We start from the raw sequence: 70,837 nt of genomic DNA on the forward strand, positions 1-70,837 counted from the left end.
ATAAACTACTGGTCTAGAACAACTCATATCAAATGATAAACTGCCACTTGTCCAAAAACTGAAGCCGTTACGTAGAATGAATTTAATCATTTTACTATTATTGTAAAATAGGCAATTATGAATCTAAGCTGAACCGACAAATTAGTCTAAGCTGAATTTAATCACAAATTAACCAAATTAGTAGATTCAAACAAATCCGGAACTTGTGAAGTGACAGCCTAGTACATAATCTACTTGTAAACCAGACTGTAAGTGCCAGAAGATCATCAAAAACTTCACCAAACTTATTGCAACTACTTATGATTTACAATTATAGAAATAAAATAAATTATAAGTTTTAGACCTCTTTTCGTTCTAAATGCTCTAATACCAAGTGAGAATCCTAGTTTAGACCCCCTATGTTAATTATTCAGAGGAATTATTGATTTGCCTCAATTAAGTGATCCACAAGATTATTATATTTTCACCACAGTTAATCAATCACCAAATGATAATGTAACCGAACATAAAATAGAAGGCAATAGAGACTTACCAGGTGAAGTTATTGAATCCCTTCCTTCTGCTACCTCACTGCTCTTACGTCCATGATTTTTAATCAATTCGTTAATTTTCAATTTTAAACCAATTATTTTGTCCACAACCAGGTTCTTCTCTTTCCCATACTCCTTCAACTGTTGTTTGTTCTTCGATATTTCAGTGTCATCCCAATCAATCGTTGCCATAATTGGGCTCCTAATTTTCTTCCTTCCTCAACCTCATGAATCTTTTTCTCAAGAACCTCTCGGAGTTCATGAGCTTTATCTTTGGAATGTTCTGATGCAACTATAAGTAAGCCTTTCACAATAATACAACATTGGCATTTCATTTGGCTACAAATTCAGATGCAGAGGCCATGCAAATCTATATATTACTAAAAGCTGAAGCTTAGAGTTTAATGCTGCTGCACTTATGTTGAACCACGTACGTCATTATTTTTTTCTTCCATTTTCTTATAATTAATTTTTTATTTCATATTTATACTTCTCCAATCTTTCTCCCTCTCATACATTTTCATCTTCCCACTACTTCTCCAACCTTTCTCCTTCCCTCACCTTCTCATCTCCCCACTACCCTCTACATTAATATCATTCCTCATCTTCCTCTATTTTTGTCTCTTCTTATTCACACTTTTTTATTATAAATTTGTTACTATCTATTTCATTCTATGCATAGTTTTCCCTTATAAAAAAAAAGTTCTCTCTCACACACACACACTCAATTTTTGGGTGGATTTTTATTTTTTATTTCTTGCATCTTTGCTTTAGGTTGATAATTTTTTATATTCTTTAATCTACTTTAGATCAATGCAATTGAGTTTTGTTTTTTTTTAATTGTTTTTTTTTTCTCTATTTGATTGTTAAATGTTATCCTATTGCATTATAAAGGATTAAAATAAAAATATCTATTTCATTCTATGCATAGTTTTCACTTACAAAAAAAGGTTCTCTCTCTCTCTCTCTCTCTCTCTCTCACACACACACACACACACTCAATTTTGGGTGGATTTTTTTTTTTTTGGCATCTTTGCTTTAGGTTGATAATTTTTTATATTCTTTAATCTACTTTAGGTTAATGCGATTCAGTTTTGTTTTTTTTTTTTTTTAAATTGTTGTGTTTTTTTTTTCTCTCTTCGATTGTTAAATGTTATCCTATTGCATTATAAAGGATTAAATATAAAAATATAATATTATCTTACTACATAACATGATTTGGATAATTTAATTTGATAGTCATTGTAATTTGATAACATAATTTTTATAATGCTCAATTTAGATGTTAAACTATGAGACTTTAATCATTTTTGTTTATTTTTTGATCCTTTGTGGTGGACAATACTCTTAATAATTGTATTAAAAGTACTCTATAATGCCATTTATTTAGAGAAAATAAAGGTTGGCTAAATAATAATTATTGGATGAGAGACGAATTTTATCTTTCGCAATTTTACTTTAATTATTATTATTTTATAACAATGCATATATAGAAATTTAATTCCTAGATTTTGCTAATAATTGTTTATTTGATAATATGTTTTGGATGGCTGAAATTACAATTTCTACAAAGAAAATAACCTTAATAGATTATAAATAACAAATTGATTTCCTAATTGGGCCAATTAATCATAGCTAAGTTTTATTAATTTTTTTACTTACTTTTTTCAGTGTTTTGGATTGTAGGCAGAAAAAATAAGTTTGAGAAAGTTTGTTTAAAATTAAAAAAATAATTTCCAAATTTTATATTCTTTTTAATGATTCACAAAATGTTATAAATAAATTTTATTAAAAAATAAATATTTTCGTTAACTTGCCTTTTAAATTTCTGAGAAAAATTATATTTTTTTCATTTTAGTATGAGAAAAATTATTGAATTTATAATTTATAATTTTTCATATATTACATTTATGATTATTCTTATAATAAATAAAAATATAATTACAAAATACATCACTCTTTATTAAATTAGTTTAAATTATATAAATTTTTTTAATAAAAGTACCATAAAAATAATTATCATGCACAACGCGCAAGTTCGCGGCTAGTATAACATAAAACTGTGCTTCACACCATAACACGATTAATAAGGTCTCAATCAATGACAGATAACTTGAACAGGCAAGTAGATCAAATAAAATTCAATAATACTTCTCTCCACTGGAGATATTCCAGAGAAAATCCAAAGCCAAACAAAAATATCTCGGAAACAAGAAATATGTAGCCAACATTGGAGCATCCTAACTATGATCTAGGGAAGTAGGCTAGTTGGACCTTCTTCCTCAATGACCTTGGTACCCAATCCCTTTAAGCCCTCTGGAGGGATCTCTGCAACAGTGACCAGTGAGAAAATCTCCTCCTTTGCATTTTCTTCATCATTTCTCTTATGTGCAATACAGACACAAACTCTCCTTGGCCCATTCCTTTTCGGCCTTTATGACACCTTCTGAAATTGCTTCTCAAAAGAGGATGGCCACGGTGTAAAAAAAAAATATATATATATATATATATATATAAATTATCATTAGACTTAATTTTCATCATAATTAGATAGCTAGGATTCTCATTTATCTATCACAGTGCCTCAAATGAAAGAAAATGTTATTCGTTAATCTTAGAGGCCATTTTTACTAAATAATACTTTTAAAACAATACTTGACAAAACATAAATATTTAAAAGTTTTAATAGTTTTTTTCAATCTTCTAGCACTGAATTCATCTATTATGATAACTGATTTGATAGGCAAAAACAATGCTATAGACCCAAGTAGTCACCTTAACCTCTAAAGCAGTGGGTCCCACACACATGTGGAAGATACTATCATCATGAGGGCTTCGCCAACAAGAGAGTATAAAAGGGGAAGGAAGATATGGTATCGGGGGTTGGAAAAATTGGGGTGTGAGACATGAGAGAAAGACAAGAACATAATCTTTGGGGACTGAGATCCTACTCGGAACTTAGTAAGGGAAGTTCAGCAAATGAGATACATCTTCGGCTAGAAACTCGTAGCACAACAATGGTGGGCCCAAGGACCACAATGTGTGTTCGTGTGTGTGTGTGTGTGAGAGAGTGATGATTGCTCACATTCAATATAGGTATTAAGTATGTTCGAAGAGATATGTTTCATAATGTACCTGAAGGGGATGCAATTATGATTAAGGTAGAATTTAGATACTTGTCTAAAGTAAATAATAAGGAATAAGTGAAACTTTGTCAAACTTTAAGTGTATATCATTGATGTCTGCATTATACTTGTAGAATACACTCCATAACTGGAGTGATGAGAAATGCAAGAAAATTTTGAGGAAACGAAAAGAACTATATTTACATTGGTTATTCACTGTTCTTTTGTGTGTGCACCTTAATTTGTTCATATTGTTGGTTGTCTATGTGAAACCCTGAAAGGATGATTAGACCTTCTTGTATTCCCTCATAAATCCCTATTGACTTGGTATACACACCTGCTGTAGGACAAGATTTAAATTCACATGCTTTCTGAATTCAAGATCACACAGTAAACAAGGTATCACAACATAACAGCTCATGCTAGCAACGTTTTATAAAACGTTTACATACCACCCAATTGCACAGCAAGGTTAAGCAAGCGCTATGGACTACAAATCTATAAAGAATGGAGCATTTCTCTCGTTCTATATCAAAGAAAGTTTAACCATAACTAGAGTACAATCTAGAGAAGAGAAAAAATCTATAACCCATTTTCCACATAAAAAGGTATCAAAATGACCAAAATATCATTCGTGCTCCACAACCACAAACTAAATATTGCGATATTATAATACAGTTCAAAGCGGAATAAAAATACAATTTCAATTTTGACCTCTCAAATCGAATTCTGCTCCCTAAAATGATGCCCCTGCACAGGCAAAGAATCAAGACAGGCGTCTAAGGCAATCCATCAAGACATCTGTGTGTTCAGGCTTCCCAACAGATACACGAACATAACCCCTCAATTCTTTGTTGTTGTAGTGGCGGATCATTACACCCATTTTTGCAAGGTCCTCCTGTACCAAAATAAGGTTATCAACTTAATTCCTTTTTTTTTTAGTGACAGTGTAACAGTTCCAAAACAAAATGAGCAGTAAGTAACCTGTAGAAAAGCTTTAAAAGGAAAGAACAAGAACAAACAAAGAAGACTGAATAGCTGGTTCAATGCTTTATGAATTCCATTTTGGAAGCCATTTCAGTTTAGACACTGGAACTGAATATTTTGGTACCGGAAAATACCGGCATACCGTTTTCAAGAGTACGGGTAACGTGTATGTGTGTATATATATATACACCAAAAAAATATTGGTCAAAACTTATTTAATTTATTAACCATGATTAAAACTTTAAATCAATGTTCCTACTCCAAGTCCCAACCATCTTAACTCAAACCCAATAATATCTTGGGAAATGTTAACCAAGGCCATTAGGGCATTGGGTTAGGAACTATTTTAGAAATATTTTATTGGGAGAATGATAAAACAATAAATGTTGTTGACAGCCTTTTAGGAACAAGTCCATAATCAACATTTCAGTCCATTTTCCTACCCAGCTCCTATGAAGTCAACTCATAATTCTGATTAGAGCACTTCATCCTAAATTAATTTGCAACCGAAATAGCAACATCAGGCACTTAAAGTGACTTCATCCTAAATTAATTGCAACCTAGAGAGAGAGAGAGAGCATTATCTTGACAACTAAACCAAACAATCATATGCAAAACTATAGAGAAGAAAGACTATACACACAAACACATAGTCATCTAGCAGTGCAAATTCATTTTGTAAGTGAGAAAACTGCATACCTTCAGCACCTTAGCATCCATTCCAGATGCAACCTCACAAAGAATGAAGTTAGAATAGCTTGGATATGGATTGAGAAATGGCACTTCCTTAAGAAGATTATATAGCCTACCCCTTTCTTGTACCAACGTATCTTTCACTTTCTGTTAAGAGATTGTTGATTCATATCAGATATGGCATTGAATGGAAGTAATAATGATTTTATCAAGCCTAAACATAAATTATTAGTATAAATATGGACAATCCCAATAGGACAAGAATTAACCTCAAGATATGTGGGATTCTGCAAAGCTGCACAAGCAGAAATTTCAGCAGCAACTGAAACATTATAAGGTTGCTTTGCTCTCCAAAGATACTCAATGATACTCAAAGGAAATGCTCCATATCCCACACGAAGTCCAGCTAAACCTGCACCAGTTGTTCATTTGCAATTTAAGATTCTGAACATTTCACATCAAGAAGAGAAGGTAAAACATTTTCAAAGTAAATAAAAAATTATTAAATTAGAAATAAAATAAATATGAAGAATCACAATGGTATAATAAACATTTGTAAAATGTAACCTCCCATATTGAACCCAAACCAGTAGATACAGGGAGTTAAATTGATTATCAACTAAAAAGCATAGGAATTAATATTTCAAGGACAAAACCTACTTGATAATTATGGTACATTACAAGGTGCCTATTAGTCAATAGATAAATGAGTTTAGGACATCTGGACATCTGGGGCCATAGTAGCAAGGAAAAAGATTTGAAACAGACATTCTTGCAGATAACACTCACAATATTGAAAAGGCAATTTTTTTTTTAATTTTAAAAACACCCTTTCCTTTTCCATTATATAAAGAGACCAAATTATAGATACCAGAAGTGACAGTGGCAGCACATTGGGATCCGGAAAGTTTAATCGCCAATGCATGGAGAGCTCATGAGCAACGTTTGAAGCCATAGGTGGCTCGGAACTAATTGATCAGGCAGTAGTACTAGACTGGGTAAAATGGAGGCTGTAATCTATGGATTGTGGTTGATATCAGCAGCACAATCATAAGGCCAATGGATTTGCCAGTTGAGATGGAGCTTGCGACAGACTGTGGGAAGTGCTAGGGGACCCAACAGCAAAGACGGGATACTTGCATTTGATTGTGCGTTGATTGGGCCTTGTTACATTTGCAGGGATATAAGCAATGCTTGGGCAGCAGGGGTTTGTATTTGAGGCTTTTGATGGTTGTCACAAGTGGCTTGGTCTTTGTTGTGATGGGAGGGTTTCATTTTTAGGAGGGATTTTGATAGAAGGTAAACATCAGTGATGGTGGTTGGTAGGATTTTCGTATGAGACGAATCAAAGTTGATGCATTATAAGTTTTAGGGAATTTGAGCCCTTTGGGGGTGGGTCAATCAACTGGTTTTGAGCTTGGCTATAGGTGGTGATGGAGGGGTGATCTTGGAACACGTGTTCATGATGGTTGGATGGTGGGTGTCTTGGATTATGTGATTATTGGATTCTTGTTAAGGAGTAGTTTTTTTGGGGAGGGTGGCAGTTGTGACAGCTTCCATGGTTTTGTTAGAAAACTAGATCAAGGTTTATTCTAATACCAAAACAGGACAATGAAGTCGGGAACATGTGTTCAGGAAATAACAAGGGAAGAAAAAAGGGTAGGGAGATTGGGGAAAACTAACATAACAGAAAAAGAAAGGAAAAACTTAGGAATCAGCAAATAGGATTTGCTTAGAATAAACACAAAGTGCTGAAAATAGAAATATAAAACTAAAATAGCAATCCAATCTCTTTTATAGCATCAATCTATGTGAATCAACATCAATCACAATCAACCAAGTCCAACAAAATTAAATATCTTTAATAGGTCAATTTTGGTGTCTGCACATGTAGTCATTACAGCTAGTTTTGGTGGCTTTGGGCATTTGCAATACAAATATATATGTTCTTTGATTAAACAAAACCAGTACGTAGGCAAATTGGGGGTAAGCTTCCTACTAACCACCTCTCCCAAACCCCAAAGAAGCAGGAGTCTTGTGCACTATGTATGGCCCTTTTTAGTTAAATAGGCAAATGGTACAACAGTACTCACGATCATAGTCTAAAACTGTATGTTTTTAAATATGCAAATATACTCTTCCATAGTGATTAGCTTACCATTTCAAGCATCTGTTATAACAACAGGTACGTTCTCTAAGAAATAAAATATCCTTCATTCTAGGTTTTTCTTTGGGTTCTTAGATTCCAAGCACAACTTATTAATAACAAATAGGGTAAATTACAAATTACACCCCTAAAGTTTGGAAGTGTTTGGATTTTACACCCTGAAGTTTTAGAATTTGAATTTTATCCTCTGAAGTTTGGAAGTGTTTGAATTTTATACATTGACATTTTAGAATTTGAATTTTACCCCCTAAAATTTGGGTGTGTTTGGATTTTACACCCCAAATTCAAACTTTGAGGTATAAAATCCAAACACTCCAAAACTTTAGAGAGTAAAATCCAAAAACCCTAAAATTTAGGGATAAAATCCAAATTTTGAAACGTTAGGGTCTAAAATCCAAACACCCTCAAACTTCAGGAGGTAAAATCCAAATTCTGAAACTTCAAGGTGTAAAATGCAAACACTCCCAAACTTTTTTTAGGGGTGTAATTTGCAATTTTCCCTAACAAAAAAAAGATAAAAAGCCCTCGCTGCAGAAACACAAGTTTCGATCTTAATGCTAAGAAACAGCAAAATATATCTATAGCATGTCAATGAACTTAATACAATTTTAGGGACTTAATTTAATTTTATTTCTGTTGGGGAACTTTGAGTTTCTCCTCTCATTCTCTCCCAACCTATTGTTGTAATCTTTCTATTCCCCCACCAACCCTCGTTTTTGTGTGTATGGGGTCTAGAACTCTTATTTTATTCTTTGAAACCTACAACATATAACAGATAATTCAAATCAATTTAAGAAAGTATAATAACTCACACCACAGATGGTAATAAATCTTGTATTAGCAATTCAATAACAAGATTGATGCTACCACAACAAAATAATTTGGGGTGACAAGCAAGTTCCAAAATAATTGACTCTAAAGAAAAGGCATTAAAATATATATATACCAGCTCTTTTGCTAAATGTCCGAAGAACAATTAGATTCTCGTGTTTCTTCACCCATTTCATCTTTGATTCTATCCCTGAAAACTCAATGTATGCTTCATCTAGCACCACTAATATGGGAAGCTTAAGGATTCTCAAGAGATCTTCATCATCAATTACACTGCATATAGTAAGTAGCATGGAAACATAATATGTCACGACAAAATTACATGACTAGAAATTATGCATAAAGTTCAAACATTTTATTTTTAAATATAGTCTACAGACTCATTACAACAGAACAGCATAACCACACTAAACTGAAGACTGAGTTCAAAGCCTGAAAGTCAGATTGCACAAGCAGAGGACGCCTCTATTAATATTCTTTCTCCTCATCCAGGCCCTTATGTATTCTACAATCAGATCTCCTTAGCAATTCATTCTACAGGTAATTAATAGAACACACCTTAAATTCTAGTCTAGCACCAACACAATTTGAGCATATTTAGTTAATAACCCTTGAGAGATATAAAATAATCCTTTACTCTGTCTAAAAATGGACATATCTGCATCATGCACCAATATTAACACACACGTTATAGGAATAGATTGAATCTCCCAAACCATACTATGAACATCTCTTAAATGGATCAAAGCCTAAATTCAGACTAACTAGTTTTTTAAGTCTACAAAAGAAGAAAGTTTTGTGCAGATGCTTCGACTTTTCATAAATGTGCCCTTCCAGAGTTTATCCTACTCTCAAATGTGCTAGAATGTTTGTTACTGGGCAGTAAGTTAAGGACATGCTGGAGACCTCAAGTCAATTAAGTAAACTAATTATGTCAAATATACAAGAAGAAAAGAAACAATTGAGAATTACCTCCCATCTGGATTGTTAGGAGACGTTAAAAATATGCATTTGGGTTTTTCTCGTTCAATAACATCTTTTATTTGTTCAACATTCAAGCTAAAGTCTGCCTTTCTGGGGACTGCAGAAAAACATGAAATTGCAGGAGGTTATGCACGTTATGCACATATGATGCAACAGTCAAATGAAAAGAAAAGCAAGCAGAGAAATGAAGGATGTTTAGGGGCCAAATATAAAAGAATTTTTATTAATGAAACAAATAAAACATTAGAAACTCCAACATGGTGAAAGAGACTAAAAGAAAGCAGATATCTTATCTTTACCTTTTATAACAAGTGCCCCATTAACTGCAGCATCAAACTCATACATTGTAAAGGTCGGAGGGCAGTCCACAATCTTATCACCAGGTTCGAGCACACAACTGCAGCATATAACAAAATCCACACAAGATTAGGAACTTTCAATTGTTGAATTTAGGCAGATAATTTGATACTTAAGGGCATTATAATTTGAAAAATTATATAAATACAAAATTTCAATTTCTAACCGCATAATTAAATCAATGAGCTCATCTGCACCACATCCTGCAAGAATATAATCAGATTCAAGTCCTGAATCTTTTGCAAGGGCAGCACGCAAGCGACGGCTTTCAGGGTCTGGATAGACGTATGGGAACTTCATTGAGCCCAAAGCCTCCAAAACCTACAAACAATCTGAATTTCTACTTAGGAAGAAAGGGGTATTGACACTCAGTATAGTGCCTGCAATAAAGACAGTGACAGACTCTTCTTTGTCTTCAAATCTTGTAAACACTGAATAAATATTTCTTTAGGATCTTCAACAAACCCAAAGTCACGAAACAAAAGTATAAGTCACATACAACTTGCCTCTGGTGGAGGACCATAAGGGTTTTCATTTGCATCTAATTTGATGATATCTTCAGGCTTCCTTCCAAGACGAGCCGATAAAACCTGTACCAAAAAACACCATTCATTAATCTGGATATCAGATTATGAATGAACATGGATTTCCACTCAAGTGACATTGTAACTGGTGACCGTAACCATATAAAACTAAAAGTGAAAAACATCTCATTTAACTTAAAAAATAACCCAATCATAGAGAGAAACAAACACCATTCTCTATGGAATTTTATTTCCTTGTTTTAAGCTTTTTAATAAGTATATAAACACCACTTGTCTATTAAATTGATTATATAGCTGCCATTTTTCTTAAAGAAAATGTAGTGGACCTCTTGTGCTAAACCCTTTTCAATTAAGAAATCAACAATCATGATAATATTTCAAGCCGGTAGTGATTTTGAACAAATATATAGCCATATTGGGTCATAGTGCAAGGGCTTTTTTATTAAGGTGGACTGCCACATTCAAATTTCATTATTTGCTGAAACTAGGTGAGTGAGAATACCCGATGAGGTTGGAGTATCCAGTAAAGCCTTATGACGGTCAACCTTCACTAATCATTGTGTTTAAGAAAAGCACCTTAGTTAGCATAGTCTTTATGTTGTGTGACACAAGGTAGTTGACCCTTAAATTGGTTTCTTTTGGCTTTAGAGGTAGTCCCTAACATCACTTTTATAAGTTTGTTACTTGGCCCACTTTAGTTACACCATTTGCATAGTATAGGCAGAAGAAGATCGAAATCCTCAAACATCAATCCCCCTGCTCGCCAACACTGCCGAATACTAATTAACTTGGTTTTGTTATTGCCAAGCAGCCTTGTGGTTCAATGACATTGTCTAGTCTCCTTGATGAGGAGAACCAGGGTTTTAATCCCCAACTTCTTGTAACAATTGATTTATAAAAAATATATAAAAACTTGATTTTGTTTTGTTATTACTCTCCTAAATAGGATTGAGCATATAGAAATACATAACAAACTACTGCCACAGCCAAAAATCATCCACAATCTCAAAAGACTTAATATTTGTCATAAAGAATCAACTAAATGAGCAAAAGCAGACAAAAAAGCATTAAAGGGTTGCTGAGAAAATACCTCAAAAGGCAATATGGGTTGATAAGGAGACAATTTCCTCAAATGGGGTCAAATAAAGGGGTCACCATTCAAGCTCTATTGAACCTCATTGACATGTTCTATCGAAGAAGGAACAGTGGAAGAAGCCATAGCAACGACCCTCCTGCTGTTTCCGCAACTGGGTCTGTGTGATTGAGATTGAGGCACCGCAAAATTTTGAAAACCAGTGTTGGGTTTGTTCAAGCATAGAGAAGAGGCGTTGTAGATATCAATGACACCCATGATGAATATCTGCATGTTTGGAAAACACACACAACAATTACAAAAGATGGAAAAAAAAAAATCAAATAAATAAGAATGGGTTTTAGCATTGGCATACAGAGAAATGGTTTGTTTTTGAGCAGAAAGGAAGTGAGTGTGAGACAGAGACCCAGAACAATATTAAAGTGGCTGAGTCTATGTTAATGTTAATCTTTTTTTGTTTTGTCTATTTGATGGGCTTTATTGGAGTTTAGGACTATTGGGACCATAATGTCTAAAGGTTCTTTTTCTTTTTCTTTTTAATTACTTTTGAATCTCTCTATATATAATTTATATATTTTAAATTAAACCATATGTTTACAAAAAAAAATGTTAAGATTATTATAAATTAAATTTATAGTTTTTTTTTTCATTAGTTTCAAATCGAATCCCCAACTTATAAATAATTTTCAAATAATGTTTTTTGTTTTTATATGTTTTTAATGTTTAAGTGCAGTAAAAAAAATGGTTAGTCAACATATAATATTTCATGTTTAATGGAAAATTCTGTAAATTTGTGATAAAGTGATAGAAAAGAGAAAAAAATGAGGAAGATTATGTGGTTTGGCCTTGTGGTCTACTTCAACACAATAAGAGCCTAAATGGAATCCATATTCATAATGGATGTTACATACACAATTCAAAGGTAATTTGATTTGAGTTGAATATTAAATACTTCAAATCGTGATTTTTTTTATTTAGAAATTTATTTATTTATTCTATAATTATAATGAGAGTGACGAATTTGAACCTTAGAAGTCATGAACATACCAAGAAGTGCTAACCAATTGAGTTACAAGGCTCTTGGCATACAATGTTACAATGAATTATATTTTCTAATTATTTTAGAATAATGGTAAGATAATTATATTTATCATTTTCTAATAACTCAAACTTTTTAAACAATTAATAATTTATCATGTTACAAAGCAAGTGGTCTTTAAATTTAACATAGTATAGATGATGCGAGCACCATAATAATTAGTTCATATTTGATATAACATACACTTAACACTCCCTCTTTTAAGTCCTCTGGTTTTCCATGCTACCACCACCACCTTCCCACTCTTTTCCCTTTATGTTTAACATCACCGCCTCCTTCTTCCACAATTCCCTCAACCTCAATTCACCTCATATTACCTTTCGCATACCACTCCTCTATAATGTTACACTCGTCTTACCTTTCTCCTTTCTCCTTCCTCCTTCCCCCATTCACTATATATCTCTGCCTCTTCCCATAATCAATTTTTTGTTTTTAGCAATTTTTTCTGGATTTAATAAGAAAAATTTACAGTGTAACCAAACATTATACAATCATCTTTTAAAGTCTTGACCAAATAAGAAGACATAAGTTATTTTCTTCAAAAAAAAATATATATATATATATTGAACACAATTCCTTTAAGAAAATATTTTACTTTTTATGCCAAAACAAATGGAAATTAACCAATAATTTATTACTAACTTCTAGCAGTAACAGTGAAACGATGATCTGATAGCCTTAGCCTCTAGTTGTGCGTTTGGCAAGCACCCCGAGTAAAAAAGAAAAAGTTTAAAATTCTTCTCTGCCTTTTGTTTTTCAAATCCCGCTTTCTTTGAAACTTTTACAATTAATCATACAATTAATATGCCTTCTATACTAATGATTTGATGTTGTCAAACAAATGAAGAAAACACGCAACATGGAATATTATTATATATCCACACCCACTCCGACTCTCAAGGACTTATTTTGGCTTTGAACTCATACAAGCGAGAACCTTGAGAGTTAATGGGGGGAAGTAAGAAACAATGATAGGAGTTCCAGATGATTTTGACTTCTTGGAAATCTGTGAGATAGGTGCTTTATCTTGTTAACTAAGATGAAAGTAAAGGAGTGGCCTCTATCATCTCGTTCTCCTCTCTCTAGATATATTGTGTTGGTGATAGATGGAATTTGAGATGAAAGTATAGTAGTGCTCTCTATTATCTCGTTGGAGAGAAAGTTTAGCTACAAAATTAGTTATAACATAAAACTATAATCTTACTAAATAAAATAAATATTACTACATATTTTAAAAATCTAACCGTTGAATTGCATGTTCTTTACGCTCTTAATACACGTGTCAAATTTTGCGTCAATCAGATATTATTTACTATATAATTTATAAACTTATATTCTATGCATAATTTTAAACTACAAAAACTTACAATTCAAACAATTTATTGATAACATAACTATTGATCTTTAATTTCTTAGAAATTTTGCAAGCATGAAGATTATAAGAAAAAAAATGTAATTCAATGGTAAATTTGTCAAAATTTACCTCCAATAAAAAAATATTAAGTAAAGTAATGCTACAACCAATTTTGTAACTAAACTTCTTTCTCAAAAAAGAATTTTATAGCTAAACTTGATCCATAAAATATTATTTTAAAAAAATATCATCTTGCTACAAAACCATCTTATATATAAAATACTAACAATAGTACTCTAGCACAATTATAAATATTTTTACAATTACAATTCTAGATAATGCAAACTTATATAATTGGGACAAATGCTCTAAGCCCTAAAGGGTAAAAAGGTAATTAAAGTCCCCCTAATTTATACATAATAGTAATACAACAGTAACAGGTAAATCATTTTTTTTTCTCACCGTCTTCTCTTCACACATCAGCAGGTTTCTAGGGTTTCTCCGATTCTCTCTGCCCTCATCGCAGCTTCCATTCTCGCCGATTCAACGGTAAAAACTTATCTCTGTCATCTTCTTCTTCTTCTTCATTTCAGTTTAACTATGGATTATTATCATTATTATCATGAATAGTAGAAAACTTTCCCCTAATTCTGTTGTTAATTCAAATTCATCCCAATTTTTTTTGTTTCTTCAATGTTTTGTATGTTCTATACGTAATTAATGAAAAATTTACTCTTTGTTGGTTTTGATTAGATTTTAGGTAGCCCACAAATTCAAAATCCAAATCCAATAATAATGTCTGTACAAGATTCTCCATCGGAGGCTGAAATTGTCACTCCTGCTAAGAAGTCAAAGCGGGGTGGCAATTTTAGTGTAGAGGAAGACAAGCTTCTTGTGTTGGCATGGCTTAATACTAGCGTCGATGCCGTGCATCATGGTAATAATAATAATGATAATGACCAAAACAACAAAGCACCATTTTATACGAAAATCGCCAAGTACTTCCATGATCACAAGAAGGACTCTACGCGGACTGTTGTGTCCCTAACGAGTCGATGGGGAGTGATTAATAGGGAGACGAGTAAGTTTTGTGAGGTGTTTGCTAAAGTTGAAGCAAAGAATCCAAATGCTACTGCTGAACAAATGAAGGTATCAATTGTGTTGTGTTATATTGCAATGCTTTGAAGAAAATGTCAATTGGTTAATAGTTTTTTTGATGTTTTTTTAGATTGATGCCAAGGACTTGTTTAAAGAAATATACAAGTGCAATTTTCAATTCGAACATTGTTGGCTCTTGTTGAAGAATTTACCAAAGTGGACACTTAATAAGCCTAGGGAAAGTTTGAGAAAAGAATTACCTCAAACTCCGGATTCAATAGATCAAGATCAAGCCGGGAGGGATGATGTCTTGCTTGATGACACTATGGATTTTCAGAGACCGATAGTTAGGAAAGCTGAAAAGCCCAATCGAAAGAGAAAAGATACTGACAAAGAAGTCGCGGAATATCTGAAAAAGAAAATGAAGTTTCTCGAAGAATCGAGTGTACAAGAAAAAGAGGTTCTTCGTATCAAAACGGAAAAATTTCGCTTGGAAGAGTTGAGGGAGAATGAAAGAATTAATATTGAAAAGGAAAGGCTTCGTATTGAAAGAATTAAGGAGGATGAGAGAATTATGATGGTTGATACAAGTGCCATGTCCGAATCACAAAAACTGTTTTATCTTGAACTCCAAAAGGAAATCCTTGCAAGACGAACTTCGAGTAAATAGTTGGGTTGAGATGATGTCTTCTTCTGACCTTTGGTAATAACTTATTTTAGGCATTAGTTTGTATTTTGTGACCTTTTTTTGGTACTAGTTTATTTTAGGCCTTAATTTGTATTTTGTGATTCTAGAAAAAGGTCTTCTCTTTTATTCACTCCACTCCTTTGTATATTCTATTATGCAATTATGTAATCATAATGTCTTAGCTCATATAAAACGTCTTATGAATTTTCCATATTTGATGTCACATACCAGTCACATATTAGATCAATGTACTGAATGATTTTCGTATACAGTTTGGCAGCCTCAGAAAATAGTGCACCAATTTATTTAATCTAGTACATGATGAAAGTTCAGATTAGATTTTGTGCAACTAACAGAATTGTCACTGTATTTTGTCATCTTCAAACAAAAGACATGCAAATTTCTCAGGTGCCTGGAAGAATCACTATGATTTCGACCCAAACTGGAAATATTCATATGGAGTTTTTCATAAAGGTTATGAGGTTCTTGGCACAACCTTTATGAACAACTTTTTGTGATAGTATATCTAAAAAAAAAAGGTTGTAAACCGCGGGGAACTTGACTGCTTTCCATTTTCCAGCACCTTTCCCATTTTCTGTCCTGGCCCTCTCGAAGACTAGTGGCAGCTTTCTAGGAAAGGTTTCTCTCCAATCTGGGTGTTATATCAGATATTCCGTTGCTTGAAGAGGAAAATTTAGAAAATAAATTATAAATACAAAAACTATTTCTATTTTCTAACCAATCATTGTTTCACAAGATATATGTGCTGCAAGTTTCCAACAAAATGGGTATACATCTCATTTTTCACAAGATATCTTCATCCCTCTTTGCATCTCATTTTCTTTTCTAATCTTTTTATAAGATTTTGATTGCAGTTTGTACTGCAAGTTTTTAACAACAATTGATTAGAAAACAAGAATATAGGTGCTGCAAGTTCTTCGTTCCTCTTTGCGATCATTTTCATTTCTATTCTTTAGTACATTTTGATTGCAGTTTGTGTGTGTAAGAAAAAATATTGCATTATACATGCCACCCCCCTTTTTTTCCCTTTCTGTTGAGGGCGCAGGTGTTGTTATTAAAGACACAAAAACCAATATACTTATTTAAATTCCAGTCAATGGCTATCATATATTGGCATCCAAAATGCAAATTGTGTAATGCTCATAAAGTTATTGCCTATTAAGTAGTAGTTAAGACGCTTATGTCACAGACCAACTGAGGACTCCAAAGCGTAGCACAATTGGCTGGGGACCATGCCTCCTGAAGCAGAGGTCACTGGGTTCCATTCCCTTCCCCTTCCCCTTAAGCCCAAAACGTACGAATAAAAAAACTGCAAATCCAAGATTTAATTTAATCAAACTATACCAACTTAAATTATACACAAAATCTGGGGCCTCAGCAGAAGAAGTTGAACATCTGAGGAGAATTTCAAAATTACAAAGGCTTTGAAGTTCTGAGAAATATATTTTTGGTGAAAGCTCCTGTATCGAAGGAAAGAAGAGCTCAAAGCGTCAACATAAATGGAGGGAAGAGTGAGGAAATACATTTTTTTTAAAACCAGAGAATTGCTTTGGAAAGCAATGAATCCTGTGCTTTCTTTGAATGCAGATGATAGAAGTTGTACTTTGTAGGTAGTTTAACAATTGTACCAGCAACATGAAGCAATTCTGAATTGATCAGTTTGAGTATTATATGTCTCAAGCATCTTGCCACTCCAACTGGGGTCCTCATAGGATGCAGTGACTCGAATTCTCCCAAGTCCTAACAATCTCATCCGGACATCTTGAAGTTCTATCAAAACAGGCAGGGGTAACTAATCCAGTGAAAGCTTATACCTGAAAATTTTTTGAAAAGATTAAAATCAATATTTTAGAACATGGCTGCAAGCTTCAACTGCATGCATTAACCAATAAGGTCTGCAAACATTTCATAAAACTATAAAGACCACACAAGTAACTTGTTTATTGATTATGTGTCTTGCCATGCCATTAGTCAGTCCGTACTAATCTGTCTTGCACATGTAACTAGTCATGCCATTAAATAGATCCAAACTAAAATATGTATCATATAGTAGTATAAATATATGCTTCTTGATGAACCAAAACTATTTGATCCATACTAGTAATACTTGCTAGAAATCAATACTAAAATCAGAGTGCATATCAAATAAATATTTTGGCTTTGTCTCTGTACAATTGGGTTTTTGTCTAACTTAGACTTCAAATGTGGCAAATTCATCAGAACTACAGGCTTAAATCATTAAGTTTATAGAAGTGCAAAGAGAATATATGAGAGTGCATATACCAAGTATCTAAATAGCTGCCTATTACATGACATTTCCTACATTTTTAAATTAAAGAGTTCACTCACAATAACTTTAGTTCAAGATTGAAGCTAAGGCTGTATATATAGGCCGGGAAATTAATTTTTTCCTCAACTACCTTGTTCACAGCAGAAACTAACTAGCATTTTGCTAATACAAGTTTGATATTCCCAGATTGAAAAAAAGGCTCTATTTCTTTCAAGCAGGTCTTAATTCATTTGCATGAACTAAATGTAAGACTAAATTGTCCCATTTGATAGCTTCATGTATGTTATGGGTTTAATAAGAAGCTACATTGGTTAATGGAGAAGTAGGTTTCCTAAATAACTCCAACTTTGATAGGCTAGTGAAGGTTATATGTACAAGGAATTTAATCCCCTCTCTACCTATAAAAGAGACATTCAGTCATCCCATCATATACATTGAATAGTCAAAGAGAAAAGAGGGTCAAGAGAGAGAAACCAATCTTAGATTATAGTGTCTTTTATATTAAGACTTGACCTTCAGAATCCCTTCTAGTGTTATGCCCAAGAACAGAGAGATTCTGAACATGAAAATTCTCTGGTCTTGTGCACAAATTTTCAATAATTTTAGCACACAACAAAGAGGAATGACCATCCAACTGTGCCAGCTTTCTGATCTAGTGCCAGAGTAAGCATATTGCACAGAAAGTTCAACATAGTCAACTTCAATTATTCTAATCCTCAAATAAATACATCTTCAAAAAATCAACAATAATATAGAGGATCTTGAGCCAGACATTTGGTGAAACATCTTCAAAACCACCAACAAGATGCACCTACATTCATTTAATTATGCAGTCTTTTCAATCGAGTAATAGTAATTCAGATCAATAAGAAGATGGCATTGTTGAGAAGCCAAAACTATAGAGAAATAGAGAGTACATCCAACTCAGCATCCAAATTGTGACCAATAACGGAGATGACATCTGGGAGAGTCCCATGTCCACAATATTTTGAGAATCCATATGAACAACTGAGTTCTTGCACTTAAGAAAACAGAATTAGAAGCAAAGAACCAACATTCAATCAATTCTTACATTCCATTTTGCTTGTTGTGAATAACTAGGCACACACAGGTTGAACCTTCATCAGTGCCAACAAACTTATCATATGAAACAGAAAAAAACTGACGTTAAGAAGGAAGTTGGAAATGAGAATGCTAAATAGCGCTATAGTAATCTGTCTAATGACAACTATTGTATAACAAGTTGACAACATTTCCAACATTGTAATCAATTCATAAAACCTTACAATTTTATATATGAAATTCCAAATGGTAGTATCTTAATGGTGTTTTTCTTTTTGGAACACACATCAACAAATGCAGGGCCAATAGTAGCATATTCAAGTTGGAACTCGTGAGCCCAATTATTCTTTGTCCATTTACTCGATCCCTCCACGCTAGACTGTTCATAAACTGAGAACTTCCTCTCTGGGATAGCCTTGAATGAATTTGAGGCAGATGCCAGAATTGGGTCTTCCATCAAAGCAACCAGGGTATTACTTCCCTGTTCATAAGCAGAATTTTTCTTGTTCTTTACTTAATTCAAATAACTAAGTTATTTGTCAGATAAAACCCAGGATTTACAGTCCTCAAGGCAATATTTTTCTCAGGGAAAATGTGATCATTTACAGATCTATATTTCCCCATTATGCAACCAAAATAGTGAAACACACACGCGCGCGCGCACACACACACACACTTCCTTTTCATTCTCTTCTAGTAGAAGAAATTGGTGCCACAATTCCCCCCCCCCCACCCCCACAAAAAACCTTAATTTTACACAGAAATGCACACATGTATGCTGTCATATGTACAAGTTCAGCTACTCAACCAATCTTGACATCAAGCACCATCTAAGAGAAAGTTGTAAGTTTTGGAATTGCCCCAATCACATTTACCGTCAGTAAGTTCCTTTTTCCAATTAGTATGCTACAAGTTACACGATTTAGCATGATAGAAGAACAGTAATAACTAATCCAAATTCAAATCCTATCTCTATTCTACTAATATTTAAATAATAAATGATTAAATTTATTGTGATAATAAAATAATATCAGAACATGTTATGGTATCAAACAAGCAATCCTGAGAGCATTCACATTAGCTCATGCAAAAAATTCTGTCTATTTTTGTATAAGAATAAATATATAGTATAGATGAATTTTCATTTAAAGAAAAAATATAATAAGGCTACCATATATTTAATAGTTCCATATATAAGATAGGGGTAACTTAGAGAGTTTAAGTATTTGTGTGAAGGTATTTTAGTACGCAAAATGTTGAAACCCAAACAGAGAATCTTGTTATTAATAGTATAAATAGACATTCATATAACCATCACAATGATATCTCCGCAATGAGAAAAAAATAATGATAAAATTTCATATTCAATAGTATTTAATATAATTTTTTTTAATTAATAACTATCATAATGATCAAGCTTCATATTTGTATTCATATATAAACACAAAAAATACAACAAAATAGAGCCTTAAGACAATTACAATTTAGGAGAACAAAAGAGTGACACAACAAATACACTAGCAAGCCTGAGCCTATTAGACAGAGCACTAAACAAAAAGTCCTTATACCAGTGAACCTATTGCCACAAACAGAAGAGAAAAGAGATATGAGTCTTACACTTCTTTTTTCGATCTTGCTTTCAATATCACTATCATGGGATTGCCCTTTTCCTATCCAACCCCACAAACCTTCATACAGTGCATGTCTACACAATTTGGTACCTACACCAAATCTGTGGAGACTATTTACACACCAAACTCTTCCTTATATTCTTATCTTTTGCAATCATCCCAACAAAATCCTAGATGGTTAAATTCCTCAACACCATAACCTCTTCTCATCATTACACCTTTCCAAGAGTCTGAAATCCAAGCAGCTTGAAATAAATCTTGAAGATGAAACTACATGGGTTCAGACTGAGGCAACACTTGGTGAGCTTTACTATAGTATTGCCAAGAGAAGTGGAATCCATGGATTTCCAGCGGGGCTATGCCCCAGTGTAGGGGTAGGTGGGTACATTAGCAGCGGTGGTTTTGGTAATTCTCCCATAAACATAAACTATTAAAAAATTAATTGTGATTTCAATTATTTAACCATTATTCTAATGATTCCTTCACGTGTGAATTATCTCAAGTTCTTAATGACATTTTGTTCGTTTAATCATTATTCTAATAGGTACCTTGTTGAGGAAGTATGGCCTTGCAGCAGATAATGTCTTGGATGCTTACCTAATAGATGCTAATGGAAAAATTATGGACAAAAAGCAATGGGAGAGGATTTGTTTTGGGCTATTAGAGGGGGTGGTGGAGCAAGCTTTGGAGTCATCAAGTGGCAGAACAATTCAGATAAGCTACATGAAGATCTTTTTATTAGAGTCATCATTCAAAATGTGGGAAATGGGACTCAAAAGACAGTCCAAGCTTCCTTCAATTCATTATTTCTTGGAGGAGTTGACAGACAAATGCCATTGATGAATGAAAGTTTCCCAGAGTTGGGACTTCAAGCTGAAAATTGCACTGAAATGAATTGGATACAATCTATCCTTTTTTTGAATGGATTTCAAACAAGTGATCCTTTAGAAGTCTTACTGGACAGAAAAACATCTATAAGGACTTCTTGAAAGCAAAATCTGACTTTGTCAAGGAACCCATATCAGATATTGGACTAGAAGGGATATGGAAAAGGTTTTTGAAAGAAGGAGAGTATTTATGATAATGGATCCTTCTAGGGGATGAATGAATGAGATTTCAGAATCTGACATACCTTTTCCACAGAGGAAAGGTAATTTGTACAACATACAATACCTAGTTTGGTGGGAAGTGAATGGGATTAAGGCATCTAAAAACCATTTCCATTGGATTAGAATGCTTTACACGTACATGAGGCCTTGTGTGTCAAGGTTTCCTAGGGCTGCCTATCTTAACTATAGGGATCTTGATTTAGGTACCAACAAAGAGAGCAATGTTAGCTACTTAGAAGCAAGAGTTTGGGGTCTAAAATACTTCAAGGGTAACTTCAAGAGATTGGCACAGGTGAAGAGCAAGGTCGATCCAAAAAATTTCTTCAGAAATGAACAGAGTATACCACTCCTTCTAGAAAGTGGTGCAGATTAAGTAGCTGAACATATATATTTGTATAAAAGAAAATTAGTCTCAGATTTGTGGGCGCTTGTCATTACAGTGCATACAAATCAAAGCTCAAATATACAGTGTGAAATCAAAATGCAATACCTATTGTTCTTCAACTTCAACCAACTAAGATAATCAATTTTAAATGATGAAAATTTCCATCCCGGCCCTCTTGAAGACTCGTGGCTGCTTTCTAGGAAAGGTTTCTCTCCAATCTGGGTGTTCAATCAAAATATTCCCATTGCCTGAAAAGGAAAATTTAGAAAATAAACTCTAAATACAAAAACTATTTCTATTTTCTAACTAATCATTGTTTCACAAGATATATGTGCTGCAAGTTTTGAACAAAATGGGTATACATCTCATTTTTCACAAGATATCTTCATCCCTCTCTGCATCTCATTTTCTTTTCTTTTCTTTTTTATAAGATTTTGATTGCAGTTTGTGCTGCAAGTTTTCAACAACAATTGATTAGAAAACAAAAATATAGGTGCTGCAAGTTTCTTAAAAAGTCTTCATCCCTCTTTGCATCTCATTTTCATTTCTATTCTTTTTATTACATTTTGATTGCAGTTTGTGTGTGTGTAAGAAAAAATATTGCATTATAACATGCCACCCCCTCTTTTTCCCTTTCTGTTGGGGGCGCAGGGGTTGTTAGATAAGCAAAGCAGCATACCATAAACCTATGTCATGGCTTATTAAAGAAAGAAAAACCAATATATCTATTTATTCTTAAATTATCTTGTTCTCTATCCAGTCAATGGCTATCATATATTTGGCATCCAAAATGCAAATTGAGTAATGCTCATAAATTTATTGCCTATTAAGTACAAGTTAAGACCCTTATGTCACAGACTAACTGAGGACTCCAAAGGGTAGCACAATTGGCTGGGGACCATGCCTCATGAAGCAGAGGTCACTAGGTCCCATTCCCTTCCTCTCCCCTTAAGCCCAAAACGTACAAATATAAAAACTGTAAATCCAAGATTTATTTTAATCAGACTATACCTTCTTAAATTATACACAAAATCTGGGGCCTCAGCAGAAGGAGAAGTAGAACATCTGAGGAGAATTTCAAAATTAGAAAGGCTTTGAAGTGTCCGAGAAATATATTGTTGGCAAAAGCTCCTGTATCGAAGGAAAGAAGAGCTTAAAGCATCAACATAAATGGAGGAAAGAGTGAGGAAATGCATTAAAAAAAAACCAGAGAATTGCTTTGGAAAGCAATGAATCCTGTGCTTTCTTTGAATGCAGAAAATAGAAGCTGTAGTTTGTAGGTAGTCTAACAATTGTACCAGCAGCATGAAGCAATTCTGAATTGATCAGTTTGAGTATCATATGTCTCAAGCAACCTGCCACTCCAACTGGGGTCCTCATAGGATGCGGTGACTTGAATTCTCCTAACAATCTTATCCGGACATCTTGAAGTTCTATCAAAACAGGCAGGGGTAACTAATCCAGTGGAAGCTTATACCTGAAAAATAGCTGCAAGCTTCAACTGCATGCATTAACCAATAAGGTCTGCAAACATTTCATAAAACTATAAAGACCACACAAGTAACTGGTTTAGTGATTATGTGTCTTGCCATGCCATTAGTCAGTCCATACTAGAATCTGTCTTGCACATGTAACTCGTCTAGTCATTAGATGCCCTTGCCTTGCCATTAAATAGATCCAAACTAAAATATGTCTCATATAGTAGTATAAATATATGCTTCTTGATGAACCAAAACTTTTTGATCCATACTAGTAATACTTGCTAGAAATCAATAGTAAAATCAGAATGCATATCAAATGAATCTTTTGGCTTTTGTTTCTGTACAATTGGGTTTTTCTCTAAGTGAGACTTCAAATGTGGCAAATTCATCAAAACTACAGGCCTAAATCATTAAGTTCACAGAAATGCAAAGAGAATATATGAGAATGCATATACCAAGTATCTAAATAGCTGCCTATTACATGACATTTCCCACTTTTTTAAATTAATAAGTTCATTCACAAGAACTTTAGTTCAAGATTGAAGCTAAGGCTGTATATATGGATCGGGAAAATAATTTTTTCCTCAACTACCTTGTTCATAGCAGAATCTAACTAGCATTTTGCTAATACAAGTTTGATATTCCCAGATTGAAAAAAAAGGCTCTATTTCTTTCAAACAGGTCTCAATTCATTTTCATGAACTAAATATAAGACTAAATTGTCCTATTTGATAACGTAGAATTTGATAACTTTATGTATGTTATGGGTTTAATAAGAAATTACATGTCCTTAAACATTGGTTAATGGAGAAGTAGGTTTCCTAAGTAACTCTCCAACTTTGATAGGCAAGTGAAGATTATATGTACAAGGAATTTGATTCTCTCTCTCTACCTATAAAAGAGACATTCAGCTATCCCATCATATACGCTGAATAGTTAAAGAGAAAATAGGGTCAAGAGAGAGAAACCAATCCTAGATTATAGTGTCTTTTATTTTAAGACTTGATCTTAAGAAAATTTCAGCAATAAATCAAGGTAAGATTTATATGATAATTCAAGATTCTAGAATTTTATATGATAATTGTTTATAATTTAACAACATAAAGAAAATATTTACACTAAACACAGACAATATTTAAATTATAGGGATCATAGAGTTGAAGTTGACCACTAAACCATTGAAAATGGGGTATGCATTCCCTTTGGAATCCCTTCTAGTGTTATGCCCAAGAACGGAGAGATTCTGAACATGAAAATTCTCTGGTCATGTGCCCAAATTTTCAACAATTTTCGCACACAATGGAAAGGAATCACCAACCAACTTTTGCTGGCTTTATGATCTAGTGCTAGAGTAAGCATATTGCACAGAAAGTTCAACACACTCAACTTCAATTATTCTAACCCTCGGATAACTACGTCTTTGGAAAATCAACAATAATATAGAGGATTCTGAGCCAGACATTTGGTGAAACATCTTCAAAACCACCAACAAGATGCACCTGCATTCATTTAATTATGCAGTATTTTCAATCTGAGTAATAATAATTCAGATCAATAAGGAGATGGCATTGTTGAGAAGCCAAAACTATAGAGAAATAGAGAGTACATCCAACTCAGCATCCAAATTGTGACCAATAACACGAGATGACATCTGGGAGAGTCCCATGTCCACAATATTTGGAGAATCCATATGAGCAACTGAGGTCCTGCACTTAAGAAAACAGAATCAGAAGCAAAGAACAAACATTCGATCAATTCTTACATTCTATTTTGCTTGTGGTGAATAACTAGGCACACACATGCACTTAAAGAAAACAGAATCAGAAGCAAAGAACCAACATTCGATCAATTCTTACATTCTATTTTGCATGTGGTGAATAACTAGGCACACACAGGTTGTTGCTTCATCAGTGCCAACAAACTTATCATATGAAAGGGGACAAAACTGACATAAAGAAGGAAGTTGGAAATGAGAATGCTAAATGGCGCTATAGCAATCTTTCTGGCGACAACTATTGTATAACACATTTCCAACATTGTAATCAATTCATAAAACCTTTCAATTTTCTATCTGAAATTCCAAATGGGAGTATCTTTATGGTTTTTTTTTTTTTTTGGAACACAATCATCAACAAATGCAGGGCCAATACTCAATAGTTGCATGTTCAAATTGGAACACATAAACCCAATCATTCTTTGCCCATTTCCTTAATCCCTCCATGCTAGACTCTTCATAAACTGAGAACTTCCTTTCTGGGATAGCCTTAAATGAATTTGAGGCAGATACAAGAATTGGGTCTTCCATCAAAGCAACCAGGGTATTACTTCCCTGTTCATAAGCAGAATTTTTCATGTTCTTTATTTAATTCATGTAACCAAGTTATTTGTCAGATAAAACACAGGATTTCCAGTCCTAAAGGCAAGATTTTTCTCAGGGAAAATATGATCATTTATAGAATTATATTTGCCCATTATGCAACCAAAATGGTGAAACACACTTCCTTTTTCATTCTCTTCTAGTAGAAGAAATTGGGGCCACAATTCCCCCCAACCCCCCCAAAAAAAGCTTAATTCTACACATAAATGCACACATGTATGCTGTCATATGTACAAGATCAGCTACTCAACCAATCTTGACATCAAGCACCATCTAAGAGAAAGTCGTAAGTTTTGGAATTGCCCCAATCATATTTACTGTCAGTAAGTTCCTATTTCCAATTAGTATGCTACAAGTTACACGATTTAGCATGATAGAAGAACAATAACAACTAATCCAAATTCAAATCCTATCTCTATTCTACTAATACTTAAATAATAAATTATTAAATTTATTGTGATAATAAAATAATATCAGAACATGTTATGGTATCAAACAAGCAATTCTAAGAGCATTCATATCAGCTCATGCAAAAAATATCTATTTTAGTATAAGAATAAATATATAGTCAAGATGAATTTTCATTTAAAGAATAAATATAATAAGGTTACCATATATTTAATAGTTCCATATAAAAGATATGGGTATTTTAGAGAGTTTAAGTATTTGTATAAGAGTATTTTAGTACGCAAAATGTTGAACCCAAACAGGGAATCTTGTTATTAATAGTATAGATAGACATTCATAACTATCATAATGATATCTTAGCAAAGAGAAATAAATAATGATAAAATTTCATATTCAATAGTATTTAATATAATTTTTTTTTAAAATTAATAACTATTATAATGATCAAGTTTCATATCTGCATTCATATATAAACACAAAAAATACAACAAAATAGAGCCTTAAGACAATTACAATTTATGAGAACAAAAGAGTGACACCACAAATACACTAGCAAGCCTGAAGCTATCAGACACAGCACTAAACAAAAAGTCCTTATACCAGTGACCCTAATGCCACACACAGAAGAGAAAAGAGATATGAGTCTTATAGTTCTTTTTTTGATCTTGCTTTCAATATCACTATCATGGGCAACGTCCTTTTCCTATCCAACCCCACAAACCTTCATACAGTGCATGTCTACACAATTTGGTCCCTACACCAAATTTGTGGGGACTATTTACACATCAAACTCCTCTTTATATTTGCATCTTTTGCAATCGTCCCAACAAAATCCTAGATGGTTAAATTTCTCAACTCCAAAACCTCTTCTCATCATTACACCTTTCCAAGAGTCTAAAATCCAAGCAACCATTCTTTGTAGCAAAAAATACAACTTACAAATCAGAGTCAGAAGTGGAGGCCATGATTATGAAGGACTATCCTACCTCTGCAAAACCCCATTTATCTTTAGTTGATCTTTTCAATCTTAGATCAGTTGAAATAAATCTTGAAGATGAAACTGCTTGGGTTCAGACTGGGGCAACACTTGGCGAGCTTTACTATAGTATTGCCAAGAGAAGCGGAATCCATGGATTTCCAGCAGGGCTATGCCCCAGTGTAGGGGTAGGTGGGCACTTTAGTGGCGGCAGCTTTTGTAAGTCTCCCATAAATTTAAACTATTAAGAAATTAATTGTGATTCCAATTATTTAACCATTATTCTAATGCTTCCTTCACATGTGAATTATCTCAAAATTTGAATGACATTTATTTCGTTTGATCATTATTCTAACAGGTACCTTGTTGAGGAAGTATGGTCTTGCAGCAGATAATGTCTTGGATGCTTACCTAATAGATGCTAATGGAAAAATTATGGACAGAGAAACAATGGGAGAGGATTTGTTTTGGGCTATCAGAGGGGGTGGTGGAGCAAGCTTTGGAGTCATACTTTCCTGGAAAATCAAGCTGGTTCGAGTTCCACCAACAGTGACAACTTTCAATATTAAGAAAACACTTGAGCAAGGTGCCACCAAGCTAGTCAGCAAGTGGCAGTACATATCAGATAAGCTACATGAAGATCTCTTTATTAGAGTCATCATTCAAAATGTGGGAAATGGGACTCAAAAGACAGTCCAAGCTTCCTTCAATTCATTATTTCTTGGAGGAGTTGACAGACTAATGCCATTGATGAATGAAAGCTTCCCAGAGTTGGGACTTCAAGCTGAAAATTGCACTGAAATGAATTGGATACAATCTATCCTTTTTTTGAATGGATTTCAAACAAGTGATCCCTTGGAAGTCTTACTGGACAGAAAAACCATCTATAAGGACTTCTTGAAAGCAAAATCTGACTTTGTCAAGGAACCCATATCAGATATTGGACTAGAAGGGATATGGAAAAGGTTTTTGAAAGAAGAGAGAGTATTTATGATAATGGATCCTTATGGGGGACAAATGAAAGAGATTTCAGAATCTGACATACCTTTTCCACACAGGAAAGGTAATTTGTACAACATACAGTACCTGATTTGGTGGGAAGTGAATGGGATTAAGGCATCTAACAAGCATGTACATTGGATAAGAATGCTTTCCAAGTACATGAGGCCTTATGTGTCAAAGTTTCCTAGGGCTGCCTATCTTAACTATAGGGATCTTGACTTAGGTACCAACAAAGAGAGCAATGTTAGCTACTTAGAAGCAAGAGTTTGGGGTCTAAAATACTTCAAGGGTAACTTCAAGAGATTCGCACAGGTGAAGAGCAAGGTCGATCCAAAAAATTTGTTTAGAAATAAAAAGAGTATACCATTCCTAGAAAGTGGTGCTGATTAAGTAGCTGAACATATATATATTTGTATAAAAGAAAATTAGTCTCAAATTTGAGGGCATTTGTCATTACAGTGCGTACAAATCAAAGCTCAAATATACAGTGTGAAATTAAAATGCAATACCTATTGTTCTTCCAAAAGAAATTGCAATCTCTGGGAAGTGAGCAGGTTAATGCACTCATGACCTATTTCCTCCTGCATTTTTCAAATATGTCAGAAAAGATACAAAGTAGTTTCCAATCATTTGTTTCATATTATTTTGGTTCGCAGGAATTAAATTCCTCCTCTTCCTTCCCCTTTCCCATTCAATAGATAAAGCAAAAATGTCTTATAAGAAGCACTATGATGAATGCATATCTCGTTTGCTATACGAACTGGTGAAACAGCTACCACATTACTAGGGGAAGTATTATTGGATATTTAGAGGGAAAAAGAGGACATGCAAAAATTATACCTAGAAACAGAATCAGACAGGAGGAGTAAAAGTTGCAAATCTAAAATACCAAAAAATACAAAAGCAGTAGTTAAACCATTACGACTTTAGATAAGTAGGCTTACCTTTCACAGGAGTCTTGAGGCTATATGCAAACTATATGAAAGCAATCATCCCTGTATCTCAATGTACTTTGAGATTAGACGCACTACAACACTTATACATGGGGCCCTATATTTACTCTCCACTTCTTGTCTTGTGCTGATGCATGGGAAATACAGTAAAACAAGAATTGATGTTAGTATGTAAATGGACAGGATCAAATGACAGCCAATCATCAATCACACTCACATATTGAAGATGTGAAAGAAGAAAAAAAAGAAATAAGGGCAAAGGACACTTGAGTGGGAGGTTAGGATATTGTATCTAAGTTACCTCCATTGATGAATCACTTGAGAAAGGCACATATTGTTGTAGAAAGCTGGCTATATAAATGTACATGACAAAAGCCTGCAGCACCCGCATTAAAATGATGCATCAGGTTCCAAAAAAAAAAAACAATTCCACATGTAAACTAATAAAGTAGGTGATATAACAGTTCACAAAAGCAGTAATCCTTCTAGGCTTATACTTGAAGAAATTTATAGACCCAATTGCCCACAACAAAGAAATTACATACAGACACCTAGCTTACCTTCTGAATTTCCACTATGCTGCTGCAGGGACCTTAACTGGACATAACCCCTCCTGCTTCCAGCCAGTTAGAGCATCAAATGCATTGAAATGAATTTTGGTACCACTATCCACATGTTTAAGAATTAAACAACTCTCCCCGAAAACCATCTCTGGCAATTGAGAAGTCTGAAGCTTTTCTTCCTACCTGCAAGCACATAACATAACACCATCATGACTTAGGCGGTAACATATACTCATAAACCCCAAACATATATCATCAAACTTCTTCTGGCAACATGAAGATCTCCAATTTTCCATAACTACCACCAAATAAGCCTTATTCCCAATTTGTTTTGGAGAGGCTGATTCCTTAACTCAAACACTCAACCTCTATCAAATAAAATCCAATGTACATTTGTTTTTTTATGCCAAATTTTGAATCCCAGTTAAGGCGGCATATGATCCTAGGTTCCTAGTATAATGACAAGGCCAAGAGACTTTACCAATTTTCAATTTCCACTTAACTACTCAAAAACTTCTCCTACATTTTCATCACATTCAAGAAAACCTGACTGATCACCGCTTTTCGACTATATATAGCTAGCGATATAGTGAGAGAGGAAGCAAAATTCAATTTGCACAAGCTAAAATTAACACAGCAACAACAAAATCATTATATGAAATGGTTTAGTTTATGCTCTGAGTTTAGTAATTTCTAAGAGAGAGAGAGAGAGAGAGTAACAACTGGAGGTTGGAGGAGTTGAGAATGGAGAGCTTGCAAGTTTCAATCTCCCAACCATGGATGCGGAGACCGCTGCAGCTCCTTCCCTTCCACTTCTACTGTCCGTAGAAAAAAAGTTTCAAAAAAAAAAAGGAATCATCTTGGCTAGAATATTTCTGTAATCACAATAACAATAATTAATAGATGCTTGATCTCTATAAAGCGTATTAGGTGTAATAAAACAGGTCAGTGGAAGATTTCTTTTTCTTCTTCTTTTTTATTTTTTATAGCTCAAATCAACCAACAATATCGGTCAACTAAGTGAGAAAAATTAGTTAGTTCATTGTTTTGGTAACATATATTAACATCTTCCTTTCTAAATATCAAGCTACATTTCTAAATAAAACCAGGCTGCTTGAAAATTATATTTTACCATAAAGAATGATCCCCATAGTGATTTGACTTAGATGAAAAATGTGATAAATGGCAAATCTGTAGACATAACAAAAAACTGGAAGCTTATAAATATAAAAAGGAATTAAAGCAACAAAATACCTATAGAATAAGCTGATTCCTATGCCATGGTTACCCAGTTCAATTCTCCAATTTTGACTCTGTTTACACAATGGATAACGAAGCACATCAAGTACATCACCACATCAACCCGGTTGAAAATAAAAAGATGAAATTTATTGAAATGTAAGAAATTAGATAAAGGGAAAAGGAAAAGAATAGAAAGGAGATAGTACCAGTGAGGGAGTTGTTGAGTTGTTGAACAATTGCAGCACCCAAAAGCTTTAATTAAGTCCCAATTCTGACGAGCAGGTTTCTTTGCTTCTTCATTTGGTTCTTCTTCATCTGAAATTTAATCACCAAGAAATACGGACGTTGAGAGAGAACAACGGAGAAGAAGAATTGGGCTTTTGGAATTTTTTTTTTTTTTTTTAATCGAAGGTTGGGAGTAAAATGGTGACTTTTATATACCTGGCTCTTCTTCTTGCCGAGACAAATCTCCTTCCAAATTGGGAATGTGAGAAATTTTATGCCAATCTTCCCCGATTTGCTTCTTGCATCTTTTCAGTAAGATGGGACATTCTCTAATGTCTAGTGTTTGCAAAGAGGTAAGGGCACCGATTCCTTCTGGCAATGATTCCAATTTAGGGCAATCCCAAATATGAAGTGATTGAAGAGATATAAGTTTGCAGATCCACTCCGGTATGGCTATCAAACTAGGACAGTGCCAAATTTTGAGATTTTGTAGAGAGCTGACATATTGAAGTCCCATTGGGAGAGAGACCAACTTCGGAAGTTCATAGAATGTCAAAGAGGGAAGGGTCCTAAGTCCTTGCCATTCCGTCTCATCCCAATCATTGGATATATCAACCACCTCAGAATTCCCAACACTCAGATGTTGAAGTGCCGTAAGATATCGCATGCCTTGAGGAAGAGGACATTTGATTAGATGTAGAGTACGGAGAGAAATGAGATTTGGTAGGCACTCCTCTGGCAAAGCTTCTTCTGTGTTATCTATATACATGTAACTTAATTTGGAGAGAGGGGCAACAATTGTAGAAGAAGAAGAAGAAGAAGCGATTGATGGTAGATTCCCTGAAGAAGTCTTGTTGTTTATCATCATCCTCTCCAATGACTGCTTCAAGTTCAAGCTACAATTACTTAGCCACAACGTTTCGAGATATGGAAACAAAGGAAAGGAAGTCAGCTGAGGGCAATCCCTAATATCTAAGTCGGAAAGACGAGGAAATGAAGGAAGAGAATCTCTCCTTCTCTGCCACCATCCCTTTAAATTAGGGCATTCCCAAATATAGAGTTTCTCCAAAGATGGGTAGAATAAAGAATCACTGTTATCTCTCTCTGAATCTGATATGTGCTCTAAACAATCCAATCCTTTCAAATTAATAATTTTGAGAGAAGGAAATTGGTCCAACGGTGGAAGATATTGGCATTTTTTACATAAATATAATTTAAATTGGACAAGATTTGTGAGCGTCTCAAGCCAAAGTGGAAATATCACTCCCCCCTACCGATTTAAACTCAATACTTTGAGATTTATATGTGGTTGCAAGGCTTCCACTGACATGTCACAACCAACACCCGTCTCATCGATGTCTACTTCTACCCATTTTAAGTCCAAACTATCAAGACGTTGTTTCTCTTTTAAATTTGCATCCTTATACTCTAATGCAGCATCTTTTACTTGTTTGAGATTTTCAATTGAGAGATTTCCTCTTAGCTCATTTAGCTTGTTAAGTTCCTTCAATCCACCATAACTCCTAGGCACTGAATCGATCCTACCCTCATTCATCACAAATGTTGACAATGTCCGTAAATTAGTCAATTGGCCCAGTCCATTTGGCATATGAGTCAAATCCCAACACCCATCAATCTCAAGGAACCTGAGGTTGACTAATTTGTTAATATCTCTAGGCATTTCTTTAAGGTTTCTACACCAAGAGAGCTTAAGTGTTTGCAAATTGTACAACTTGACAATAGAGTTAGGAAACATCTCAATGTGTTCATTATCAGAAAGATCAAGATATCTTAGATGCTTCAACTTTTTTATAGAACCTGGAATTGTTTTAATCCCCATTTTATGCAAATCCAACAAGCGTATCAACTTAAAACTTGCAATAATTTCACTAAAAGTTGAACTGTCCAAATTTGAATCAACATACCCTAGTTGACATGGCAAAAGAAATGTTCTTATCCTTCTTGCTTTGAATAATGAGATCGGAATCTCCAATGATGAGTGCAACATATCCCCAAATGACACATGCCGAGTTTTCTCATCAATGTTTTTCTCTTTTGAATCAATGGTGGTGCCCTCTGAGCCTGTTACTTGTATTGCTATATCATGCATGAGATCATGTATTTTGAATTTTGAAATATTGTCAAGTTCATCTTTTTCAACTTCTTGAAAGAATGATCTCCAAAGTAAATCTATAAAATACTCATGACCAACAACTTCTGGGCATTGTTTTTCATCATACAACGTGATAAACCCTTGCGCCATCCACATATTAATCAAACTTGATTTGTCAATCTCGTAATCCTTTGAAAATAGACTACAATAAGCAAAGTATTGCTTCAAGTGTGACGGGAGATGAGTGTAACTCAACTTTAGTGTTGGTAAAATGTCATCTTCATTCTGAGGTATATTTGAAAGTTCATTGTTGATGAATGATAACCACTCTAATTCGAATTTTTTAGAATTTACCAGACCTCCTATTGTTCTTATAGCAAGCGGAATCCCTGCACATTTCTTCAAAATCTCCTCCACAATATTTACAAAACTTGCATTCTTTGGTTCTTGCCCCTCGTTGAACGCTATCTTCATAAATAAAGACCAAGCATGTTGTTTATCTAAACCCTGTAACACATGTGGTTGAACAGGTTGTGAAATCTTTGCCACTATTTGACTACGTGTAGTCACTACTATTCTACTGCCTCTTGCGCCACCCATCAAAATTTTTTTCAAGCTAAACCACTTTTCACGTTCCTCATTCCACACATCATCCAACACAATCAAGTATCTTTTTCCATTAATTTCCTTATGAACATCATTGACTAACGTGTTCATTTCAAGGTCTTTTTCTGGTTTCTTTTTTTTTATGCACTCCAAGATTTTCTGAACAATTATTTTCACATCAAAATTCTCAGAGACACACACCCACACTTTTGGCTCAAAATGGTCTTTGAGTTCTTTATCATTGAAGACATGTTGAGCAACTGTGGTCTTTCCTAGTCCACCGATACCAACTATTGGAAGGACAGAAACATTCTCCTTGACATTGGGATCCAACAGAGATCCAATGATGGCCTTCTTATCCTCCTCCCTCCCAATAAAATCTTCAGCACTTGCAAGGGAATGAGTCTGTTGTCTTGCCTTATACCTGACTTGTCTCTCCTCACAACGTTCTTCCAACTGAAACTGCCTGTCCGCAGCTATAGCAAGCTCAAGCATCTTGCTATCAGTTGCAATCGCATCAAACCTCTCCCTCATGGCCTTAACCTTATGACCCATTCTAACACCATATGCAAGGTGATTAGATTTAGAAAAGAAGATGCGTACCTCTTTGGCCTTCTTGTCCCGGGTCATCACTTCCCGTCCTAAGGCCTCAGTGGAGATTTCATCCAGCAAGTCATCCGCATCACACATGGCATCCTTCAGCCTCTTCAGCCACTCTTTGATCACTTCACTGCCGTGTTGCTTCGCCTCTGCATCCAAAATCACAGCACTGATTTTGGAAACTGTCTCCTTGAGTTTGTTGATCTCGTCTTTGACACCCCAGATGAGCGCAACCTCTTGTAGTGCTAGCTTGCCCGCTGTCCCAATGATTCCCTTAGCAACGTCGAACAGAACTCCTTCCGCCATTTCTTGAATTAGAGAGTATTGAAATGAATGCTAATGCTGTCTTTGTGTGAACTGAGAACCGGAGGGTAAGAGTAAGAGTAAGAGAAAGTAAGAGCAGTAGGATCTGTGATCTGTGATAAGGGATGGAGTTTGCGGTTTGACTCTTTTGACTGCTTTGAAGACAGTGAGGTCTAAGTACTAGTATAATAATACTATAATGCACGTGGTTGCGGAACACAAGAACGAAATTTGCACAGTTCCCCAACTTGTATAATATTAGCTCCCCACCCGTACACCAAATGAAAACCGTGTTGGCACAAACTGTTTGAGTGCATCGATGACAGTAAGTTCTTAAGGTCCGTAGATAGAATTTATTATTGAAAATTAAAAATTAAAAATTAAAATATTATAACAAAATAATTTTTAAATATGTAAATAATATTATAAGACTTATTTTTAATAAAAAAATTGTTAAAAAATATATAAACAGTGCGCGTACAGTACACGCACAGTGTGCGCACTGCACGCTTGTTCCCGCAACAGTGAAAAAAAAAAAACAAACAAACTTTAAGCTGAATCCAAACACCCTCTTAGTATAACATACAATATTAATGCAGTGGAATCCAACTAGGCGAACGAAATAAAATATACATTATTAGATTTAATATGAAAGAACTGTTTGTTTAATTTGCATAAGGGTATCTTTCACATTTAACTCTAAAAATGAAATTCTGTTATAATAATTTTTTTAATGTCTGTTTCAAAACCCGATCTTCTTATTATTGGAACTAGTGTGTAATTCAGTGTATATGCACGGTACATTTAAAAATAATTACAATTATATATTTATTATATTTTTTTATTTATGATTAAAATCTAATTGGATTTAAACTCTTCAATTTTTGTCTCTAATAATTCACTTGCCACAATAATTAATAAATCTAATGGGGCTTATGATGCAAAATTGAATTTCAATTAAAATTCAATTTAAAATCTAATTGAATTTAGATCTTTTGATTTTTGCACCTAATAATTCACTTGACACAAACTTTTAAAAATTAGATGAGACACGTAGCACAAAAGTAGACTTCAATTTAGAATTTAATTATATTTTTCCTCTGCTTTTGCTATATATATATAAATGACTTATAAATTAGAATTTTTTTAATTATATGATTACGTTTTTTATGGTTTATTATATCAGACTCCTCGTTTTCTACACTAAATTAACTAATTTTACACAAAAATTTAAAAATTTAGATTAAATGGAACACGTGACGCAAAATTAAACTTTAATTGATATTTAATTTATTTGCACTAAGTTAACTCACTTGACACAAAATTCTAAAATTTAGATTAAATGAAACATGTGGCACAAAATTAGACTCTAATTGAATCATAATTTGAAATTTAATTGAATTTTCTCTCTATTTTACCTATTATTATTTGTATAGATATCAAAGGTTAAAAAAAAAAGCTATAGTCAAGAATTGACTAATAGTGGACTTCTATAGTGAGAAAGCTTTTGAATAGCTACATATTAAGTACTTGTGTTATAATAAGAGTTCATATACTAAAGAATATTTGACTAATCTTAAATTAGTAGGCTAAACATAGAATAACTTGAGGTTAATACGTTTGTTCTATAAATATAGAGCTCTATAAGTGATTTGGGGTCCACTTGGGCCATAATATATCTACCAAAACTCTTAAATTTTTTTTATTATTTTTATTTCATATTACAAGAATTATCTGTTTGGATCCTGAAATTCTATATTAGATTTTTTGAGAAGAAAATTCTAGATCAGATGATAAACTTCAGAGTAGTGGATGAATTATTCATTCCATATTAAAAATAATTGCACAAAATTGCAATTTTTTGATTGACTTGAGGGTATACTTGGCCTCAAAGCAATTTTTGATGCATGACTCTTTTGACTGCTTCGAAGACAGTGACTCCTAGTATAATACTATAATGCACGTGGTTCTGGACACAAGAACGAAAAAAATGCACAATTTCCCAACTTGGAGTTGCCGATGGTCAAATTGCTGATGGGCTTTAAATGCAGCCTATGAAAATTAGCATTTTTCACTAAATATCAGCTTTCTACTCTAGTGAAAGAGTTTACAACTGAGTTTTTGTCTTTGACGATAAAAATATAATTTTGAAAGGAAAGTGATAAGAAGACAGCAATTTATATATCTATCATGCATTTTTTGGCCTATTATGAATATGTACAATACAATATTATACTTATTTATTTAATACATCCTATTGCTAAGCTCTTCAATTCTAGTCCATGATTTCTTTTGGCTCTATGGTTGATCCGAGAGAGTAATTATTCCTATCCACATGATTAAAAGTTGGATTTATAGAATTCTTAGTGTATGATGTTAGAATTCATGATTGGGTTTTTTTTTTTTTTTTAGATTTATGCATGACTACCTAACATGCTAGCATTTATAATAGAAAAAAATGACAGAAAATAAAACCTCAAAAGAAAAAAATGAAAATAAAATAAATGAACAAAGGTACTTATATTGAGAAATTTGAAAGTGAGAACTGGAGGAGGCACTAGTATTAGTAGAAGACACGGAGAAGTTACAACAAGATGGAAGACAAAAGTCATAAAGTGATAAAAATGTAGATGAAGATCTGATGAAGAAATTCGAAAGTGTAGAAATTGAGGAGAAGAAAGTAATATGTGTTTGGTGGTGAGGAAAAAATAAAAAATAAAAAAATAATGAAAGGTTGGAAATTGAGTTGTCTTGTACAGTGTGTTTAGCACTTTAGCCGAAGGCCATTGCTCAACCTTATTTTAATTTTTAATTTAATTCAATATTTTATGGTATCGATTTTCGCTTTTTGTTGCATTAAACCATTAACAGAATTAATTAGTATTTACTGTGTGTGCCATAATTGTCATAAATAAGAACTTGTAGCCTCCGTTTTTCATACCAAGATATATAATAGTGATGGTGTCGTAGAAGTGATGATCAAATAGCTTTGGTAAATTGATAAATACCAAATGTTTGATCAGATTTTGTTTAGAAATTACTAGAAATTATTAATGTGTGGAGTTTTGAATCCTATTAATTTCGTATTTGACACAACAAAAAAGAAAAGTTAATGAAAACACCTTTTGCAATCAACAACAAAAGAAATCAAAATTTTGTTTTCCACTTTTAGAAGGTAGAAAAAGTTTTTCTTCTTTCCTTTATACCACTAACACCATCACTATTGCTACCACCACCATCACCACTATTGTCATCATTATCGTCTTTATTGCCACTATCGCACCACCACCAATATACCACCTTCATTGTTGCCATTGCCACCAACACCACCACCACTAGGCTTACATGAAACATTTATAGTTTTTATTGCAAGGCAAATGACATAAAATGTTTTCAAACTCAAGTGGATGTCTATATGCAATTTCAGTATTTTTTTTATTTATCTATTTTAGGAAAAATTTTATCAGAAATTTAAAAAGTTATCAAAATGTTTGACAACTTTTCAATTCTCAATAAAAATTTTCTTAAAATATTTAACTAACATATACCCTAAAAGCATGTATTAAATTTTTTTTATTTTATTTGTAGTAGGTAAATAATTTTGTTTTAAAGATTGATCACGTATTAACTTTTGGAGGCTAGCCATAGAGATATATAGAGTACGTGTTGTTATGATCAATAACACTAGCCCTTCAAAAAAAGTGGTTTATTTTTTCTGGACCTCTGAGAGAAATAACTTGATCCAAAATCCAAACTCTGGGCTCATTAAAATCAGTCGACAAAGTTATTTTCTTAAACAAAGACTTGTCAAAGTATGTATAATCAAAGCCCAAAACTAATACCAATTCTACCAACTGAGCCGAAGGTCAAGAATTTCCTCAGCAAATTTGAGTCCATGATCCACAAAGAACCTACAAGCCTGGCCCATGTATCATTTTATGTCATATTTCGTCCCTGTGCTGAGCATTTTGTTGCTCCTGTTGTATATTCTTCGTTTTTTTTTTTCTAAAAAAAAAATATTTTCTGCTGTTTTTAACTCCAAAAAAAAAATATATAATATAGTAATTTTGAAGTTATTGTTTTATTTGGGATATAATAGGATATAAATTTTTTTTTTTTATCATTCAGTTGAAGAGTTCTAATTGGAAAAACAACATGTTGTTTTTAGAAAATAATTAGTAACATCAATTGGAGTCATTGGACAAAAAAATTTCCTATAACAGCCCCATTTTTTTTTTAAACAACAATCTTAACCTCCATGATCCACAAAGATACAAATTACAATACAACATAGGAAACCAACTTTTTAAGGTGATGGTTGTCACTTAGATTATAATACATCAATGCCAACAAAATGTTTTGTATTTACATGCTGGATTTGCATAGAATAAGAAATGCCTTATGTATAGTAGAAAAACCTAAATGGAGAATAATCTATAACAGAAGCACCAATAGACTAGCCTCGAGCCTGGCCAATGTTTCAATTATCTCAATTTTTTATGCCAATTTTCAGACACTCGTATTAAAGAAGAAAAATTAATGAAATGTAAAAATATTTTGTTAAAATATTGGAATCCTTGATACCAATTTGTTGTCAGCATAGTTAATTTTAGTGGTTTATACATGTTAAAGATAATGTGAGTGTATAGATATGTTGTAGGCCAAGAGGTCAAAATATATTGTACGTACATGTTAGTATAGGGTTAGCCTAAAGTTAGCTCCTATATTTAGGGTATACCTTACTTATGAGTCATTGTATATATAATTATAAATAGAAAAAAATATAGTCTTTAAAATGTTTCTATTATAAAAATAGACTGTCACAACTACGTAAATTTTGTTTCAACTTCCACTTGCTTCCACATAGACCATCATTCTATTTTTTCCGTCTTATGTTAACAATACAAAGTAGGGAAAAAATGTAATAAATAATCGTATATATATAAAAAACACAAAGATATACTAAGATTATAAGGTACACAAAGAGACTCTTACATAACCCAAACACCAAATAAACACACGAACGTTTCTTTCCATAACAAGTTAATAACCAGCACTCTACAAGACTTCTTAAATCTCTATATATATGACGTATCAAAGTTTTGTGTGTTAAAATACTAATTCAAGGGCCGGCTAACTATCCAAATCAAAGAGAAATAAAGACTCCTTAGTCAAATTTGAAATAAAGAACTCATTCCGCCATTTCTTGAATTAGAGAGAATTGAATGAATGCTAATTCTGCTTTGTGAGAACAGAGAAATGGAGGGGAAGAGTAAGAGGAAAACCAGAACAATCTGTGGTAGTGGGTGGGAATGGACTATTCAGGTGGAATAATAGACAAAGACCATACTTTTTGAGTGCTTGGATGAAAGTAAAAAGTGTTGTTGTGGGGTACCAGGAGATGCGAAGAAAACAAGCATAGTTCCCCAACTTGCAACAATGATTTAAGGAAAACCGTGTGGACCACAAGTGTTTTCCTTTCCACTCTTGGCCATTATTAAAGCAACCTTCATCAATTGTCAGATACACATGCACTAGTGTAGTTTTTAACTTCTATCTTTCTTTTTAAAAACCCATAAATTATATACTGTTCTTGTTGATATATACTAGCTAGGTAGCCTTAAATTTCAAGGCCCACTAACTGGAGTTGATTCGGGAAGGGAAAAAGCTTAGTCTAAAACTTATCTTGATGGGCTTCAGTGAGGCCTACGACCTTTTTAAGGGTTAAGTAAGGCCCATGGCTGAGATGGGGACGGGGACGATGATTTCATGGGAATATGCTTTTTGAGTGCTTCCACGACGGTGAGCTGTTAATTAGTTATAATAATACTATTTGATAATTGTATTTAAGCATATTTTTACACATTTTTTTACTCACACATATTTTTAAAAAATACAAATAATGTTACTAAAACAACGTTATCAAACGTCTTCTGAAAAATGAAAAAAATATACATAGTTCCCCAACTTGCATCAATAATCAAAAGCAGACAAAACACAAATATTATTAGAGAAATGCTAACGAATGTCCTTAAAATATTAGTTAATAATTCATTTAAAAAAATTTAATTAATATTTTGACAATATTTTTTATTTTTCATAAAAGTAATGTTAAAATTTTTTTAAAATAAATTATTAATTAATACTTTAAGAGCAACCGGCATATTATTAAGTTCCTAACTTGCATCAATAATTAAAAGCGGACAAAACACCAAGGGTCCCCACTGCACCGAAAGACAACCGTGTTCATACTAGGTTGTTGGAATTCGCAAGGCCACCTAGAGTTGATTCAGGAAGGGCTTGCAAAAGCCTAGTCCAAAACTTCTGTTGATGGGCTTTGATTGCGGCCCATGACTTTTTTTTTTTTTTAAATTGCTGATGGGATTATAAATAATAGCCTTTTTCACAGAATATCAACTTTCTTCTGTGGTGAAAGAGTTTGCAGCTGGGATTATTATATAAATATTTTTTCATATGTGAACTTAAAATATAGCTGGTATTATTCATCCTCAAAGACACTTTGAGGATAAAAATATAATATCTATGGATTGTGATAGGAAAACAAAAATCTTACTACAATTTATATATTCATCGCATCTTTTTTGGGCTATTAATAACACGTACAATGCAATGTTGTATTTTTTTATTTAGTACCTTCAATACTAAGCTCTTTCAATCAATTAACCCTATCCGTAGGAATTAAAGTTGGATCTCTAGAATTCTTACCGTTTCATGTGAGAAGTCATCATTAAGGATTTTTTGATGCGTGACTACCTAGCATGCTGGCATTTATCATGAGCACAAAAAATGCATTTTTCTAAGGTCTTCTCTGCTTAAGTATGAGAAAGGTCCAAATCTCATACCAGATCTCTTTAATAGAATCATTTTTTCAACAAAAAAAAAAACACAAAGATACCCATACCTTGCAGTCGCTTCCACTTTTCTAGCAGCAACGCCACTTTGCCGATCATTCTCCATTTCATCTTTGTCTTTGGTTTTTTTCTTCTTCATCTTTCGTCCAAACTTGCTCCACTTCTGTTTTTCTTCTTTTTTGACTAATGTTTGTTTTAACTTTCTTTGCTTTTTGGTTTTATCAAATAAGAGACTTTACCTTTTGTTAAGTGTGGGAGTGTGGGCAAAATTTTTCAAATAACTATAAAAATCAAACTATATCATTAGTTAGCCAAAGTTTGAAACAAATTTGGTATATAACAAATCGAGTCCCTTAGACTCGATTTTGGAATGCTAAATCGAGTGCACAGATCTCGATTTCAACCTCATTCGGAGCTGATGTGGACACCTGGTCCACGTCGGCATAGAAATCGAGTTCTACGAACTCGAGTTCTGTCAAATAGAAATCGAGTCCGTAGGACTCGATTTCGTATCACCTAAACCCAGACATCGCTGAAGAAGAAAACGTTGAAGAACCAGAGATGAAGAAATCAAAACCCATGCGTCGAAGAAGAAGAAGAAATCAAAACCCAGAAATCAAAACCCATGCGCCGAAGAAATCAAAACCCAGAAATCGCTGAAGAAGAAAACGCTGAAGAACCAGAGATGAAGAAATCAAAACCCATGCGCCGAAGAAGAAGAAATCAAAACCCATAAATCCGATCAAAACGCCGAAGAAGAAATCCAGAGAACAAAACATCGAAGAACACCGAGTGGAGAGTGGGTTTGATTCGTTTTGGATTTGATTAGTTCACGAGTTTTTGGGGCTTGGAAGTGGAGAGTTGCTGAAACAACACTCGGTTTTTGGGGCTTGGCTTGGAAGAACACCAAGTTGGTTTTTGGAACAACGCTCAGTTGCTGAATAGAACGTAAATTTCTGAAACAAAATGAAATCGAGTCCTAAGGACTCGATTTCTATTTGACAGAACTCGAGTCCTCTGGACTCGAGTTTTATGCCGACGTGGACTCCCTGTCCACATCAGCTACAAACGACCTTGAAATCGAGTTTATTACCCTCGATTTAGCATTCCAAAATCGAGTTCAAAGGACTCGAATTGTTAGATACCAAATTTGTTTCAAACTTTGGCTAACTAATGATATAGTTTGATTTTTATAGTTATTTGAAAAATTTTGCCAGTGTGGCCTGACATTACCCACATGAACTTGGTCAACTTTAAATTTCAAATAGATTTTTATATTATTTTAATATTAAGAGACACAAGTTTCAAAGGCTTCTGACACAGGTTTTCAAGGCATTTCACAATTCAAACTTGTATTACTTTTGCTAAAAGGATACAAGTGATCAGCATCTACAACTACAAACTTGTATCGTTGTTATTATTATTATTATTATTATAAGAGAAATGGAGTTGTTTTATAAAAGTTTGAACATATTTTTTCAGTTTTTAAATGGGTGTTTGAGAGAATAATTTAAGCTATGTTATTTGAATATTTTTGATATATATGTGAGTGAAAATGTGTATGAAAATGTGTGTAATGTTATTTAAAATGTATTAAAACTATCCTGCCAAACGGGCCCTAAATAATATTACACGTATTTTTATATTTTTTTTTACCCACATGTATTTCTTAAAAATAAAAATAACATTACTAAAACAATATTACCAAATGGCCCTTAAATATTTTCTTTTAAGAATTATCTAAGTATTTTCTTTTATTTATTATTAATGAGCTGACACTTTAATCACAAGGTTCACATGTTAAATCATACATGTAAATTATCATTTTAAATATTTGTAATAAATTTTATAGGTTTTGAATAATGAATATATATATATATATATATATTAGCGATAATTTCGAAATAGTACACAAGTGTTAACCAGTACCGAAATATTTCATTTTCTTAACTAAACTAAGATGGCATCCGGTATGGTATTGACTCCCTTATTTAAGCTATATGCCTCTTTCACTATCTTTTTTTTTACAAGGGTGTCTTTCACATTTGACTGTAAAAATGATATTCTATTATAATTTTTTTTAATGATGATTTCAAAACCCGCTATTCCTATTATTGAAATATTGAAGGTTGAAAAAAAGCTAAGGTCAAGAATAGAAGCATTGAAGATGCACATTATAGTGAAGAATGATAGTTGTTTTATATGCTAGTATGAATAAAATGATAAGCTAAAAGTCATTCTACTTATGATTATATTAGCATTAGTGTTGGTGACATGTGTTTGTTTTAATTGGTTTCTTGTAAGTTTGTTAGTTTGTATCTTTTCCTCTTACTCTGTTCAGTATATATATGACAGAATCTCTGTAACTTAGTTCGTCATGTGAATATAGAAATCATTTTCCAAAGTATTGGATCATCTACAAGTTCTATGGTTTCCTCAAGCAAGTTTAATATTAATAAAAAAGAATAACTCATAAAAATAATTTAAAAATTTTTAATGCACCACACACATGAAGGTAGTTGTGTTGTGTGTGATAATTGAATGATGGATAGTTGATTGGAAAATTAAGACTTGGTTGTACAATATGTACGTATTCAAAAGATATTAGTTTTGAGTGTGTGAGTGTACAACTGTATATATAACTTTTGAGAGTTTTGTTTTATTAATTTAAGAATTGTGAATTATTTTGTAGCTAGGTTTTTGTAATTATGAACCTGCACTGAGTTGTTGACACACATAAGCACGAATGTCTAGTTTTAACAATTTATATCACTAGCTCCTAGCAACCCAATAACGTTCTAGGTTAGACAACACTTGTAAAACATGGAAAAGAATAGAAGTTAAATATTTCTTCTCATTGTATTTTATTTTATTTTATTATGAATTTTTTTTTAATAAATGTTATCTTGCAAAATATCTATAATATGTATATTATTAACTCTAGTGTATCACATGAGCTTGCACGTGGTATTAGTATGTGTGTGTGTGTGTGTATATATATTATATTTTGAGAACTCTTATTATATTATGGGTGTAGCGAATGCTCAAAGACAATTGTTAACAAACTATTATAAAAAAGTTTTGATACCACTTTTATAAGAAATAGAAAAAGCTGTCAAAACATGAATTGTTTTTTTCTTTTCCCATAATTTTTTTTTTCTTTTCCCATAATTTTTTTTCTTAAAATTGTTCATTAACAAATGCCCTTAGGTCATTCATTAACATTTCCCTTATATTATTCCCACATGTCATAGCCAACATTTTTTTAACATTTGGATCTCAACTCTCAACTAGTTCGCCAATTATAAAATATTTCTTTTAATAAGTATTTTATGAAATAAACCAAGAAAAATTGTCAATTGACATAGGATTATTATTGATATTGCCTGAACAAATACCCATCCCTTTGCCAAGTCATCATCTTCAGTATCAGTTTCGTTAATCCAACCCCACAAACCCGCCTCTCCTTTTTCGGGTCATAAATGTCTTTGATGCATAGTATCTCCCATTTATCATACTTCAACTGAAGAGTGGATCCAATTAGATTTTAAATTGTGTATGTGTATGTATGTATATATATATATGATTGGTTTTAAATATACTCGTGCATATGTATGGAGTTACACACTAATACGATATAATGGACATGCAAGCACACAACATTTATCTCCTTCTTTTTTTGTTTTTATCACCTTCTACTTCTAGTGTTAAAAATGTTTCTAATACAGTAAAAAAATTTATAGTTAAAAATATTTCTAACACAGTAAACAAATTTATAATTTAGTGATGTTGTTTTGAGTTCAAATCTTCAATTCATCCCTAATTATTGCCAGTTAAAAAGAAAAAGAAAATATAAAATATTCATAATATGAATTGAACTTCATCATAGCCAAACAGCCCAATTATTTTATCCATACTCCTACGTAAAAATCAGATTTTAATTTTTAATGGATCTTATTAGTCATTAATAAACCAATAGAAATTAGATTTTTTTTAATGAAAAACCAATAGCAATTAATTACTTAGTTTATGATTAATTTATAATATGTCTACTAAATCCGATCCTTTAATGATAGATCCAAATTGTATTTTGTAATGTGAGTGATATGACTCCTGGTTACATTGGATATGATGCAATAAATGAATCAATCATTGTGCTTAAGGGTGTTCATTAAACCACACAAACCACAAAATTTGTACCAAAATTGCTCACAAAATAACATAACCCCACTGAACCGCAAATCACAGTGCATTGCACTGTACAATGCAGTGCAGTTTGCGATTTTATAATAAGAAAACCGCATCACGCCGCATCCTCTATATATTAATATGTTTATTTTTTTAATATTAAATATATTATTAATAGTTTAATAACCTTAGTTTTCCAAAAAAAAAAAAAATAATAACTCTAGCAAGTGTTGATTAGGAAAACCAACCCAAAATATAGAAAAATTAGCTTAATAGTTTAAAACAGGCCCAAAACAAAGGGAAAAATTAGTTTTGGGTTAGGCAGGAAAATCCCAAAATTTGAAAATTATACCTGTTTTAAACCACATCTTATACACTGCACCGCACATATAACCACAAAAATGAGTTGCATTGCGGTTATAGTTTTAGCTAAACTCTAAACTGTACTGCACATGTGACTACAAAAATACGGTGCGGTGCAGTTATGATTTTGGCTAAATTACACCGCAAAGTACGGTGCTAAAAATGGTAAAAACCGCAATACACTGCACCATGAACACCACTAACCCTGCAATGTAGAATCCGGTAGAACCAAATCACACCCTCTATGAAGTGTCAAACTAGTATCGTCCTTGTCATTTTAATGATGCTTTAAATTTTAAAGACCAGATTGTGTACCAACAAAGATCCAACCCTTTCCAAGAAGTTAAAAAAAGAAAAAGAAGAAGAATTTGATGGTTATGTTTGATTGTGGAGAAACTGTACGAAGATACAAGAAAAACAAAGTCCCACATTTTTTTTCTCTTTCTCTTTTTAAAATTGAAATTTCAATTTAGCTGCTGACATGACATTTTTTATAATTTATTAATTATTTTATTAGTTATGTCAACTTTGAAATTGTTTTTTTTTTTGGTGGTAAGTTTCAACTTTTAAGTTCATAGGCATATAGACATTTTTCGTCAACAATAAGAAACAAATTAATTAAATTAATTCAAAAATAATAATAATAACCAAATTGATCATGATCAAAACGTAGGACTAAAAATTATAATTTTTTGTAAAAGGTAAGAAATAAAATTGAATCAATCAATACATGGTAAAAGATCCCTCAAAATTTCCATCTCCCGCCCGGCACCAACTATTCCTAGAAAATTGTCCTCTCAAATCTGAAATGAAAATTAAAAAGTTCAAATATGGTGGAGTTTGGATACAATTTCTGCGTTTCCACGTCGCGTTTTGCTTCCTCTTTTTTTTTTTTTTTTTTTTTTTTAACCCAGCCGCAAGGTTGGACTATTCAGCCATGAACAGTGCACAAATGCACTGTTCATGGGTCCCACAAATTTCACTTTTCAGCAATTTTTTCATTAAAAATGGGTCCCACAGTACTATTCACACATTTAAAAATTATTTTGCTACAGTGTTTTCAGTTTTCAGTTTTCAGTTTCAGCAAAATAAGTTCAAATATATATACCTTTTCATCTCTCTCTCTCTCGCTCTGGGTTTTGTGGGTTTCACTGGGTTTTCTCAACAATTATTCTCCCATCAGAATTATCAGACACACAAACCCACAAATTTATCTCAAAATGGTTCTTGATTTGTTCATCATTGAAGACAAGTTTAGCTATTGTCGTCTTTCCTAGGCCTCCGATTCCAACCATCGGAATGACCGAAACATTCTCTTTAGCATAATTGACACAATCCAACAGAGATTGAATAATAGCCTTCTTATCATCCTCCCTCCCAATAACAGCTTCAGCATGTACATGAGAGTAAGTCTGCTCTCTTGTCTCTCCTCAGAACGTTCGTCTAAGTAAAGTCTGCTCTCTTGACTTTTGGAGCTCTTCGATGATAGCGAGGTCATAATACTATAAAGCATGTAGTTGTGTTGTGGGATACAACGATGCAGAGTTTCCCCATCAATGATCAAAAGCAGACAAAAGAGGCAGTCCAAAACTTCTCTTGATGGGCTTGAGTGTGGCCCATCACTTTTTTAAGGGTTAAGTAAGGCCCATGGTCCAATTGCTGATGGGATGATAATATTAGCATTTTTCACAGAATATCATACTTAACAGATTTCTACACTATTAGATCTTTTTCATATGTGAACTTAAATGGCTGGCATTCACCCTCATTTGTCTTTGAAGATAAAAATATAATTTTGATAGATACCCATAAGAAGACAAATATCTTTCTATCGATTCTTTTTTGGCCTATTATGAATATGTACAATGCAATGTTGTACTTGTTTATTTAGTACATTTGATTGCTAAGCTCTTCAATTCTAGTCCATAGTTTCTTTTGGCTCTTTGGTTTATCTGGGGAAGCAATTTACTCTATCCACAGGAATTAAAGTTGGATTTATAGAATTCTTAGAGTATCATGTGAGAATTCATCATTGGGGTTTTTTGATGCATCACTACCTAGAATGCTAGCATTTGTCATGGGAACAAACAATCACTAGTATAAAAGATGTGAATTTTTCAAAGGTCTTCTCTGATTGAATCTATTTTATCCATTTCTTAAGTTTCATGCCATTAGAATCCCTTTAATGGACTCATTTTTCAAGAAATACTAGATTTAACAGTAAAGAACTATTGGTTAATTTGGTTTTAAATCATAGGTTTTCTCAAAAAAAGAAAAAGAAAATAAGCTATTAAAAAAACTATTAGATAAATTTTTTTTTCTTAAAAAGTAGCACACTTTCTATCTAAACGTATCTCATGTACATTTGATACAATTTTTTCCTAAAAACTAGCATACACTAAACCTAGCAGTTTACTTTATTTCAAATCCTAAATTTTAGTTTTATAAAAATCATTTTTTGTATAACCTTACTAATAAAAAATACATTCAAATTGAAAAATTATATTAAAAAAAAAAGTCTTATCGCACGTGCAGCGTGCGTGTAATGAGGTGGATAGCATTCACATTAGCTCATGCAAAACATTCTGTCTATTTTAGCATAAGAATAAATATATAGTCTAGATGAATTTTCATTTAAGAATAAATATAATAAGGTTACCATATCTATATATATTAATAGCTAAAGGTTAGAGAAAATCCAATTAGATTTTAATTGGATTCTCAATTTTGTGCCACGTGTCCTATTTAATTTTTAATTTTGTACCAAGTAAATTATTGAATATAAAAAATTCATCATCTCCTTTTACTTAGCAAACAAGAAATTTAAAAAAGAAAAAAGGTTCAATTATCAGCTTAGCTGCAATGCACTTTGTTTAAAATGAAGAAGTCAAGAAATACACATGTAAATAAATCGCTGGTTGCAGGACTTTTGAGTTTCCTAGTAGTTTTGAAAAAAAAATAATAATAATTGTGCAACAAATTGTGAAGCTTTCTACATCTTCCTAGAACTTAAACTTTTTTGTTGACATTTGGTGTAATGTTTTATCATGCATGGCTAAGATGCAGTTTGGTTGCGTCATTTATGGTCAAGTATGTAAGAGAGATTATACATTACACTTAAAGATGACATTTTTTTTTACCTACTTAGATTAGTAAATAACTTTTTAGTTTTCATTGGTCCATCTCCTATCACTAATGATGTCTTAAGGTTCAAGGAAGCATTCTTTATGATGAGTACAAGGTGAATTTTCAAGGCTATTACGCATATATATATATATATATATATATATATATATATATATATATATATATATTACACTAATTTTATTATCAAGTAATTTGGTAAATTAAAAATGTGTTATGAAATGAAAATTTTCATGTTTACTCAGCAAAATTGTGCCATGGCATGAATTTAAAAAATATTAATAAGAAAAAAATTGTATTATGATTACATGTGCATATATTTGAGTATTTCTGGAAGCAAGATGGAGAAATAATGGCTTCTTATGACCGCCATATTTGTTATACCATTTGAAGGAATGTCATGGAGAGTTTGTTAATCCATTTTTAAGGTGACCATTGTTGGAATGATTACTAAGCAGAGCTGTACGGGCTGTACCACTCTTCAATTAGAAGTGAATAAGCAATTAGAATTTTAGAATGCTGAATACGGGTATAGATAAGAGGCATAAGCATCATCACAGACTTAACAAGACAGTATGCAGGCCAGCAAAAAATTTATTCTGAAATTTCTTCAAAAGTACCCTTGAATCTCTAGACAGAGCATCATGCATTTTTTTCTTCTTCTATTTTTATTCCAAACTACACTTTCTTCTTATATTATCATTATTTTTTAAAATTGTGTGTGTGTCTTTCATACTCATTTTGGTCCCTTTTTGTTGCAGGTCTTAGATTTCCCAGGAGGAAAGGTTGCATTCACCCCTGAGATGAGGCTCATATCTGAATCACCTGTGGAGCGGGTACACTGCTACCGTGTACTTGATGACAATGGGCAGGTGATTATGAGCAGCAAATTTAAACAGGTATTCCACCTTTAATTTTTTCCCCTCTCAAGATGAAGTAATTCAGTTTTAATATATTTTTCATTGTAAAAATATATCCAAAAAAACAGACCTTTATGGGCTATAGGTCAGTGAGGAAATTGCTGTAAAAATGTACAGTGACATGGTTGCGTTGCAAACCATGGATTCTATTTTCTATGAAGAACAGAGGCAAGGAAGAATTTCCTTTTATGCAACTACAATTGGAGAAAAGGCCATTAACATTGCATCAGCAGCAGCACTCACCATTGATGACCTGGTCTGCCCTCAGGTTAGAAGCACATGCATGAAATACATACTCACCAAAATTGTATATAATCACCAAAATTTCCATTCCCTTGCCCATGAGTGAGATTGTGAATAATGCAAGAAGAAAATTTGTATGCTGTGCAGTACAGGGAACCAAGGGTTCTGTTATGGCGTGGTTTCTCCCTCCAAGAATTTGCAAACCAACGGTCTGGAAACAAAGATGATTATGGGAAAGGGAGGCAGATGCCTATCCATTATGGGTCTCACAAGCACAATTACTTCACTGTAGCAGCAACAATTGCGTAAGTTATAAACTGTTTATGTCGTAGTGCTTTCATGTATAGGGACAGAGCCAGAATTGCAAGATTGGAGGGGCCAAAGTAAATAGTAATGGTCATAATGAAGTGTGACCAAACATAGGGGAGGCATATAAATTCTCTCTCTCTCTTTCTCTCCATCCTTCAACACACACACAGAAAACTAAGACTAGGACTTGGACTAAACTTTATTATTATCCAATATGACTTTATTTTAAACTCCCAATAAGACTAGGACTTGGACTCCTTGGGCATTTTTACTAAACCTAAACTAAATAACTAAACTCAAATGAAACCAAAATAAAAACTAATGGACTAGCACAGCCCATCCTAGAAATTATGAAATTACAAAATTGCCCCTACCACTTAAAAATAAATAAAACAAAATAAAACTGAGATTTGACCCCTGCCTGCATCAGCATGTCTTAAATCATTCATTCTTCTAAAATCATCAATGGCTTGTTCAATTTAGCACATTGTCAATTATTTTACCAATCCTATAAACATTAACAAAACTGACAATACAACACTAGTCTCCTCCACATAAAATAGCCGATGTGAACTTCATGGACATTACTAAGATTGCTTAAACTGCCACCCTGTGTGCTTGAGTGTTTTCTTTTCCTCGCTTCATCAGCTCTATGAATTCCTAAAAAGCTGTAGCAAGAATACCTTATGTCAATACTGTGATGGAAGTTATGTCATACGTTCTAAATAAACATAATTCACAATATGGGCATAGAGAAGCTGCAAAGAAGAATTAAAAAGGAAATCCACAAAACCAGCTCCTCTCATCCATGGACTCCGGAATTCTTTGAGATTTGCATTAGCCATGACTTTAATACATATCTTAAGGAATGCTCTAATACAAATGATGTGAGCACCTTCCCAATGGGTGAAAATTGATTCTATATGTGCATGTGAGAGAGAGAGACAGAGAGAGAGGGTGTCCATTACCATTATCTGAATCATGAGGTCCTGGGGATGCTTCAGGGTGATATTGAAGAGACATGATGTTTTGTGCAGGGTAGGCAAGACCAGCACAGCTTGCATCATTAAGATTGACATGAGTTACTTCCACACCCTCAGGAAGTGATGCAGGGTCAACTGCATAGTTGTGATTCTGCCAATTTATAAATTTATCGTGAAAACACTCCCATAGAAAATATATATATATATATATATATATATGTATATATAATTTACAAACGAATTACATTACTTTGACAAACTGTGAATTCTTAGTTTTAAATTACTAATGTATCAGTATTACTGGGGAAAAAAAAACCATTCGTCAATGTCATATTTAACTGTTCCTCAGAGAAAATTTCAAATGTTATTAAGAGAGAGAAAAAGTTAATAGATAAGAGCTAAATAAAATAAACACACCTGAGCACTAATTTCAACATGGCCACTCCGAAGGTTACGAACCGGATGATTTCCACCATGGGGTATGCATTCCCTTTGGAATCCCTTCTAGTGTTATGCCCAAGAACGGAGAGATTCTGAACATGAAAATGCTCTGGTCATGTGCAAAAAATTTTAACAATTTTAGTACACAATGGAAAGGAATCACCAACCAACTGTGCCTGGCTTTATGATCTAGTGCTAGAGTAAGCATATTGCACAGAAAGTTCAACACACTCAACTTCAATTATTCAAACCCTCAGATAACTACATCTTTGGAAAATAAACAATAATATAGAGGATCCTGAGCCAGACATTTGGTGAAACGTCTTCAAAACCACCAACAAGATGCACCTGCATTCATTTAATTATGCAGTCTTTTCACTCCGAGAAATAGTAATTCAGATCAATAAGGAGATGGCATTGTTGAGAAGCCAAAACTATAGAGAAATAGAGAGTACATCCAACTCAGCATCCAAATTGTGACCAATAACACGAGATGACATCTGGGAGAGTCCCATGTCCACAATATTTGGAGAATCCATATGAGCAACTGAGGTCCTGCACTTAAGAAAACAGAGTCAGAAGCAAAGAACCAACATTCGATCAATTCTTACACTCCATTTTGCTTGTGGTGAATAACTAGGCACACACATACACTTAAGAAAACAGAATCAGAAGCAAAGAACCAACATTCGATCAATTCTTACATTCTATTTTGCTTGTGGTGAATAACTAGGCACACACAGGTTGTTGCTTCATCAGTGCCAACAAACTTATCATATGAAAGGGGACAAAACTAACATTAAAAGGAAGGTGGAAATGAGAATGCTAAATGGCGCTATAGTAATCTGTCTAGTGACAACTATTGTATAACACATTTCCAACATTGTAATCAATTCATAAAACTTTACAATTTTCTATCTGAAATTCCAAATGGGAGTATCTTAATGGTTTTTTTTGAGAACACAATCATCAACAAATGCAGGGCCAATACTCAATAGTTGCATATTCAAATTGGAACACATAAACCCAATTATTCTTTGTCATTTACTTAATCCCTCCATGCCAGATCCTTCATAAATTGAGAACTTCCTCTTTGGGATAGCCTTGAATGAATTTGAGGCAGATACAAGAATTGGGTCTTCCATCAAAGCAACCAGGGTATTACTTCCCTGTTCATAAGCAGAATTTTTCATGTTCTTTATTTAATTCATATAACCATGTTATTTGTCAGATAAAACCCAGGATTTCCAGTCCTAAAGGCAAGATTTTTCTCAGGGAAAATGTGATCATTTGTAGAATTATATTTGCCCATTATGCAACCAAAAAAACGTGAAATGAAAAAAACTTACATAGGAACCACTGACAAAGGGTTTCAAATCTATTGTAGGACCAATATGAACTTTCTTTTTAATCATCTGCCCAGGATCATGTGAATGAAAACGCTTTAAATAAATGGCTAGGACATATGGAGCCTTGTGCACAGTAAGCTGTTTGAGAGCCCTAACTTTCTGCTTGCATTGTTGGCACTGGTATTGCCTCTCTCCTCCATCTAACTGCTCTGCAGCAGTGAAGTTCGCAAGTGCTTTATGCCAGGAATCTGCCTGGACTATTTCAAGACTCAAATCCAAGAATGGATCAAATTTATTGGAGCAATATGAACATTGCAAGCATTTAACCTGCAGAAGTAACAAGAAAACTTATCGAATAAATCTAAGTAAAAAAATTTCCAAGCTCATTTGCAAAATGTCTAAAAACTATCTAAAACCAATTCCCAAAAAAACAGGTTGGCCATTAACAAATATGTCAAATATTATACAAGGTAGAAACAAAGGGTTACCTGACTCCTGAGGCGACCTCCAAAGATCTCGTGTACCAAACTCTTCTCATAAGCACCAGGGGATTCACTCGGCACTCCAGAAGGTAAACAGCATTTATGCATTGATTCCAGCAAGTTTACCATGTACTCATGAGCATCTTCCTATCTAGCTTTTCGAAAATTCCGTGATATGCCTAATTGTGTGGTTAAGATCAAAGCAAATGTTGAAATTGTATAAATTTAGATGCATATTTTTTTTTCTAGGGTAATTGTATAAATTTAGATACAATTACCAAGAACCAAAACACCTCTTTTTAGTTTTCTTCACCAACCCCTCACTGGCTAACACAGTATTTTTGGTTAAAATAATCAATAAATTTTCATCAACAGTCATCATGACAAAACACTGAACATTCCATTCAATTATCAAGAAAAAAAATACACTTAGAAGAACAGAAGGATACACTGCAAGTTCCTGACAAAATCATATATGCTAATATTCTTCCGGTTGACTGAAGAGCACAGCTGCCATGTTTTTGGATGGCGCACAAAACACAAAACCCAGCAATATGGCCTTCATCAAACAAGGAATGAAATTAGAAATGACATGAAACCTGCACTCAAAATTTTAAACCCAAAAACACATAATGTAGAACCTGTGAACATCAAGAGGCAATGTGGTTACCAACTATTCAAGAAATTAAAAGTTCACTTACTTTTCCTACTGAACTAAGTCAGTGTTTAAACAAACAAGTTAGGGCCTTCATTCTGTAATGAAATTGGGATCAGTCAAAGAAAACATGACTGATCACCGCTTTTCAACTATATATAGCTAGCGATATAGTGAGAGAGAAAGCAAAATTCAATTTGCACAAGCTAAAATTAACACAGCAACAACAAAATCATTATATGAAAAGGTTCAGTTCATGCTCTGAGTTTAGTAATTTTTAAAAGAGAGAGAGAGACTGACAGCTGGAGGTTGGAGGAGGTGAGAATGGAGAGCTTGTGAGTTTCGATCTCCCATGCATGCCGAGACTGCGGCGGCCGTCGGGTAAGGGTTCAGGGCGGGCGGCTTTGAGTTCTTTCTCTTCCACTCCTTCTATCCGTAGAAAAAATAGCTTAAAAAAAAAAGGAATCATCTTGACTGTGAAAGATTTGGTGTTATAAAACAGGTCAGTGAAAGATTTCTTTTTCTTTTTTTTATAGCTCAAATCAACCAACAATATTAATCAACAAAGTGAGAAAACTTAGTTAGTTCATTGTTTTGTTGACATCTTCCTTTCTAAATATCAAGCTAAATTTCAAAATAAAGCCATGATGCTTGAAAATTATATTTTACTATAAAGCATGATCCCCATAGTGATTTGACTTAGATGAAAAATGTGATAAATGGTAAATCTGTAGACATAACAAAGAACTGGAATTTTATAAATATAAAAAGGAATTAAAGCAACAAAATACCTGTAGAATGAGCTGATTCCTATGCCATGGTTACCCAGTTCAATTCTCCAATTTTAACTCTGTTTACACAATGGATAACGAAGCACATCAAGTACATCACCACATCAACCCGGTTGAAAATAAAAAGATGAAATTTATTGAAATGTAAGAAATTAGATAAAGGGAAAAGGAAAAGAAAAGAAAGGAGCTAGTACCAGTGAGGGAGTTGTTGAGTTGTTGAACAATTGCAGCACCCAAAAGCTTTAATTAAGTCCCAATTCTGACGAGCAGGTTTCTTTGCTTCTTCATTTGGTTATTCTTCATCTGAAATTTAATCACCAAGAGATACAGATGTTAAGAGAGAACAACGGAGAAGAAGAATTGGGCTTTCGGATTTTTTTTTTTTTTAATCGAAGGTTGGGAGTAAAATGGTGACTTTTATATACCTGGCTCTTCTTCTTGCAGAGACAAATCTCCTTCCAAATTGGGAATGTGAGAAATTTTATGCCAATCTTCTCCGATTTGCTTCTTGCATCTGTTCAGTAAGAGGGGACATCCTTCAATTTCTAGTGTTTGCAAAGAGGTAAGGGCACCGATTCCTTCTGGCAATGATTCCAATTTAGGGCAATTCCGAATTTCAAGTGATTGAAGAGATATAAGTTTGCAGATCGACTCCGGTATAGCTATCAAACTATTACAGTACAAAATTCTGAGATTTTGTAGAGAGCTGACATATTGAAGTCCCATTGGGAGAGAGACCAACTTCGGAAGTTGAAAGAATTTCAAAGAGGGAAGGGTCCTAAGTCCTTGCCATTCCGTCTCATCCCAATCATTGAATATATCAACCACCTCAGACTTCCCAACACTCAGATGTTGAAGTGCCGTAAGATATCGCATGCCTTGAGGAAGAGGACATTTGTATAGAAATAGAGTACGAAGAGAAATGAGATTTGGTAGGCACTCCTCTGGCAAAGCTTCTTCTGTGTTATCTATATACATGTAACTTAATTTGGAGAGAGGGGCAACAATCCCTGAAGACTTGTTGTTTATCATCATCCTCTTCAATGACTGCTTCAAGTTCAAGCTACAATTACTTAGGCTCAAACTTTCGAGATATGGAAACAAAGGAAAGGAAGTCGGCTGAGGGCAATTCCCAATTCTTAAGTCGGAAAGACGAGGAAATGAAGGAAGAGAATCCCTACTTCCCCGCCACCATCCCTTTAAATTAGGGCAACCCCAAATATCGAGTTTCTCCAAAGATGGGTAGAATAAAGAATCAATGTTATCTCTCTCTGAATCTGATATGTGCTCTAAACAATCCAATCCTTTCAAATTAATAATTTTGAGAGAAGGAAATTGGTCCAACGGTGGAAGATATTGGCATTTTTTACATAAATATAATTTAAATTGGACAAGATTTGTGAGCGTCTCAAGCCAAAGTGGAAATATCACTCCCCCGTACCGATTTAAACTCAATACTTTGAGATTTATATGTGGTTGCAAGGCTTCCACTGACATGTCACAACCAACACCCGTCTCATCAATGTCTACTTCTACCCAGTTTAAGTCCAACCAATCAAGACGTTGTTTCTCTTTTAAATTTGCATCCTTATACTCTAATGCAGCATCTTTTACTTGTTTGAGATTTTCAATTGAGAGATTTCCTCTTAGCTCATTTAGCTTGTCAAGTTCCTTCAATCCACCGTAACTCTTAGGCACTAAATCCATCCTACCCTCACTACAAATGTTGACAATGTTTGTAGATTAGTCAATTGACCCAGTCCATTCGGCATATGAGTCAACCCCGAACAACTATCAATTTCAAGAAACCTGAGGTTGACTAATTTGTTAATATCTCTTGGCAATTCTTTAAGGTTTGTACACTCAGAGAGTTTAAGTGTTTGCAAATTGTACAACTTGACAATAGAATTAGGAAGCATCTCAATGCCTTCATTCATAGAAAGATCAAGATATCTTAGATGCTTCAACTTTTTTATAGAACTTGGAATTATTTTAATCCCCATTTTATGCAAATCCAACAAGCGTATAAACTTAAAACTTGCAATAATTTCACTAAAAGTTGAACTATCCAAATTTGAAGCAACATACCCAAGTTGACATGGCAAAAAAAATGTTTTTATCCTTCTTGCTTTGGATAATGAGATCGGAATCTCTGATGATGAGTGCAACATATCCCCAAATGACACATGTCGAGTTTTCTCATCAATGACTTTGTCTTTTGAATAAATGGTGGTGCTCTCTGACCCTGTTACTTGTATTGCTATATCATGCATGAGATCATGTATTTTGAGTTCAGAAATATTGCCAAGTTCATCTTTTTCAACTTCTTGAAAGAATGATCTCCAAAGTAAATCTATAAAATACTCATGACCAACATCTTCTGGGCATTGTTTTTCATCATACAACGTGATAAACCCTTGCGCCATCCACATATTAATCAAACTTGACTTGTTGATCTCACAATCCTTAGGAAATAGACTACAATAAGCAAAGCATTGCTTCAAGTGTGACGGGAGATAATCGTAACTCAACTTTAGTGTCGGTAAAATGTCATTTTCATTCTGACGTATTTTTGAGAGTTCATTGTTTTTGAATGATAACCACTCCATTTCAGATTTTTTAAAATACAACAAACCTCCTATTGTTCTTATAGCAAGAGGAATCCCTGCACATTTCTTCAAAATCTCCTTCCCAATATTTACAAAACTTGCATTCTTCGGTTCTTCCCCCTCTTCAAATGCCATCTTCTTAAATAAAGACCAAGCATTATTTTCATCTAAACCCTGTAACACATGTGTTCGAATAGGTTGTGCAATCTTCGCCACTTTTTGACTACGTGTAGTCACTAAGATTCTACTACCTCTTGCACCGTCCATCAAAATTTTTTTCAAGCTAAACCATTTTTCACGATCGTCATTCCACACATCATCCAACACAATCAAGTATTTTTTTCCATTAATTTCCTTATGAACATCATTGACTAACGTGTTCATTTCAAGGTCTTTTGCTGGTTTCTCTTTTTTTATGCACTCCAAGATTTTCTGAACAATTATTTTCACATCAAAATTCTCAGAGACACACACCCACACTTTTGGCTCAAAATGGTCTTTGAGTTCTTTATCGTTGAAGACAAGTTGAGCAACTGTGGTCTTTCCTAGTCCTCCGATACCAACTATCGGAAGGACAGAAACATTCTCCTTGACATTGGGATCCAACAGAGATCCAATGATGGCCTTCTTATCCTCCTCCCTCCCAATAACATCTTCAGCACTTGCAAGGGAATGAGTCTGCTGTCTTGCCTTATACCTGACTTGTCTCTCCTCAAAACGTTCTTCCAACTGAAACTGCCTGTCTGCAGTTATAGCAAGCTCAAGCAACTTGCTATCAGTTGCAATCGCATCAAACCTCTCCCTCATGGCCTTAACCTTATGACCCATTCTAACACCATATGCAAGCTGGTTAGATTTAGAAAAGAAGATGCGTACCTCTTTGGCCTTCTTGTCCCGGGTCATCACTTCCCGTCCTAAGGCCTCAGTGGAGATTTCATCCAGCAAGTCATCCGCATCACACATGGCATCCTTCAGCCCCTTCAGCCACTCTTTGATCTCTTCACTGTTGTGTTGCTTCGCCTCTGCATCCAAAATCACAGCACTGATTGTGGAAACTCTCTCCTTGAGTTTGTTGATCTTGTCTTTGACACCACAGATGAGCACAAACTCTTGTAGTGCTAGCTTGCCCGCCATCCCAATGATTCCCTTAGCAACGTCGAACAAAACACCTTCCGCCATTTCTTGAATTAGAGAGAATTGAATGAATGCTAAAGCTGCTTTGTGAGAACAGAGAACTGGAGAGTAAGAGCAAGTAAGAGCAGAAGGATCTGTGATCTGTGGTAAGGGATGGGAATATGCTGTTTGACTCTTTGAGTGCTTCGATGACAGTGAGCTCTTAATATAATAATAGTATAAAACACGTAGTAGTGGAATACAACGATGCGAACGAAAAAAATATACATATAGTTCCCCAACTTGCATCGATAATCAAAATCAGACAAAACAACAGTGGCCCCCACTGCACCGAAAGCAAACTGTGTTCATACTAGGTTGTTCCAATTTGCAAGGCCACATAGAGTTGATTCAGGAAGGGCTTGCAAAAGCCTAGTCCAAAACTTCTGTTGATAGGCTTTGAGTGCGGCCCATGACTTTTTTTTTTTTCTTTTTTAATTACTGATGGGATTATAAATAATAACATTTTTCACATAATATCAATTTCCTTCTTCGTTGAAAGAGTTTGCACCTGGGATTATTACATATATTTATATATATATATATATATTTTTTTTTTATATGTGAACTTAAAATGGATGGTATTATTCACCATCATTACTTTTGACAATAAAAATATAATTTCTAAGGATTGTGATAGGAAGACAAAAATTTTACTGAATTTATATATCAATCGTTTCTTTTTTGGCCTATTATGAAGATGTTCAGTGCAATGTTGTATTTCTTTATTTAGTACCTTCAATGCTAAGCACTTTCAATCAATAACCCTGTCCGCAGGAATTAAAGTTGGATCTCTAGAATTCTTAATGTTTCATATGAGAAGTCACCATTAAGGTTTTTTTGATGCGTGACTACCTAGCATGCTGAATGACTAGTACACAAGAGGTGCATTTTTCTAAGGTCTTCTCTGCTTGAATAGTTGAATCTGAGAAAGGTCCCAATCTCATCAATCTCTAAGTATCATACCAGATCACTTTAATAGAATCATTTTTTCGAAAAAAAAAAAAAAGAAGGAAAGATACCCATACCTTGCGGTTGCTTCCACTTTTCCGGCAGCGCCGCCACTTCGCCGATCATTCTCCATCTCCTCTTTGTCTTTGGTTTTCTTCCTCTTCATCTTTCGTCCAAACTTGCGCCGCTTCTGTTTTTCTTCTTACTGACTGATGTTTGTTTTAACTTTCTTTGCTTTTTGTTTTTATCAAATAAGAGACTTCTTACCTTTTGTTAAGTGTGGAAGTGTGCCCTGACACTACCACGTGAACTTTGAGTATATTTTTTTTAACATTAAAAGGATACAAGTTTCAAAGTCATTTGACACAAATTGTGAAGGCGTTTGACAAATCAAACTTATAATACTTTTGTTAGAGTATCCGTATCATTGGATGAATAAATGTGTATAAATATGTAAAATGAAAAAAAAAGTTATCAATTTTATATATTTTGAATAAAAAAGCACTCACATTAATGGGTGTAAACTTATCTATAAAATACAAATTGTTACAATACTGTGTAAACTTACACGGATACTATAGCATGTCTATCTAATATCTTAATAGTTTTTTCTCTCTCCTCTCCACTGACTCTCACCTCCCTCTCTCTCTTAGGTATACAACACAACTCTCTCTTCTCTCATCTCATCAATTTTTCTTCCTCTAGCTTCCGCCGATCGTCATCGCCACCGATGAAAACAAGGTCGAGCAAGTCGAGTCGCCAGACGAGTCCGTTGCCTACAACATGAACAGAGTTCTCCGACGGTCCGTCGCCTAGAATCTCGTGGGTTTTGATCCATTTTTTGTTAAGCTTGAGGCCAGCGGCCATCGCGAGGAGGTGGCGGTGCTGCGAGGCATCGATCTTGCTCAAGCCAGAGGCCTCGATCTCGCTCTGATCCATTGGTTGTTGGGTTTTTTTTTTTTTGTTGGTTGATTGTGGGTGTGGGTCGGTCGGTTTTGATCCATTTTTGGTTGAGCTTGAGGCCGGCGGCCATCGTGAGGAGGTGGCAGGGCTGCGAAGCGTCAATCTTATTCAGGCCAGAGGCCTCGATCTCGCTCCGATCTGTTGGTTGTTGGGGTTTTTTTTCTGGTTTGTTGGTTGATTGTGGGTGTGGGTCGGTGGGTTTTGATCTTGATCGGCTTGGCTTTTCTGGGTGGTGATGATTGTGGCTGGAGTGATCATTGGTTGTGACGGTGGGTCTGCAAGGGAGGGGATAATAAAAAATTGTAAAGGAATGAATATTTTATTGAATAAATGTGTAAAATAGATAAACTGATGTGGGTGTTTTGTACAAATAAGTGTGTAAAATAGAAAAAGTAGGTTTTTTCTTGTAAAATAGACGAGAATTTTGCATCCACTGATGTGGATGCTCTTAGGGATACAAGTGGTCAGCTATTTACAACTACAAATTTGTATTGAGTATCTACATCAACTTATCTATAATTTTTTAAAATAGAAAAAAGTATCAAATTTATACATTTTAACTCAAAAAAATCCACATTAGTCTTTGTAAAAATGTGCAAATATAAACCATGACCGTGTAAATGAACAGTAACCTTGCATATATGCACAGTTACTATTCACCATGTAAATGACTTTTTTTTTTCTCTCACCTCTCTCTACCTTTGACTCACCTCACCGTGTAAAAAAAAGTGTATAATATTTTATTTGAATATTTCACACTATTCACCATGTAAATAAATGAATATTTTATTTGAATAAATGCATATAATAGACAAATTAATGTGGGTGTTTTGTAAAAATATGTGTGTAAAATAGAAAAAGTAAGTTTTAGATGTGTAAAATGGAAAAAAAAAAAAAAAATTCACATAGATGTGGGTGCCCTTACTATTATTAATATAAGGGAAATGCTAAGTATTTTCTTTTATTTTTTTATTAATGAGTTGAAACTTTAATAAGAAGGTTCACATGTTAAAGCATACATGTAAATTATCATTTTAAATATTTGTAACAAATTTTATTGGTTTTGAATAATGAAGATATATATATATATATATATATATATATATATATATATATATATATATATATATATATATATATATATATATATTAGTGGTAATCACGAAATGATATACCGGTGTTAACCAGTACCGAAATATTTCATTTTCTTGACTAAACTAAAATGGTCTCAAATACGGTATTGACTTCCTTGTTTAAGCTATATGTGTCTTTCACTATCTTTTTTTTTTCTTTCTTTTTTTTGATAAGGGTGTCTTTCACATTTGACTGTAAAAATGATATTCTATTATAATTTTTTTAATTATGATTTCAAAACCCGCTCTTTTTGTCATTGCAATATCGAAGGTTGAAAAAAAGCTACAATCAAGAATAGAAGCATTGAAGATGCACATTATAGTGAAGAACAACAATCGTTTTATGTGTCTACTTGTATATGAATAAAATGATAAGCTACAGGTTGTTCTACTTATAATTATATTAGCATTAGTGCAGGTGACATGTGTTTGTTTTAATTGGTTTTTGTAAGTTGGTTAGTTTATATCTTTTCCTCCTACTCTGTTCAGTATATAAATATATATATATATATATATATATGACAGAAAAATCTCTGTAACTTAGTTCATCATGTGAATATAGAAATCATTTTCCAAAGTATTGGATCATCTTCCAGTTCTATAGTTTCCTCAAGCAAGTGTAATATTAATAAAAAAGAATAACTCGTAAAAATAATTTAAAATTTTGTAATGCACCACACTTGTGAAGGTTGTTGTGTTTGTGTGTGCTAATTGAATGATGAATGGTTAATGGGAAAATTAAGACTTGGTTGTACAATATGTATGTATTCGAACGATATTAGTTTTGAGTGTGTATATATAACTATATATACAACTTTTGGGAATTTTGTTTTATTAATTTAAGAATTGTGAATTATTTTGTAGTTAGGTTCTTGTAATTATGAACTTGCACTGAGTTGTTGACAACATAAGTACATATGTCTAGTGTAGCGGCAACGGGCCCAGGAATACATGTCTATGTATCAATTGGGCCAGAGGCCCAGTCTGAGGTCACTAGGCAGTCCGAGGACAAGAAATTATCTTTCGAGGAGGAATACTTCTTCGGCTGCGTAAAGCCGAAGTGGGGAGGTGTGGTTTGCCACTCAGAATCAAGATTCTAAGAGATCCTGTAGGTAAAGATATAAATTGTAAAGGTACAGGATAAAAAAAGCTGTTGTCACCGCATTGAATGCTCTGTAGCTAACTCTCTGGCCGCATTAATGTGGAAGTAATGCCTAAGTAGCAGGGTTTAGCCTTACAACTATCTCCAAAAGCTTCAGGAAGGTGCTGATGAGACAAGTACCCAGTCCCATAATCTGATCCATACGTGGAGGATAGAGAGAGAAGAAAGGAGAGTGTAAAGGGCAGAGGAAACCCCAAGAATAAAAGGATCGAGAGAGAAGGAGATAAAACACTGTAGACTCAAGAATAATATCTGTAATCCGTCTTTGAGAAAAAGAAATATAAGAATCAGCTCCTTGGCTTGAGTCTGAGGACAATTTTCATCATACAAACTAATCTATTTTTATCATTTTGTGGTATTGGGCCACTGTCGTTGTTATCTAAGCTCATCAGAAACTAGATTTCTAACTCATTGTCTACAAATTTATTGTATTAGGCTCTTTGAGCCTCTACCCTTCCTATTGTTGGGCTTAGGCACAAATTGCGTCCTTAAATTTAGTATTAACATTTTACATCTCTCCCAGCAACCCAATAATGTTCCATGTTAAACAACACTTCTAAACCATGGAAAATAATAGAAGTTAAATACTTCTTCCCATTGTATTTTATTTCATTTTATTATAAATTTTTTTTTTAGTAAATGCTATCTTGCAAAATATCTATAATATGTATATTATTAACTCTCATGCGTCACATGAGATTGCATGTAGTATTAGTATGTGTGTGTGTCTATACATACATACATGCATATATATATATATATATATATATATATATATATATATATATATATATATATATATATATATTGAGAAATCTTATTATAGTATGGGTGTAACGAATGCTCAGAGACAATTGTTAACAAGCTATTATAAGAAAGTTTTGACACAACTTTTATGAGAAAATAGTAAAAGCTGTCAAAACATTAATTGCTTATTTTTTTTTCCCATAAAAACTTTCTTAAAATGGTTCATTAACAAATGCCCTTAGGGCATTCATTAATATTTCCCTTATATTATTACCACATGTCAAAGCCAACATTTTTTCAACATTTGGATCTCAACTCTCAACTAATTCGCCAATTATAAAATATTTCTTTTAATAAGTATTTTAGAAAATAAACCAAGAAAAGTTGTCAATTGACATAGGATTATTATTGATATTGCCTGAACAAATACCCATCCCTTTGCCAAGTCATCATCCTCAGTATCAGTTTCATTAATACAACCCCACAAACCCGCCTCTCCTTTTTCGGGTAATAAGGGGTTGTTTGAATTTTCAGTTTCCATTATTTATAACTCTGTTTCCATCACCCATAACTTTGTTTCCATCACTCATCACTAAAAAATAGTGGGACCCACGGAGAGAAAGCTTGTTTGGATTTGTTTTCAAGTTTTGTTTCCATCACTCAATTCTCTGATTTTTGAGTGATGAATTATGGAAACTAAAAACACATTTTAGGTGTTTTTGAGTTATAGAAACAAAGTTTCCATGACATTTTGGTAAATAAACACACACTACTAGGACTCACGGTCAGAGAATTCACGTCCTTACTTTTATTATTATTATTTTTTTGCTCTCCTTTCTTCTTCACAAACTCACTCAACTCAACGGCTTTTTTAGATTTCATGTTTTCTTCTTCTTTCTTTTTTCTTCACAGACTCACTCCAACTGCCATTTTTTTCTTCTTCTTCATTCTTTTTTCTTTCTTTTATTCTTCACAGAAACACATGGGTAACTTTATAAAAAAAAAAAAAATTGATTATTGGTACTAATTTCTACATATTAAGTACTTGTGTTATAATGAGAGTTCATATACTAGAGACTATTTGACTAATCTTAGATTAGTAGGCTAAACATATAATAACTTGAGGTTAATACGTTTGTTCTATGAGTATATAGGCCTATAAGTGATTTGGGGCCCACTTGGGCCATAATATATCTACCAAAACTCTTAAATTTTTTTTATTATTTTTATTTCATATTATAAGAATTATTTGTTTGGATCCTGAAATTCTAGATTAGATTTTTTGAGAAGAAAATTCTAGATTAGATGATAAACTTCAGAGTAGTGGATGAATTATTCATTCAATATTAAAAATAATTGCACAAAATTGCAATTTTTTGATTGACGTGAAGGTATACTTTGCCTCAAAGCAATTTTTGATGCACGACTCTTTTGACTGCTTCGAAGACGGTGACTCCTAGTATAATACTATAATGCACGTGGTTGTGGACACAAGAACGAAAAAAATGCACAGTTTCCCAACTTGGAGTTGCTGATGGTCAAATTGCTGATGGGCTTTAAATGTGGCCTATGAAAATTAGCATTTTTCACTAAATATCAGCTTTTTACTCTGGTGAAAGAGTTTACAACTGAGTTTTTGTATTTGACGATAAAAATATAATTTTGAAAGGAAAGTGATAAGAAGACAGCAATTTATATATCTATCATGCATTTTTTGGCCTATTATGAATATGTACAATGTAATATTGTACTTGTTTATTTAATACATCCTATTGCTAAGCTCTTCAATTCTAGTCCATGATTTCTTTTGGCTCTATGGTTGATCCAAGGGAGTAATTATTCCTATCCAAAGGATTTAAAGTTGAATTTATAGAATTCTTAGAGTATGATGTTAGAATTCATGATTGGGTTTTTTTTTTTTTTAGATTTATGCATGGCTACCTAACATGCTAGCATTTATAATGGGAAAAAATGACAAAGAAAATAAAACCTCAAAAGAAAAAAATGAAAATAAAATAAATGAACAAAGGTACTTGTATTGAGAAATTTGAGAGTGAGAACTGGAGGAGGCACTAGTATTAGTAGAAGACGAAGAGAAGTTACAACAAGATGGAAGACAAAAGTCATAAAGTGATAAAAATGTAGATAAAGATCTGATGAAATTCAAAAGTGTAGAAATCGAGGAGAATAAAGTAATATGTGTTTGGTGGTGAGGAAAAAATAAAAAATAAAAAAATAATGAAAGGTTGGAAATTGAGTTGTCTTGTACAGTGTGTTTAGCACTTTAGCCGAAGGCCATTGCTCAACCTTATTTTAATTTTTAATTTAATTCAATATTTTATGGTATCGATTTTCGCTTTTTGTTGCATTAAACCATTAACAGAATTAATTAGTATTTACTGTGTGTGCCATAATTGTCATAAATAAGAACTTGTAGCCTCCGTTTTTCATACCAAGATATATAATAGTGATGGTCTCGTAGAAGTGATGATCAAATAGCTTTGGTAAATTGATAAATACCAAATGTTTGATCAGATTTTGTTTAGAAATTACTAGAAATTATTAATGTGTGGAGTTTTGAATCCTATTACTTTCGTATTTGACACAACAAAAAAGAAAAGTTAATGAAAATGCCTTATGCAATCAACAACAAAAGAAATCAAAATTGTGTTTTCCACTTTTAGAAGGTAGAAAAAGTTTTTCTTCTTTCCTTTATACCACTAACACCATCACTATTGCTACCACCACCATCACCACTATTGTCATCATTATCGTCTTTATTGCCACTATCGCACCACCACCAATATACCACCTTCATTGTTGCCATTGCCACCAACACCACCACCACTAGGCTTACATGAAATATTTATAGTTTTTATTGCAAGGCAAATGACATAAAATGTTTTCAAACTCAAGTGGATGTCTATATGCAATTGTAGTATTTTATTTATTTATCTATTTTATCAGAAATTTAAAAAGTTATCAAAATGTTTGACAACTTTTCAATTCTCGATAAAAATTTTCTTAAAATATTTAACTAACATATACCCTAAAAGCATGTATTAAATTATTTATTTATTTATTTATTTGTAGTAGGTAAATAATTTTTTTTTTTTTAGATTGATTACGCATTAACTTTTGGAGGCTAGCCATAGAGATATCTAGAGTACGTGTTACTATGATCAACAACACTAGCCCTTCAAAAAAAGTGGTTTATTTTTTCTGGACCTCTGAGAGAAATAGCTTGATCCAAAATCCAAACTCTGGGCCCACTAAAATCAGTCAACAAAGTTATTTTCTTACGTGTTACTGTGATTACTATTAACTTTTGGAGGCTAGCCCTAAAAGTGGTTTATTTTTTCTGGACCTCTGAGAGAAATAACTTGATCCAAAATCCAAACTCTGGGCTCATTAAAATCAGTCGACAAAGTTATTTTCTAAAACAAAGACTTGTCAAAGTATGTATAATCAAAGCCCAAAACTAATACCAGTTCTACCAACTGAGCCGAAGGTCAAGAATTTCCTCAGCAAATTTGAGTCCATGATCCACAAAGAATCTACAAGCCTGGCCCATGTATCATTTTATGTCATATTCGTCCCTGTGCTGAGCATTTTGTTGCTCCTGTTGTATATTCTTCGTTTTTTTTTTTTCTAAAAAAAAAAAAATTTCTGCTGTTTTTAACTCCAAAAAAAAAATACAATATAGTAATTTTGAAGTTATTGTTTTATTTGGGATATAATAGGATATAAAATTCTTTTTTTTTATCATTCAGTTGAAGAGTTCTAATTGGAAAAACAACATGTTGTTTTTAGAAAATAATTAGTAACATCAATTGGAGTCATTGGACAAAAAAATTTCCTATAACAGCCCCATTTTTTTTTAACAATCTTAATCTCCATGATCCACAAAGATACAAATTACAATACAACAAAGGAAACCAACTTTTTTAAGGTGATGGTTGTCACTTAGATAATAATACAACAATGTCAACAAAATGTTTTGTATTTACATGCTGGATTTGCATAGAATAAGAAATGCCTTATGTATGGTAGAAAAGCCTAAATGGACAATAATATATAAGAGAAGCACCAATAGACTACCCTCGAGCCTGGCCCATGTTTCAATTATCTCAATTTTTTATGCCAATTTTCAGACACTCGTATTAAAGAAGAAAAATTAATGAAATGTAAAAATATTTTGTTAAAATATTGGAATCCTTGATACCAATTTGTTGTCAGCATAGTTAATTATAGTGGTTTATACATGTTAAAGATAATGTAAGTGTAAAGATATGTTGTAGGCCAAGAGGTCAAAATATATTGTATGTACATGTTAGTATAGGGTTAGCCTAAAGTTAGCTCCTATATTTAGGGTATACCTTACTTATGAGTCATTGTATATGTAATTATAAATAGAAAAAAAATATAGTCTTTAAAATGTTTCTATTATAAAAATAGACTATTAGGCCAAACTACATAAATTTTGTTTCGACTTCCACTTGCTTCCACATAGACCATCATTCTATTTTTTCCGTCTTATCTTAACAATACAAAATAGGGAAAAAATGTATTAAACAATCGCATATATATAGAAAACACAAAGATATACAAAGATTATAAGATACACAAAGAGACTCTTATATAACCCAAACACCAAATACACACACGAACTTTTCTTTCCATAACAAGTTAATAACCAGCACTCTACAAGACTTCTTAACTCTCTATATATATGACGTATCAAAGTTTTGTGTGTTAAAATACTAATTCAAGGGCCGGCTAACTATCCAAATCAAAGAGAAATAAAGATTCCTTAGCCAAATTTGAAATAAAGAACTCCTTTCGCCATTTCTTGAATTAGAGAGAATTGAATGAATGCTAATTCTGCTTTGTGAGAACAGAGAAATGGAGGGGAAGAGTAAGAGGAAAACCAGAACAATCTGTGGCAGTGGGTGGGAATGGACTATTCAGGTGGAATAATAGACAAAGACCATACTTTTTGAGTGCTTCGATGAAAGTAAAAAGTGTTGTTGTGGGGTACCAGGAGATGCGAAGAAAACAAGCATAGTTTCCCAACTTGCATCAATGAATTAAGGAAAACCGTGTGGACCACAAGTGTTTTCCTTTCCACTCTTGGCCATTATTAAAGCAACCTTCGTCAATTGTCAGATACACATGCACTAGTGTAGTTTTTAACTTCTATCTTTCTTTTTAAAAACCCAAAAATTATATACTGTTCTTGTTGATATATACTAGCTAGGTAGCCTGAAATTTCAAGGCCCACTAACTGGAGTTGATTCGGGAAGGGAAAAAGCTTAATCTAAAACTTATCTTGATGGGCTTCAGTGAGGCCTACGACCTTTTTAAGGGTTAAGTAAGGCCCATGGCTGAATTGGGGATGGGGATGATGAATTCATGGGAATATGCTTTTTGAGTGCTTCGATGACAGTGAGCTCTTAATTAGTTATAATAATACTATTTGTTAAATGTATTTAAATATTTTTTTACATATTTTTTTACCTACACATATTTTTAAAAAATACAAATAATATTATTAAAACAACGATGACAAACGTCTCTTGAAAAATGAAAAAAATATACATAGTTCCCCAACTTGCATCAATAATCAAAAGCAGACAAAACACTAATATTATTAGAAAAATGCTAACAAATATCCTTAAAACATTAGTTAATAATTCATTTTAAAAAAAATTAATTAATATTTTGACAGTATTTTTTATTTCTCATAAAAATAATGTTAAAATTTTTTAAAAATAAATTGTTAATCAATACTTTACGAGCATTCATTAATATGACCAGCATATTATTAAGATCCTAACTTGCATCAATAATTAAAGGCAGACAAAACACCAATGGTCCCCATTGCACCGAAAGACAACCGAGTTCATACTAGGTTGTTGGAATTCACAAAGCCACTTAGAGTGGATTCAGGAAGGGCTTGCAAAAGCCTAGTCCAAAACTTCTGTTGATGGGCTTTGATTGCGGCCCATGACTCTTTTTTTTTTTAAATTGCTGATGGGATTATAAATAATAGCCTTTTTCACAGAATATCAACTTTCTTCTGCGGTGAAAGAGTTTGGAGCTGAGATTATTATATAAATATTTTTTCATATGTGAACTTAAAATAGCTGGTATTATTCACCTCATCTGTCTTTGAGGATAAAAATATAATTTCTAAGGATTGTGATAGGAAAACAAAAATCTTACTACAATTTATATATTCATCGCGTCTTTTTTGGGCTATTATTAACACGTACAATGCAATGTTGTATTTCTTTATTCAGTACCTTCAATACTAAGCTCTTTCAATCAATTAACCCTATCTGTAGGAATTAAAGTTGGATCTCTAGAATTCTTACCGTTTCATGTGAGAAGTCATCATTAAGGATTTTTTGATGCGTGACTACCTAGCATGCTGGCATTTATCATGGGCACAAGAG

General features: G+C 33.3%; 5 protein-coding genes, 1 long non-coding RNA gene and 2 pseudogenes across 10 annotated transcripts; 3 read left to right on the forward strand and 5 right to left on the reverse strand.

Moving 5' to 3' along the window:
• Nucleotides 1-4,154: 4,154 nt before the first annotated feature.
• On the reverse strand, nt 4,155-11,737 carry LOC142615080 (histidinol-phosphate aminotransferase, chloroplastic). Of its 2 annotated transcripts, XM_075787767.1 has the most exons (10): nt 11,668-11,737; nt 11,310-11,579; nt 10,181-10,264; nt 9,841-9,995; nt 9,617-9,714; nt 9,306-9,414; nt 8,449-8,606; nt 5,605-5,747; nt 5,342-5,482; nt 4,155-4,553 (listed from the first exon to the last, which is right to left on the reverse strand). In XM_075787767.1, the coding sequence occupies exons 4-10, from the start codon at nt 9,972-9,974 to the stop codon at nt 4,422-4,424; spliced, it is 915 nt and encodes a 304-aa protein (XP_075643882.1). In that variant the 5' UTR covers nt 9,975-9,995; nt 10,181-10,264; nt 11,310-11,579; nt 11,668-11,737; the 3' UTR covers nt 4,155-4,421. The 2 variants fall into 2 exon arrangements, with proteins under 2 accessions (XP_075643882.1, XP_075643883.1); XM_075787768.1 differs by lacking the exon at nt 11,668-11,737 and having other exon boundaries at nt 9,841-10,006; nt 10,174-10,264; nt 11,310-11,449.
• A 2,440-nt stretch (nt 11,738-14,177) lies between these two features.
• LOC142615071 (uncharacterized) lies at nt 14,178-15,764 on the forward strand. The gene is made up of 3 exons (XM_075787750.1): nt 14,178-14,314; nt 14,519-14,914; nt 14,994-15,764. The coding sequence occupies exons 2-3, from the start codon at nt 14,561-14,563 to the stop codon at nt 15,531-15,533; spliced, it is 894 nt and encodes a 297-aa protein (XP_075643865.1). The 5' UTR covers nt 14,178-14,314; nt 14,519-14,560; the 3' UTR covers nt 15,534-15,764.
• A 1,111-nt stretch (nt 15,765-16,875) lies between these two features.
• Nucleotides 16,876-29,626, reverse strand: LOC142615696 (protein N-terminal asparagine amidohydrolase-like). 4 transcript variants are annotated; one of them, XM_075788456.1, is made up of 10 exons: nt 29,548-29,626; nt 29,238-29,373; nt 28,803-28,874; nt 25,137-25,236; nt 24,918-25,029; nt 24,699-24,773; nt 23,348-23,526; nt 23,061-23,180; nt 22,155-22,297; nt 16,876-17,386 (listed from the first exon to the last, which is right to left on the reverse strand). In XM_075788456.1, the coding sequence occupies exons 3-5, from the start codon at nt 28,859-28,861 to the stop codon at nt 24,943-24,945; spliced, it is 246 nt and encodes an 81-aa protein (XP_075644571.1). In that variant the 5' UTR covers nt 28,862-28,874; nt 29,238-29,373; nt 29,548-29,626; the 3' UTR covers nt 16,876-17,386; nt 22,155-22,297; nt 23,061-23,180; nt 23,348-23,526; nt 24,699-24,773; nt 24,918-24,942. The 4 variants fall into 4 exon arrangements, with proteins under 4 accessions (XP_075644571.1, XP_075644572.1, XP_075644570.1 ...); XM_075788457.1 differs by lacking the exon at nt 24,699-24,773 and having other exon boundaries at nt 24,917-25,029; XM_075788455.1 differs by having other exon boundaries at nt 24,707-25,029.
• Nucleotides 20,578-22,037, forward strand: LOC142617048 (berberine bridge enzyme-like 22; annotated as a pseudogene).
• Nucleotides 26,954-28,743, forward strand: LOC142615695 (berberine bridge enzyme-like 22). Its single transcript, XM_075788453.1, is given in 3 exon segments — nt 26,954-27,322; nt 27,324-27,510; nt 27,650-28,743. Coding segments are annotated over 3 exon segments (1,590 nt in total). The 3' UTR covers nt 28,684-28,743.
• A 1,431-nt stretch (nt 29,627-31,057) lies between the features above and the next one.
• Nucleotides 31,058-34,942, reverse strand: LOC142615694 (putative disease resistance protein RGA1). Its single transcript, XM_075788452.1, has 3 exons — nt 31,493-34,942; nt 31,258-31,366; nt 31,058-31,122 (listed from the first exon to the last, which is right to left on the reverse strand). The coding sequence occupies exon 1, from the start codon at nt 34,899-34,901 to the stop codon at nt 32,547-32,549; it is 2,355 nt and encodes a 784-aa protein (XP_075644567.1). The 5' UTR covers nt 34,902-34,942; the 3' UTR covers nt 31,058-31,122; nt 31,258-31,366; nt 31,493-32,546.
• A 16,384-nt stretch (nt 34,943-51,326) lies between these two features.
• LOC142615698 (uncharacterized) lies at nt 51,327-52,589 on the reverse strand. The gene is made up of 3 exons (XR_012840830.1): nt 52,338-52,589; nt 51,906-52,071; nt 51,327-51,605 (listed from the first exon to the last, which is right to left on the reverse strand). It is a non-coding gene; the product is annotated as an uncharacterized LOC142615698 (long non-coding RNA).
• A 1,751-nt stretch (nt 52,590-54,340) lies between these two features.
• LOC142615693 (putative disease resistance protein RGA1) lies at nt 54,341-59,441 on the reverse strand (annotated as a pseudogene).
• Between the last annotated feature and the right edge of the window lie 11,396 nt (nt 59,442-70,837).

This window comes from Castanea sativa, chromosome 11, assembly GCF_040712315.1.
Source record: "Castanea sativa cultivar Marrone di Chiusa Pesio chromosome 11, ASM4071231v1".
NCBI lineage: Eukaryota > Viridiplantae > Streptophyta > Magnoliopsida > Fagales > Fagaceae > Castanea > Castanea sativa.

What these genes read in the sequence shown, in the direction of transcription:
- LOC142615080 (XM_075787767.1), bottom strand. Translation starts at nt 9,974, where the DNA reads ATGAAGTTCCCATACGTCTATCCAGACCCTGAAAGCCGTCGCTTGCGT. An exon ending in TGGGGCACTTGTTATAAAAG is followed by an intron (nt 9,415 to 9,616) that starts GTAAAGATAAGA and finishes GTTTTTCTGCAG; the next exon opens with TCCCCAGAAAGGCAGACTTT. An exon ending in TGGATGCTAAGGTGCTGAAG is followed by an intron (nt 4,554 to 5,341) that starts GTATGCAGTTTT and finishes ATTTTGGTACAG; the next exon opens with GAGGACCTTGCAAAAATGGG.
- LOC142615071 (XM_075787750.1), top strand. Translation starts at nt 14,561, where the DNA reads ATGTCTGTACAAGATTCTCCATCGGAGGCTGAAATTGTCACTCCTGCT. An exon ending in CTACTGCTGAACAAATGAAG is followed by an intron (nt 14,915 to 14,993) that starts GTATCAATTGTG and finishes ATGTTTTTTTAG; the next exon opens with ATTGATGCCAAGGACTTGTT.
- LOC142615696 (XM_075788456.1), bottom strand. Translation starts at nt 28,861, where the DNA reads ATGAGTGCATTAACCTGCTCACTTCCCAGAGATTGCAATTTCTTTTGG. An exon ending in TTCTTTTGGAAGAACAATAG is followed by an intron (nt 25,237 to 28,802) that starts GTATTGCATTTT and finishes TCTTAAGTGCAG; the next exon opens with GACCTCAGTTGCTCATATGG. An exon ending in ATTTGGATGCTGAGTTGGAT is followed by an intron (nt 25,030 to 25,136) that starts GTACTCTCTATT and finishes AAATGAATGCAG; the next exon opens with GTGCATCTTGTTGGTGGTTT.
- LOC142615694 (XM_075788452.1), bottom strand. Translation starts at nt 34,901, where the DNA reads ATGGCGGAAGGAGTTCTGTTCGACGTTGCTAAGGGAATCATTGGGACA.